This window comes from Colius striatus, chromosome 1, assembly GCF_028858725.1.
Source record: "Colius striatus isolate bColStr4 chromosome 1, bColStr4.1.hap1, whole genome shotgun sequence".
Lineage (NCBI taxonomy): Eukaryota > Metazoa > Chordata > Aves > Coliiformes > Coliidae > Colius > Colius striatus.
The window spans coordinates 152096301-152167193 of NC_084759.1; the positions used below are offsets into that span (position 1 = coordinate 152096301).

Below are 70893 nucleotides of genomic sequence, written 5' to 3' on the forward strand. Positions count from 1 at the left end.
ACAACTGTAGGCGTCTATTTCCCTCCACTCAGAAATCCCCTTGGAAGAACTGTGCTCAATCTGAATTTCCAACATCTCTTTACATGCTTCCAGCCTGACAGTCTGATAGTTGTCCTTAGCTTACCTACTCTATTTTTTCTGGTCTCACTTGGATATGCCTATTCCAGCCACTGCTCCTCACAGCATCACCACCTGCTGTTCCTATCTCCTCACACTACTAGGCTTATCATTCTGGATTCTCACTACTGCCCTACCAAATCCCAGCGCCAACCCTGTCATGCAGGCTTTAACTCATCCTGCCTTGTTCCAATGCTACATTTTTTACTCATCATGGTTCTGAATCCCCCAAACTGACCTTGTCCCAGGGTCTTGACTCTGAAAACTTCTGTTATTTATTCTTACCGCCTGCCTTCCCACCTGCAGTGTCATCCAGTTCTGCTCCGTAACCTCGTTTTCCCTCAACAGCTCATGCAGAAATTACCTTTCCTCCCACTTTATTTCCGTACATCATCCTACAAGCTAGGAAAAGCCTTATGTCTTCCCACCTCTAATTCCTACTCTACCCACTCAGCCTCAGCAAATCCCTTGGGCTCTTCAAGAAGCCATATAAACCCCACTGTTTCCTACATGTTCCTATTCCTATACTGTTCTGCATTTCCCATGTATGGGACACAGCAGCTGATCAGTTCTGCCTATATCATGGAATCATAGAATGGACCTACCTATGTTATGCTCGCAGTCCCTAACTCAAACTTCTTGTTTCATGTGTTTTTCCAGTACTTGTGTATAAAGATTACAGGCTCCACATTTCTCCAATTGATGTATATCTGGCTAGAGGGAAACTCTTCAAACTGACCTTATCCCTGACCCCAGCTTGACATGTAGAGTTTGTCACATTTTGCTTTTAAACATTGCCAGATTTGGATTTGATCTCAGAGACCACAAAAGAGAGCAATTTCAGGCTTCTCTTGACAAATAGCTCTAGGAGAGGAAATATGTGAAGCTGTGACAGGAGAATGAGAGAAAGATCCCCAAGAAGTAAAAAAAAACCAAACCACCAAAAAAGCCCACCAAAATTCCAAGTCAGAATGAGAACAGCCAGTGTCTGTGAAAGTTACGCTGCAGCAAGCTCTGAAGAGCCAAGATGAGGCTGCCAGGAATCAGCTGGGGGTCTCCTGCCAGGAAATTACACTCTAGACTGAGCAACATCTCCCTCTCTCAGGTGAATCCGACAGGGAGTCACAACAGCTCAAAAGCTCTGAAAAGACTTAAGATTGAGCAGCTCTCTTTTTTCTCTCTCCCCCAAGCACTGCTGTTCCGGGTCAACAGAGCCAAGGGCAACTGACACAGAAGACATTGTTCTCAAGGCAAGATGACAGCAGGAGGAGGAAATAGGATGCGAGAAGCAGAGAGATGATGTTCCCTTAGGCTAAGAGAGAGGTTGCAGGGGCCAATATGGCCCTTCAAGAGCTCCTGCTCAGACTCCACCTCTTCTGCAGAAAGTCCTAGAAGCCCCTTAGCCCCAGCTTCCATGGAATATCATCTGCAAGATGGAAAAATTACTTGCCAAGAATGAGCAGGGGTGGATGTTCTCCATCAATAAAAAAGTGGATATGAGATAGGAAAAGACGGACTGAGAAGGCATGTGGAGAGAGGGGTCTCATCATGCGGGTGTCAAGAACAGGAACGGCTTCCTTCTACTAGCGGATAATCTGCTATCCCACTGTTGGCTTTATACAGGCAAATGAGATGAAAACTACAAGCAGTTGCCACCTAAACATCGTAGATACAGCAATTGTTAAAAGCGGAGCACAGTCCTGAAAGTGGTATGGACCCCCATGGATCTGCGTAAGCACCAGCGGAAAGCAGTTGCTGCCTACAGCAGAGAAATGCAATGTTTTCCCTGCTGTCAGCACCTGCGTCAGGCTCCTGGTTCCTCTTGAGACATAGCTCTTAATTGGGATAGATTGTGCGTTTGCTGCTGTAGCCCAGCCCAGCTCCCAGTTTAATTGCTAGTTTATGACTTAGCCTGTTTTGTGCTTTCCACGCTGCTTCTTTCCCCACTTAATCTAATAGAATTATAGAAAGTATTGCAGGGAGGACCTCAGGAGGCCACACAGTTTATCCTTCTGCCCCAAGGCAGTATTTCATTTTCAACAACATCATGTGTCTTTTGCTATCAGGTCAGATCGGTCCAAGATGTATAGCGGGTAAAGAAATGAAGCTTACCCAGGGGAGTCAATTGGCATAAAAGACTAAATCCAGCCCTTTAAGTCACTGAAGCTATATCAGAAATAACCCCGGTCCAAATGGTGTCATTTATCAGATCAGCTTTCTGAAAGACGTCCTTTCTTAAGTCTCCAAAACGAACAAATCTCTAGAAGAAACTGTTCTGACAGACCCATTTCAGTATATTTAATGCTTTATTATGAACAGCAGTGACCACTCCATTGTTGAGACTGAAGAGATCTTATCACAGTATGATCAGCTTTGAAACTCCTATTAACTCCCACAGTAGAACCCGATCTTTCTGGAATTTTACATCCTGCATTTCACTCCACAGTAGAACACGTCTGGCAAGACAAAACAAAACCATTAAAGCATCTTTAATATGACAACTTTACACAAACGAATTTCCAGCAAAACTTCACAGTGTCAGTCAGCTTCTTACGGTTCTTTCTTCCAAGACAATTTGACTAAAAATTCCACTTTTGTTTTCTTTTGCCTATTAATCTCTTTAAGAAGAAATGTCTTGTAGTCTTGGGAATAGTTCATGCAGAAATTAGAAGGATAAAGAAACCCCCCACAACTAAACCCAAACCAGCCGGTGATGTATGAAGCTAAGTAAATGAAGGCACAATTTTACCAGGGATTCTGTGTAGCAGAACCGTGAGGACCAAAGGAAAGGTAAGGAGGGGCTCCAAGGGGGAAAGAATATTTTTGTCTAATCAAACATGCAAGCAGGAGAAAGAAGGACTGTCTGTCTCTTTAAAAACAGATAAAGGCCTGTTTGTTTCTTCCCCTTTCTTCTGAAATTTCAGTTCTGGTTGAGCAGGGTCTCTTCTGGGTTGCAAACACCCATGCTGAGCACCTGCAGCACCACACAGCTGGACAAAGTACGGGAGCTGTAAGAAGACAACAAGCTTCCTGGTCAGCAGACAGGCTTTCTGCATTCCTCCCACTGTTCTCCATGGTGTCTGTAATTCAGAGTGATGTTAAAGCTATAAGCACCAAACACATATCCTCACCCTACAGATGTGACTGCAACAGTTACTGAGCACAGTAAGAGAAACTTGATAATGGCTTCAGATTCTTACTCACCCTGCTTATCCAGCTCACTTACTCACTAAACTCCTTTGCACAGACACTAAACTGTTTTCCATGGCCTTCTCATCTCTGGCTCCCATGTCTTCTACCCGCTCTTCACTACTAGGGTCTACAACCAAGGTCACAAATAAGCTAGAAAAATAGCAACAAGCATCACCTGCATCATGCTGGTATTATATAGCACATTAGCCAGGAAGGACAATATATTATGCTTTTAAAATGTGTTTGGAAGGGCTGGGATGGCTATTGTCAAACATACCATTTGGAAGGATGTTAAATTTTGTTTATATCAGTGTCTGAAAGAAGCCTGTAAAAACTAAGCTGGGCAACATGCTTTAGTCACAACCTCTTTTCTAATTCTAGTCATGGCCTGTGGAAAGAGGGGAAAGGGCAGTGGGTGAATCCCTACTGGTAGCTAATTAGATAATACATTTCCTCTATGAGGCAATATATCTTTCCCTGCATGGGACACATTTTTCTTCACTAACCTCTCAAAAGCAGCTTCCCTATAAATCACAAATCACCACTGCAAGCATTCCCTTAACGAGATGCTCCAGCTTTTGCATTCATTTATAAAACAGCATCCACCAATCTTCATCTTACTGGTGCATTTTAGAATATTTAAAGTTATGGGAGGTCCTCCTGATGCAGAGAGATTGAACTCCTTAGTTACAGATTGCACAGGATTCATTTTATCACCCATTCCCAAGGCATTCACTCCCTCCATATACCACGTCGCAGGTGGCATGCACACCTGTCCTGCTATTTTCAATACGAAGAAATATCTATCTTGCTTTGTAATCACATCATCAATAGATCCAGAGGCAAATGAGCTACCAAATCAAAACAAACTTTCTTTAGCTCTTTAACTAGATCAGCATAGCATCTAAAACAACTCTTATTCTTAATAGTTGGAAGAACTTGTACCTGCAGGCGACACTCAGCCCATGTAAATCAACAGACAACCCCCAGGACTAACAAGGCAACCCATAGCCACTAAGTCTAATCTGAATCAAAACCAAGTGACTCCTCCCATGGAGGACTCCTTCCTTCTCTGGAGGAAGCAAGAGCTTTTCTAGCTGGTTCTGTCTTTTTTTTTTGAGTTGGCTTCTAGCAAAACACCCTATTCATTTTCTTTTCTTCTCGGCCGAGCTCTTACTTAACCTCTTTAGCTGGTATTCATGCTCCCCAGCTAATTCCCAGCATCCACACATTGTTGCCAGTAAAATGAGCCCAGCTGCTTCTCCAGATTCTTGAAGTGCTTCATAAACTCTGCTACAACATCTGCAGCCATATTTCTTACATTCAATACAAGGTACTTTTCCTAGCACTGAGCATAAAAACGGTTATAAAAGGCATGTATAAAAGTCACAGATTCCTGAAAAGCCTGCCTCTAAAAATCACGCAGTGCTTAGTCCCCACAAAATTCAGCTTCCTCTGCCCAAGAGAAGTTAATGCAATCTGCGAGAAGAGAAAGGGTACAGTTTTGGACTTCTCATTGTTAGGCTCAGTTACAAGGCAGCACCTTACCATGGATGCTTTCACATCCTGCGTTAGCAAATAGACTCTTACACATTGCAACACCAGTACTCCATACAAAAGGGAAGCTCTTTCTAGGCTCTTACTCTTTCTGATAGGACTTTGGCTGAGTCACAGTAACGTAGCCAGGCTGTCTTTCATTTCCTGAGTCCTGTTTCCACTAGCAACATCAGAATCGTGATCTTTAACCCAAAATTCAAGGACAAGCAGGGAAAGGTGAACAACAAAGAGGACTCTGATTCTAGTAAGAGACTGAGAACTGAATCTAATGAGAATATGGTATTGCAAAGTTCATCTGACAGAAAGAAAAATGAAAAGAAACCACAAAGATGACAAAGACACAAAGAAGAGAAGATAACTTGTTTAAAATTATGGACTCATCTTTAGAATGAAAGAGGTATTCTTGCTATCTGACCTCATTTTACAGATAAGCCAATTTGGATGTGACTGTAGGAAGTCCTGCTCGCTTCAGAAGAGGTAGTTTCTTGAGGAAATCTTGTGGCCTGGGACCAGTAGAGGGCAGTGCTTTACCAAGTGTCAACCCTACAGTTGCCAGACAGTTCCTATCAGGCAGTGAAAGTGAGCATCGTTGAAGGAAAGAACCAGATTGTAGGAGTTAGAAGCACGTATTAGTCATCCGCATTTAGGTCCTACAACTGATAAGAGTAACGCTGTTAAAACTCCTAGAAACACATGTAAATCCAGCTGGGTCCCCACACATCTCGGTCTTCATGTGTTGATTTTAGGGCACTGGTGCCCTACTGAAAATAGTTTTCAAGTGGCAGGGTCAAATCAGTCCTGCCCTGCAATGTATGTGTCAAGGTTGGGTTGCTTCAGTTGAAAAACATCCCGTCAGCTTCCTTTCTCCTTCTCCAAACCTCTAAATCCTTGCTTGTAGCAGCAGGAAGTCTGTTCAGACTAGAGACAAGATCAAAGCAAAAAGCTGGCAATTTGCATTCTGCCCTCCCCTTTTACTCCCCGCCTCCTCCAACCTAGCAGACTTTCAGTGAGCAAAGAACCAAGTTAGAGGACATGAAAGAAATGCTGAGGTAGCAACTTCTGAAGAGTGTCTTTCCCCCTGCTTATTTCAAGTTTATTTCAAATTACCAGAAGATGACCACAAAGAAGCAAATAGCTCATCTTTTTTCTTCTCTCTGTATTCCATCCTGCTGGATTCTGGGCACTAGAAGAAGCTTAGAGGATACACAGTCATATGACAGTCACACCCCCTCAAACTAGTGAGTGAAAGGTTTCCACTTTCTCTTTATACAGTTGGTGGAATGACTTTGCCAGGATGTGGAAAGGGGCCTCAAAATTTTTCATCTCCTTCTGTAAAGAAATGAGAGAGTTGTGAATGCAAGATGGAATAAGCATTTGACTGTTTCTGCTCTAATTGCTTCACGGAAGACAGATTAAAACTGAGGATGAGTTAGATGACAAATAAGATGAAGACAGCTCCCAGTTATCTTCCTTTACCCAAACAAGAAGATAACTTTATAAGCACCTACTTCCACAAAGGGTGAAAGGAGCAGCTACTTACCACTGACATCTCACAGTACTCCAGGCCATGTTCCTCAGCCCACTCCTGTGCTTGTTTCTGCTCTACAACTCGACGGCCAACCAGGTCTGTTTTATTACCCACTAAGACACCTAAAGAAAAAAAAAAAGGAAAAACAAAGCAAAAATGATGACTTAGCAATAAATGATGGAATGTTTGTACAAGTGGCTGAAAAAGTTGGAGGCATAAAGAACAGTCTACAACTACATAGAAAAGGTTCAAAAAAGGAAACATATTCCTGCCTTATCTGCTTTGTGATAAAAGGAAAGTGAAGGAAGCCATGTCTGCCCCTGGCTTAAAATAAATGCTCTATGCCTCATCTCAATGGGACCAACTGTTGTCATACAAGAGGGAAGCAGATAACAAGAAGGTCATCCACTTCTTACCTGGGATGTGCACTCCAGCTGCTTGAGCCCTCAGCTTCTCCAACCACTTGGCACAGTTGTTGAAAGATTGCTCATTAGTGACATCATACACAAGGCACAGGACATTGGGTTGCTCCCACTGCACAGCAAGAAAGGAACATTGTCAGCTCTAATGAAACTGATGTGGTAACAACCAGTCTGTAAACACAGCAAACACAGATGCTAAGACAAAAATAAAAAGCTTAACATACAGGAATCCTATGCCCTGGCTGAGGTTTCACATTTTAGTTGAGCTGACTAAATGGACAGCTGGCAGTGGGGGAGACAGTCTTTCTCTCTCTCCCCATTCCTGTCTGCATGGTCCTGTTCTTTTACTTGTATCAGCTCTGGCACTCGTCTGATCCCTGGGGAAGCCGATTCCTTCATGCTGAATCAGCACAAAATTAATCCTAGAGAAAAAAGTAGAAATGTTTTCTTCCAGTTTGAGAAGCTGAGTCAGTTTCTAGAGGGGTCCCTTGCAAACCAGACTTAATACAAGGGCAAAAGTGGAATCTCCTGTTGTAAAGCAATGAACCATTCGGTCAACTTAGCCATTGTATGAAACATGATCTATCTCTCAAAATGAGATAATACAATGGAGAACTGTACAGGTAAGGATAAAAATGCATGAAGGAGAAAAAAAAGAAACAAACCAAGGGCACTATTATGCTCAATGACAAGAATGAGCCCTGTTGGATCAAACACACCACTGGAATACAATCTCCCCCACTGTCTGAGCAGCATTGAAATAGATGTCTTTCTAAGAAACAAACAAACAAAACTTTAACCAAGAATGCACAGAAATTCTCAGTCATTCTGTTTTCTTACAAAAGAAACAGGGACGTTTAACTATCTGCGTTACTTCCTCCTTAAAGTATTTCTTCTAGTACTTTTAAAAGTTTTAGAGAGGTTGAGCAGGATGCATTAGCAACTGAGGTAATTGCTCCCATTTACACTAAAGACAAAGTTTGCTACATCTGTCAGACTGAGGAGTTCAGATCTTCAAAGCAAAAGTGCTTCTTCGGAAGAAGAGGACTGTTACATAAGACTTACCAGTTTCTCCAGCATTTCAGAAAATAGATCATTTCCTGCAGAGTCAAAAATGAAGAATTCCTGAAAGCGGAAAGAGAAAGAAAGCTCTTGCCAGGAAAAATGCAGAGTAGGGAAAGATTTTGAAAGTAAATACTGGAACTTGTAACTCCTGCCTTTTGTTCAGTACAGCAGTGTTGTGTCCCTAAGGGACAAGTTCCCCACATTGAGAATACTCCAGGTCAGTATGAGAAAGTAAATAGCTATTTTTTCATGTATAACTAACAAAAGGGTTACTTCCAAGGCCACAGGTCTGGTTTCCATCTTTACTGGAAACAGAATATGCAGAGTGATACAGTAACCTGTACTATTTACACAAAGTAAACCTGACTGGCCTAAGGGACAGAGAGAATCCTAGCAAAGCTGGCAATGGCTTTGGTTTAAGATGTCATGTTGGATACAAGTATGTCAAACTTACATTTTTAAGATTAAACTAACCCTGGAGTGTCAGCAATTGTACATGATCAGCCTCATTTCCTTAATGCAACTTAATGGCCTCATGAACATGCAGAGCAATCTTCCACCAGAATGAGACTGATGCAAGGTTTGAGCTCTGGATGTCTCTTTCTGACCCAATTTATGTCACATAAAAACTCACCACCCTATCACTTGTCTCTGGAACTGATACAGCCTTCACCAACAGTTCTACGCCCGTTGTCTGTCAAGAAAAATCAGGAAAACAAGGATCAGAAGAGTTTTTAAGAGCCTATTCGACTGCATATCAACTATGCACTGGATTGAGGCAATTCTTGTGAATCATTACAAAACCATCAAACATAGACTGCTGGTAACTCCTCATAGCTCTGGTAACATACTCCCACCTACATGTCAAAGTCACGTAGATTTGCTCTGATAGGAGGAAAAAGATGGAGAAGAACCATCGTCCAGAGGTTTGCTGGTATACAACTGAGGGTACTTGCTGAAATCTGCAGGGCTACGCTCACTCTCACATTGCTGCTCTAAAGCACGCCTTCGGACGTTTTGCACCAACCATGTGATCAGCTAACATATGGACTGAGGTTATTTGTGCCTCTTCCACCTTTCATCTCATTCTGCTTTGTAGCTTGTTTGTTTGTTCTATTTCTATCCTTAACTTCTGGTTTCCATCCTTATTTCAATGAATAAACACATTTTAGGTTTTTTTCCTCCGCACTCATATTTTCCTTTTTTTACTTATATTTACTTTTATTTTTATCCTGCTTCTGATTAGTCATCACCATTGATTCTCACACTGAAAGACTGCAAACTGTATCCTCTTCATCTGGGAACAGTTTCTGTAGATTATAATTATCTTGGGGCTACGCAGCACATCTTCATGTTTGCATAGCGATAAGCGCACTGTCCACATGCACATTTAATAGTTAGAATTAAAAGCTTTCTCCTTCAGCAATGCTTTTTCACAGAGCACTCCCTAAAGGGGGAAGCTCTCTAACACCACAAAAGCTTGTGAAAACATTGGCTCAGCAGGAAAACTGTAAAATTACTCTGCATCGAGTTTCAAAATCAGCACCTGCAGAATGTAAGGACTTACAAAATAGTAACTGGTTTCTCTTCAGAATCTAAGGTGTGAGAGAAAGAAAACCTTCTGAGATCTCCCCTTGAATGTCTCAAAGTCATATTATATATTTTGTTGTGGACCTTCTTAGTTTTCTTATGCAACTTAGCAAAATGCTGGATAGCAGTTTGAGCCTGTTGTATGCTTACCAGCGTGTAGTTCTTCTGAAAAGGAGCCCCATCATTGCGGAACATTTGGGTTAAAGCACTCTTTCCCACGGCTGGATCTCCTGTAAAACCAATAATGTAAAAGGTTTTTTGCATCACCTTAAAGAATCTTCTTCTCCCTCAGTTCTGTCACTATCATATGCCTTAAGAGCTTGGATGCTTTAACTCTGAATACAGGCAAGACAACTGTCACAAAATCATAAAAACGGTAATACCCACATAAGGAAATTTAATATCACTGTTACGAATACTGGTTCTGACATCAGATTGCTGCTCTATGAATGACAGCAAAGGCCCTCCAAATCAGGGTGGAAATATTGCTTTTTCTAAAATTCATGCCTACATTGTAGCCTTGAATCAAGAATTAAAATTTACAAGATATGCAGTCATGGAGAGAAAAACACAATGTGATAAGGGAGACTGGGCTGCCCAAGAAGCTACTTCCTCTCCTCAGATCACCCATTCCCCAGATTCAATCCCTTGTTAAATACTGAGTTTAGGGATGAGACAGGTCATTTATACACTACAAAGCTGCTTAAGCTGGTAACATTCCTCGACAAACTCTTCTTGCTGACCCTGCTAAGAGAGCAACTCTTGCTGACTCAATGCTGCTGGTGGCTCATTAGTTGCAATCCTGGGCATAACAGAAGCAAATGTCACTTGGCTGAAAAGAAAGAGCCTGCTGATTCATCCCTAGATGGAAAGAAAACCAAGGGGCTTTAGTTTCTGCTTTTCTAGAGCCAAGGCTTTCCGGTATGGCTTGTACAATACTTCAGGCAAACCTGGCAGCTGTCTGCTTTGATCTGCTGTTACAAAACTTCGTAAGATCCGGAGCAATAGCAGAGAAATGCAGAATTCACACATGTCCGTATCACGCCTTTAAAAAATATCATAATCCTTGCAAAAAAAAAGATTTAACATTTCCAAAGGGCTTATCCTCTCTTCACGTACTGTCTCGGTGGCCTGGATAGTTCAAAGGACAGGAACCTTAAAGGAACACTTATGGCAGCCAAGCCTGGGATCCAGGTCTTTTACAGTACGTTGTTAATTAATAAACCCAGAAAGGAGTATACCTTGACCCTACTACAGCTTCCTAGATGGTGTTTTGAAACAAATTGGTAAAGCTATCTGCTCATGTAACATTATAGAGGAGTAAGGGTGTTTTGGATAGTGACAACTGTTCCTAGATGCATTAACCAAATGTAGTTCTTGTTTAAACATTTCCAGCATGCTTGCTTCCTTTTGAGCTGAGCTGGGCTCATAATATTTAGACAGGAAAATATGGTAAGTGAGCTTGTTTGTTCCCTGATCGGTTCAAGCCTGTGTTGAAGACAACACTCTGTTCTGAGTGGAAGCTATTTTGTATTTCAATAGATAATTAGCTCTGTCTCTGTACAATGAGATAGAGAAGCACACATTGCTCCAAACTGCGCAGGCATCATCCAGTGCCTTAACTAATATGTTGCCTTTCTTCAGTTTGGCAGGCCCAGTTGTTCTCTCCTTTTCCTATTCTTTGCCATCCTCTTAGCCCACTACATCACTACACTTTCTCAAATTAAGTTCCTCTGCCCTTTCATTTAGCTTGGTCTCACCTGCCAGTACTGTATCCCACAATATTTATTCCATCCATATTTCTATTATTCTGCCAGAATCTGTAGTGTGTCTCTAAAATGTCTGCTACTGCCAAATATCCCTCTACAATGAAAACCTTTTCGTAGTGTATCCACAGTAAGCTCAAACAACAATATCTTTACTGTGTGTCTGTAAATTACCCTTGAGATAACACAGGAATCACTTTCTATTGTCGAGTTAATAGTCCCTCTTTTGCTAATAAAAGCCCTTTTCCCCTGTCGATCTCTTTGACCTTGGTGCAGCTCACAATACTGTGAGCCACTCTATTCTCCATAATCATTTTGTTAAGGTACACAAAAGTTCCCCATTCCATCTCTGATATTTTTGGTCCTACCTACGTAATTGGATTTTCTTGTTCCCTTCAGTTTGTTGTCGTTACCCATCTCGTATGTCTCTTTCACTATATTGGTCTCTTCCGCCAGAGAAGTTGGTTTTGCCTGGTCCTATTATTTTTAATACTATGTGGATATTATTGTAGCACTTAGGAGAACTACATGATATTGAACAGGATCTTCATGTTATTTATGTTGTGAACAGAAGTGAAAAGGCAACTCCAGGCTGAGTTAGGATTAAGCACGTAACTAGGTCATCCAATGAAAACCCCTGTGAATTTACAATGTCCACGGAATTGGCCTTTGGTAACATTAAACATCAAAACTTGAAGGACTTCAGCAAAGGCTACATATTAGGACCTGGAAACTTCCAAATCAGAAACTGTGTAAATTTCAACTGTGTAAATTTCCTGCAGTATTAACAGTCATCTGTACTTACTTTCAGCACCTCCACAATCCATCCTGATTAAATAGACCAATGTCTTCACCTCACTTTTTTTCAGGTTAACCTCCAGTTTGCATAGAGAAAAAGATGCCTCTTTGAAGTGCACACACTTCATCCTTCCACTTTTTGCTAAGTCTCCACCCTTCCATCACACTCTCAGAATCATCCCAGTTTTTGGCATGACTTTTTCCTCCAACACAAAGGCAGCTTCCCATATGAGGCAGGATTCACTTGTCCACCATGCTCCCTTCACACTTTCCCCATCCTCAGACCAGCTTTCCACACTGTGGAAATACTACTTCCTCTTATCTTTCATCTTTTCTTTTGTTCTTATCCTATCCTTGTATTTCACTTGGTGAGACTATGCCTCACACCCTTCTTGAACTACAGCTCTTAATAATCATAGAATCATAGAATATGATTCTAGAGATCATTCAGCCCAAATCCCCCGCTAAAGCAGGTTCACCTCAATCAGGTCACCCAGGAACATGGCCAGGCGGGTTTGGAAACCTCCAGAGCAGGAGATTTCAAAACCTTCCCTGGCCAATCTGTGTCAGTGCTCCCTCATCCTCACAGGAAAGAAGTTTTCCTTGTGTTTAAGTGGAACTTTTTATATTCCAGTTCATGTCCATTACCCCTTGATTCTCTGCATGTCGTAAGAGGGAGAGTCTGCAGTGTTAGGGAACAACAACCATGGTTTTCCACACTTGCTGTCCTGAGAAAGCTTAGGTCTCCATTTCTCTCCTTGTCACCTATTTCCCCATCTCTTCTTTGTCGGAGTGATCCCTCGACGAGGGGCTGGGAGAACCCACCACTACTCGCCCAAGGCTCCCCCTCTCTGAGGGGGCCTGGGAGCCTCGCCCCACCCCTCGGAGCCCACCTTAGGCCTCTACAACCAGCGGGGCGGATGGGACAAAACGGGCCCGACTCACCTGCCAGGAGGCACTTAGCAGCGAGCTTCACCATCGCCCCAGCCCGGGGAAAGCGGCGGCGGGTGACGAGGGCAGCCGCTGCCACCACCGCGCTCTGCCGCGGCCCTAGCAACAGCGCGGCCCTAGCAACCAGGCGCCCCGCCTCCTTGGGGGGGGTGACTGCCCGCCCAGTTTTTGGTTGGCTGTGAGCTCCGCCCATCAATGCTATCCGGAGCTGCTATTGGCTAACTTGTCTCTTCCCGCCCACGAAGCACTCTGTCAATCAAACCCTCCCCTCCGAGCAGCTGAGGCGGGGCCTCGCGCTCAGCCGGTGGCGCCGTGGTAGTTATGGGACAATGGAGTAGTTTCTGCCCAGCAACTAAGTACGTTGTCAGGAGTGTTCTGTCATTGGGTAGAGCACAAGGGACCGTACCATGGTGCCGAAATTAACGCACTTGAGAACAGGGCAGAAAATAACGAAGTTACGGGCAAAAAGCTATTTAATGGGGGCGCGGCAGCACCAAGGAAGGAAAAGACAAGCGAGAGTGAGGGAGAGAAGCCGCCATTTCCCGCCCGTGATGCCAATGAGCGCAGATGGGAGCGGCCTCCCTCACAAGCCGGGCTGCGTGCTTCGTGAGCATGCGCGGGAGCCCCTGCTCAGCTGCCCGTCCTGCCGCTCGGCTCCCCTCTGGAGTCATTCGTTCCTCCGTTCCGACATGCAGGGGCTGGGCCGCCCGGCTGTGGGGCGGGTAGTGTGAGGCTCGTACAAAGAGAGGGCGGAGGAGGGCTGTGCCACGGGAGTCCTGTGGGTCACTTTACCTCAGGGCGTTAGAGCCGCAGTCAAATCGGAGAGGGAGTCAGGAGCACAGGGGCATCCCGCATTGTCCTTTACTGCGGCGACAAATAAGTCGGCCACGAATCTCCAGGCTTGCAGAGCATCGGTTGGGTCAGCGTGTTTAAAGCCGGTTGGTATGGCTTGTATGTCCGCTGTGGAAGTTGAGCAACATTCCTTCTCAACCTGGGTCAACGTGTGATCTGTTATCCCTTCACAGAATCTCAAACTTGAAAGGGACCTGGAAGGATCAAGTCTAACCCTAGTTCACACTGTTTTCTAGCATTTGACTAAGTTACTCCTCTCCTGGAGAGAGTTCTCTTTGTGCTCACTGGTGTCTTAGCTGCTTTCTTCTTAGTACCATGGAATTCTCTTCACTTTTTCTCCCCTTTTGTTATTTTTGTAATTTTTCACATTGCAGTGTGTTAGTTCCTTGAACTTTCATTTTTCTTCATTTTCAAATCTTTTTACTAACATCTCCCTTGCCTGTTTTGATGCCTTAATCTTTAAATTGATAATCAGTCTTCCTTAAGCAGTCCAAATTAAACTTCATGGATTTGGGTTAGAATTGAAAAGCCTGAGTGTGAAGCTTCCTGTTTTTTCTCCTCCTTCCAATTTCTTTGAAAGATCTTGTACTGCTAGCAAGCATGTCATTAATAACGATACTTTTTGAGGACATAAACTTTGTATGGCTACACTTTAGGTGCTTTACTGTGGAGCATAAAATCTGCTAAACATGAAAGGCAGCGAGTAAGCTTGGTAAGAAGACAACAATCAATAATGCATCTGTGTTTGGGTTAGAAGATTGGATGTTCCAAAGGTTAGAGTTGATTGAAAATAAATTTTTCCAAGTTTTATTTTAAGCTTAAGATAGTACCTCCTTAGAAGGCAGGTGTTTTGGTCTTTTCTAGTATGAATGACCTCTTTTACATGTTTGGAACATATCTGTCACACATCTTGCCAGGAAAGAAAATAATATAAAAATAGTAAGTACCTATAGCAAAAGAAGAAATCTCTTATATGCACATAACCACCTCCCATTGTTTCTGTGCTAAAAATATAAAAGGAACTTCTCTAAGCTGAATGGGCAGAGACTTTGTCTGTAGTGAAGTAGAGTGATGGATTCACTACCGGGGTTTCCCTTAAAATGGGAAAGAAAAATCCCAGGTCTCGTTATTGCTTTTACTGTTTTCTATTTCACCGAATCCTCCATCACAGAATACAGATGTGTGGCTATTGATGTTCTCCATCACCTATGTCTAAATAGCTTATCTCCTTTTTAATCTTTTATGCCTTCCTCTCCATCCTCCAAGAAATTCACATGTCCCTGTGTTGTTCCCTTTTTGCAGTCTTTGCATTATCCTTTCTTTTCTGTTTGTAATATTGTCCCAGTTTACTGACAGGTCTGTATGCGAAGCCTTTGAGGCTCCATTATGATGTACTTGAGATTTATTGATCGTGGCTGTAATGTAGTAGTATCCATCAGCGTTTACTGATGTTGCAAACAGCTCTACCGTTTTACACCAGGATCAGTGTAATAGAAGGCACAGATTATTTTGGAGGTGAGATTTTCATTGCTGTTAAAAAATTCTGCTTGGAATCTGTCTATTTCCTTCCTGATTGCTGCGCTCTTATTATTGCCCTGGTTCTTTATCCCATTTCTTTATTTCTCACTTACCACCACATAGAGCTCTTAATGGACTCATATCCTCTCTCTTTCTGCTGTTGTTTCTTGCCTCACATTTCTTTTCCCCGATTCTCAATCTTTTCCTCTGCCTGACTTCTCACATGGAAAAGTTGTTCCCTTACCAGCATTGACAGTGATAGATTAAGGACGGAATTACTTATCTACACCTTTTAATCCAAGCAGAATCGTAGTCTGCTGTTAGCAATCCACAGGGGTTGCTGCTGAATAAATTGGAATGCTGGTAGCTGTGTTCACTGAAGCTTCTCTCCTCTTGAGTACCTGAGAAAGAGAGGGGATGATAAACCCAGTGGATTTAAAAAAAAAAAAACCAAACCCAAACCAACAAAGGATGATGTCCTTAACCTAGAGGAGTGTTTGAGGTTAAATCCTATATTTCCCAGCTAAGGAGAAGCAGAGCCCTCTTTTTATTCACGCATGTAATTTCTTCCTCAAATAAAGCAAGATTCCTGTGAGTGGGAAGTGCCTCTTCTCTAATGTGAGGAGAGTAAGTTGTCCTGGCAGCCACAAGACCCCGAGATTTGAAGTTGCATTCCTTTAGGCAGTGGTTGCAAACCAGCAGATAAACCGCACGTGTTGTGTCTGTGTGCGGCTCGCGTTTCCTCGGGCTACAGAAGGCAGCGCTGGGGGAACCGCAGCTCCCGTAGGAGCGGCAAGGAATTGCAGAAGCAAGGTAAGGCTTTACAATGAGCATTAAACCGAGGTCACACAGCCTTTTAGATTGATGCAGGGCTGGTGCTTCAGACTCTGTCAAGCACTGCACAGGTCACTTAGTTGTCACAACATACACCTGTTAAAAAATGTTGGGTTTTTTTCTTTTTTTTTGGTGAGGCAGAATTCACTGATACTCCTAGGACTTGCTTTTGTAGTTGTTCATGTATAGCTGCAAACATTCTGGGTATATTGGAACTGAGCAGGTTTCAACCTGTAGCTTGATGGTGCTAATAAAAGCTACTGAAGAGGTAACGTAGCTTTCCTTGGATTTAGTAATGCTTCTCAGAAGGGCAGTAATGTTGAGGTAAAGAATTAGCAGATCTTTCTGTCTTAAATTCAAAGTGTTTGGTCAGCCCTTTTGAAAAATCTTGTGTTACTAAAAGGGAACATTGTGACAACATCAGAAATATCTTGCAGATATTCAGAGTTCATGCAGCTTTTTGTATAGGTCCTTACAGAATCGATGGTGAGGATTTCCTGATATGTCTGGAAAGCTTCGAAAGCTGCAAGAAGGATGTGTAAATGTTACTGTAAATTTCTGGTCTTTACACTTTCCCCAAGCAGTCAAATAAATTGAAGCTTCATCTATTTTGAGGGCTACTTCATTTGACACCCCCCCCAAATTGTCTTTTGTTTCTCTTCAAAGTGGAGCTATTAGCACAGAATATGAATTTGGATGCTTTCTATATCACTCTTGACACATTACTGGCATTATTGCTCTAGGTCTTTGGATTTTGCTCTTTTATGGTAAGGACTGAGACAAGGATATAGAGGCTTTTTGGCTGAGACTTGGTGCACTGAAATTTAAGATGATTATGGAATGGTTGAATCAGCCAAAAGATTTGTTGGCAGTTACAACAGTGCTTCTGATTGATCTGACGTATCTGTCATTTGTTTCTGATCTACCACATTGAGAAAGTGAATGGCAGTTGTGGCAGCAACAAAAAGTCGAAAATTATTAGATGTGGGGCAAGTACCTCTACAAGGCTGTGAACTTGTTTTGAATATGCTAATTGTAACTGGTACGTCCTGTCTTACAGTCAATGTGGAATGAGGCATGGATGTCTCAAGGATGCATTCAAACCCACCAGGATAAAGATAAGGAGAATTTAGGGGGGAATAATTATTCTGCATACATCTGTAAAAAATCCAGCTTGAATCTTTATTGCACATGGAAGCTGGGAAAAGTGCTGGGAACAAAACCAAAATCTTTATTTAGTTTTTAACAATATACCCCAAAGCATTAGACGTGGGTAGTTGATCAGGGATCTGGAACTTCATACAGAAAGTCTTACTGATGTATAGATCTTTCTGTGGGGGACTGTCTATAACAGACTGTGGACTTGCAATGGCCTTGTGTGTGGCCTGAGCCTTTCTCAGCTGTGAATCTGCTGTTATTGGAGTGATCCTTGTCATGCGCTTTTGCACAGAGCTGTGCATAGCGTGACTGGATGCTAAGCAAGCACTGGGTATGCTTCTGCATTGTGGGGAAGGGGTTAATCCATCAAATACAGGGGATGTGAATCCACTACATCTTTAAATGAGCTACCCATAATTCCAGCATACCAGTCATTATGTGCTGATGATGACTATGATATCAGCTGGGAATCTTTTTTTGGATCTCTAGCTGCTCTCTGCTTAGAAAGCAGCTGCTAGGTTTACACTAGTTCTATCTCTTATTTTGATAACTGTAAGACAGACTGTGTTCAAAGTATGAGGTGTAGTAAAAACCAAAAAGGTTTTTAGGCTTTATGTTTTAGTTCTGTTTATGTTTTTAGGGTTTAAATATTCATGGTTTTCTTTGCAGGTGTCACAGATTTTTTTTTTTTTTCCTTCCAACCCCTACCATTCTCTGATTCTCTCTGATTCCCCTTGCTGAAAACTGGGAGTCAGACATGTAACTCCAGGACCTGGAGGTTTAAAGGAAGAAGGGAAAGGGAAATATTTGAGACTCTCAATTACATTTTCAAGGGTTTACAACATTCTGTTGTCTATCATCTCCACTTTTCTAACAAGTTAATTTTTAGGCACAAACTTCTGCACCTTATTTGTGTCCTTTCTTTTCAAGGTCAATTTATTATAATATATTTCTGCTCTAAGCTTTTCAAATCCTCCCTCTAATCATCTACAATCCTTCCTGCTTTGGATTTCCTTTCCCCCAAGTCCCAGACCCTGAATTTCTGTGTTCTTTGGCTCTCTCTTTGCCTCCTGTCTCGGAGCATTCTGTCCATGCATTTTGTTACTCTCCCCCACTTCAAAATCAAGGCTGCTCCTCCTGCATTCCCAGTAGCTGTCTGAAGCAGCTACTTCCCATTTGCTGTTGAGCCTTGCTGATCAAAGTCTTTGTGTCTTCCTACAGATACAGGGCCTCGGATCCTGCTTCTGATGAGGTCTTAAATCTAGGTGACACAGTGAACTTAGCTTGTAAAATTAGGATAAACCCATGAAAAAAAAAAAAGTGTGGAAGCCCTTCATTGTTACATGTTCTGTGTTTTGTATTCAGAGTAGATGGAATTTCAGGTTAATTTTCACCTCTCAGCCCTTCAGTGACAAACATTTTAAGTTCTATTTTATCGGTTTCCTTTGGAGCATTCCAAATGAAGATATGTTTAAACAAGAGGATCCTCAACAGGCCAAAAAGAGATGTAGAATCATTAAATCTTTGGGCAAATGCCTCTTAAGATGCCTCTGCTTTGCTAAGAAGGCTATCGTGTGTGAAAAGGAAAGTTAATACATGCAGAGAGGAACAGAAAAACACTGGCTCAAATAATGGAGATTGTTACAGAACATAATTGAACACTGACTGCAGCAAAGCTAAAAGGGGACTTGCATTACAATGACATAAAATCTTTATTTTTTCCCCTAACCTCTGATTTCAGCTGTCTGACTAAGAGCAGGTGCTGGGCAATAGCTCAGTTTCAACAACCCAATGCAGCTGAAAGAGTAGATGCAATTGTGCTGTGACCAGCAAAATTGAAAATTGCTTTAAGGGGGAGGGGGGGGGAAATGCAAATGTTTTAAGACAGAAAATCTTCATTCATCTGCAGAAGGAAGCATAAAATTAGCACAGTCACATAATTCCTATTCATCTTTATATTAAAGCAGTAGTAAATGCTTAATAATTTGTGATCTGTTAAAGAAGGATCTGGTGTTATCCTCACAGTTTGGACTCTAGGTTTCCCGAAGCAGAGCCTCAGGCATCCAAGTATGTAAAAGTTAATAGTAAGTACAGCAGCAGGGTAAGCTCAAGCTGGGTGCCTCTGGAGACAGACTCTCAAAAAAGAAACCCCTGGGTAGTTGTACCATTATAGACTATACACCTATCCTTTATGTGATTTTCATGTTTCACCCACCTTTTGATCCAGTGGTGATTCTGGTCTGAGATCTTCTAACACCTTATTAATTCCTTCTCTGTCTCCAGGCAGGTCTTTTCCTTGTTGTTTTGTGGCTGCTGTTTGCTGCTGTAGCCTCCTTGTCTTCTGGCTTGTACCAGGGCTCTGAAGGCCCCGATTTGCTCAAGTAGGTACAAGTTCAGCAAAAGTTCAGTGCAGTTAGGTGAAAGTTAACAGCTTGCAGCCTGAGGCTTCAACAAATCTAGCTACTCTGTTAAGTAAGTAAAACTGAGCAAACAGCATGCTAAATCACACAATATTGTGCTATGACTGTCCTACTGCTAAATGATTGTCTTTCAGTGATTTAATCTATTTAAAACCTACTTAAAAACTTATTTTAACTAAATGACTAATGTTTGTTAACATTGTTATCTACATATCTTAATGTCTTTCTAGTGAGGCTTTTTAGAAACTGTCTTGCACTGTGAAAATACAGGCATTTGAGTGTGTTAATTAACTGAAATGTTAATGTTTTTTAAATCCTTCCTTACCAGCTGAAGACCCAAGCATCCACTTGTTAATGCCAGGGTTGTGTCACTGTAACACCAGTGAAACCAACTGTATTTTTGTACATAATTTTGTACGTTAACTGCTCAGACAAGCATCTCCTAGAATTAAAACCTGTTGTTACAATAAGAGTTAAACATTCTGATTCAGACACTGACAAGATCTTTTCACTGAGATTTTCATAGGTAGAAGGCCAAAGGACTTTATGAAGAAAACCCATATTTTCTAGCTTCACATTCCATAAGTTTATGAAATATCTTCCAGTATTTTTATTTAAGTCTTCTGATCCATTTATTGTTGTAGCTCATGCAGCCCCTTCTAGTTTTTTTGGTGGCTGGAGAAGGGACTCTCGTATTTCTACTAACTTTTGTCTTTAAAAGTATATCAAACTTTGTTCAGCTTTCTTACTTTCTTAACCTGAAGAGCACTAACCAGAAATATGTATTTCCTCTGTATGAAGTGATTATCTCCCTTTAGGAGATCCTACAGTCTGGGGAGGTTTTGATGATTGATCTCTCATGGACATAGTTAACCTGCTTTAGACACATCTGCCTTCATTTTCTCTGGTTTGGGAGAAAAGTTGTTTAAATGTTGGAGCTCTAGAGAGCATTGGGATTTCTTAAGAATGTGTTTCTTTGGAAAAGAAACTGAAATACTGTCTCAGAATGAAGGTGCAGCAGCTTAGGTTCAAGCACTTTAGCCATGATGGAGTCCAGAACATAGATCAGGTACTTTTAATCGCTGTCATTTGTAAAGCCTGCTCTTGTATCTGTGCTACTCGTGGTTCCTGAGTGGTGTTAGAATGAGAGTGTCAGGATATGCTTTAAACATAGCAGAATGTAGGTGTTTTAATTCATGCCATATAATTTCTCTTTCATTTGCAATTGATTTATAGAAAAAGAATGTATTCTCTGTCTGCTGACCACTTAAATCTTAATCTGGGACTTGAGAGTTAACTTTTTTTGTGGTTTATGGTCATTAATAAAAATCTTGTGGGCTAATTTGTGTCTTCAATGAATCTTGTATAAATTCATAATCTTTGTATTGTTTTCTAGTGGCAGAACTTGTTCCAAATGTTATGTAACACTGCAGTTTTTAATTCCATAACAGTATTAAATCTGTTTTGGACAGAATATTATTAGTGTTTACTGTAGCACAGAGGTATTGATAAAACTATGTGTGTGTTGCTGGGAAAGAGAAGATGAACTGCATTTCCAGTCTTTGAAAATATTTAGAAACTAGGGATCTCCCCATAAGATGCTAAGTTGCAAAAGGCAAAAGAAGCAAACAAACAAAATTTGTTTTGGTGAACAAAGTGTGGAAGCAATCGTAGCATGTTAGGCAGTGTTGAGCTCAGGACTGGTGGATAGACTGTAAATATAAATCCTAGCTCAGCTTCCGCAAAGTGAACAGGTGTTATGGCCTCCAGTCCATTGATTCCCAAAATAAGACATGTGGAAAATTGTTGATCCATGAAACTCCATTAAGAGCTTGGCAAGATCCTTAAAGCATAAACAATTACGAACTTGTCGTTTATGGGTTTCGTAATGGTAAATGGTGATCAGAGAAATTTTAAGCGTGATGATTTGTCAGTACAAACTCTTTTTGTTAAATGCTAATGTCATTTGCAGGATTGATAAGAATTTGACTTTTTTTCCTTTTTACTTGTAGCTGAGAGCTAGCTGTATTTCTTTCCTAGTAATATATAATACCAATGAGGACAAGTAGTGTCTTTTTTGTATGTAAACATGATTTACATATCTTAAATCATCCAGTACACACTGATTATTTAAAATTGTGTCTTCACCGTGATGGCTTCAGTTGTGGTTTTGGTTTTGTTTTTTTTAATAACTTCTACTGTATAACAACAGGGGAGAAAATTAAGGAACACTGTTCAGGACAAAGATGATGATGTAAGATGCCAGTTAAGAAATGTAAAGGAAATGTTTTATGGAGAAACTTAATTTTGCTCCTTTGCTTATGTATATGAAAATTAAAATGTCTTTCTTCATGAAATAGTGCTTTGCAGGGTAATGTGGATTTTTTGTGTTTGTTGAGCATACTATAATCCACACTCCGCTGAAAGCCTGATTAAAATTTGTAGCAAATTCTGCTTGATTCAGTCTCTACAGTAGTTTCTGTAAAGAAATTAAAATGAGAGCAATATGAAAATGAATAATTTAATATATTGTATGTGTAGTTTTTAAAATCTTGTTTATTGTAACTCAGATTTTCACATTTGTTTGCTATGTTTTGAGCCATGACTAGATAACTCCCATCTAACAGGAAAATGCTAAGAATTTATCTGAATATAAAATAGAGCAATTCAAGATTTGGGGAAAGTTTGGAAGGAATTTGAGTGGGAAAAATAATTATCTAAGATAAACACAGAAGAGCCAGTAGTGTCTGCACTTGAACATCAAGCTGTTGACTACAACTCTTTGAGTGTGATTGTGCAAACAGTTCCTCATCCATCAAATGGTCCATCTATCAAATCCATATCTCTCCGATTTAGAGACAAGGATGTTGTGTGGGACAGCATCAAATGCTTTGCACGGGTCCCGGCAGATGGTGTAAGTTGCTCTTGTTTTATTCACCAACACTGTAACCCTATTGTAGAAGGTAACCAATTTGTCCATAGCAAAGCCATGTTGGCTGTCACCAACCATCCCCTTAGTTTCCTTAGCATAGTTTCCAAGAGGATCTGTTCCATGATCTTGCTGGGCACAGAGGTGAGACCAACTGGCCTGTACTTCCGTGGGTCTTCCTTTGTTCTCTTTATAAAAACTAAAGTCATGTTTTCCCTTTTCCAGTCAGTGGAAACTTCTCAGGACTTCCATGACTTCTCAAATGTGATCGATAGTGGCTCAGCTGAATCATCTCTCAGCTCCCTTAGGACTGATGCATTTGCCCAGGTCCCATGCAATTGTGCACATTCAGGATCTTGAACCTGAGCATAGGAGCATTTGGCTCCTATGACTTGAGTGGTGTGGCTGGAGCATTTGCCAGTGAAGATTGAGGCAAAAGAGTTAAGTACTTCAGGTGTTTCCATAACCCAGCTAAACAGGTCTCCTGTTTCTTTCCAGCGAGGACCCACAGTTTACTTAGTCTCCCTTTTATTGCCAGTGTACCCACAGAAGCTTTTCACAGAATCACAGAATGGTGAGTGCTGGAAGAGACCTCTAGACATCATCCAGTCCATCCTCCTCCTAAAGCAGGCTCACCTCAATCAGGTCACACAGGAACACATCCGGGTGGGTTTGGAAACCGCTACAGCAAGAGACTCCATACCCTCCCTGGGCAGCCTGTGCCAGGGCTTTCTCACCCTCACAGGGAAGCTCTTCCCCATGTTCAAATGGAACTTCCTGGTTTCCAGTTTGTGCCCGTTACCCCTTGTCCTGTCACTGGGCTTGCTGCCCTTGACATCCCTGGCCAGTTTTAATTCTATCAGGCCTTTAGTTTTTCAAGTTTTAACTTGATTCCTGTCTGCTTGGACAATCTCTCTGTATTCCTCCCAGGCCACCCAGCCTTGCTTCCACCCTCTGTAGGCTTCTTTTTTGTGTTTGAGTTTATCCAGGAGCTCCTTGTACATCTGCAGGTCTCCTGGCAGTTTTGCCTGGCTTCCTCTTTGTTAGGATGCATTGCTCCTGAGCTTGGCAGGGGTGATCCTTGAATATTAACCGCCTTTCTTGGGCCCCTCTTCCCTCCAGGGCTTTATGCCATGATACTCTACCAGGCAGATTTCTGAAAAGGCCAAAGGTCTTCAGACTTTTATGCCAGTAAAATATCCACATTAATATTGCTGCAATTTGCTTTATTTCACATAATGTACTATGAATGATCTTTCAGGGTCATTAATGGTTCATTTGCTATTTATTCTGTTGTGCCTTGTGACATTTTGTTTTCAGCTTTCCTGCCATCCAGGAAAGCCTTACAGAAATCCTTGCAGGTTCAAAGAATCGAAAGAGACTATAAGGGGCTTTGTTTATATAGCGATTTTTATGTCGATTCTCTGATTGCACGGACCTTCATTAATGATGCATCAATAGCACGGTTCCCAATGTGGGGGTTTTTTCTGTAGCCCTGTGCAGTCTTGTAATTACGACTTCTTGCCACTTGGGGTCAGCAGCTGCCGAGAAAAAGAAGCGAATAAACTGCCACTTCGTCGCAATCCGTTTTCATTTGCTTTATTTATAATACTTAAAAATCAATACATTCTTCAGATCAGTATATACATTGTGCAAAAGCAAAGGATTTGTTTTAAACGCACAAGAGCTTAAGCAAAAAGTCTCTGTCTAAGTTACTACAGAGAGAAAATCTAGAATGGCTCTTGGGAGTGTTTATTGGCTTCTGGAATAGCATTGGGTAATTGCTGTGGCAGAGAATGCTATTCTGTACAATGTGACAGTGACAGGGTTTCAGCCTTATCTTTTTGTTTATACTGATCTAGTGATAATAAATCTGAATAGAAGAAGGTATTATTGCTGCAAGGAATAGTGTGGAATCCAGAAATGGCAAATATCCTTCCTTTTTATTGTGGTAGTAATCAACGTTCTGTTAAGATGTGGAGAAGATGTGGCCTAAAAGGATTTTTTTCCCCCTTTAATCTTTGCTTTTAAAAAGAAAGAAGAAAAATGATAAAAAGCATGAGCTTGGTGCCAAAATTACTGAACAGGATTTGGAAAACAAGTGCGTAGCTCTTGGCTCTGTCATAGGCTTACTGTTGGCTAGTCATTCCCCGTAGCCTGAGCCTCACTTTCCTGTATGTAACTCAAAAATGAGATATCTACTTCCCTGGTAAAGTTTTAGAATAAATAGTTTTTGATGGGATTTTTTTTGATATATTATTATAACAGTGGGAATGTCAACAGCTATATTACACTTGGATCTTACTGTCCCCTTTCCTGAAATTCATACTGTTGTTTGTTGTATTTCATTCTTCCTGTCCTAGATTGTTTTGTAACATTGCTAGTAAATATACCCTGTGTTTCAGATGTGACCGACTTCTAGTAGTTTACAAAGTTATTCCCATGCATGATTGGCACCAACTGATATTCCTGTCAAATCTTTAATCCAAAAATCCCCCTGCACCAGGCAAATTTAACAAATGATACAGATGAGGATCAATTTACCAATCACCAAAATGCAGCACTGGAGATATAGGTTAAATATTACAAAATACGTTTTAGCTATAACACTGATTAAGTTGAAAGAACAAACTGCCAAATGAAGCTGGGTAATTGCCATCACTAGAGATTTTCCAGGCTAGGAGTATGCATCCATTTAGCAGGGATGGCTTAAAAATAATGCAGTCAGTTTTGTCACAGTTCAGAACTTGGACTGGATGACTCATTATATACATGTTTTATCCCAAATAATTTTTATAATTTCCTCTCACTTTACCCAAGCTAGGGATAAAGCAGCAGGGATGTCAGGAGAAAAGAGTAACATTTTCTCTCAGCGTGTGCCAAGCCTGCATGAAATATGAAACAAGTTATAGTGAGAGAGAATAAAGACCAGATTGATGTGACCTTTATTATTTTAACAGTGTCTTTCAGCACAATTACAGAGTTGCAGGATTGCAGAGAACAGAGCTGGAGTATAAAATAACATAAATAAATAGAACAGGAGCCAAAGCAGTCAGCAGGAGGTGGTTGGAAGTGGGCAGTGAAGGATGGGTGAAGGGTTTGCATTGGTCAAAGCCTTTATGATTCAGCCACCAGAGTTGCAAATTCTGGAGAAGGGAAAAATTTTTTGAAAATGTTAAAAGAAGAAAATGTAAAGAAGGAGGAGGCATATTACAATGGTTACAGAGTCATTGGTGTAGCAAAATCATCACAATAACAACAAAGAAATCCAAGTTAATTAAAGGGAAAGTATGACTTTGGAAATCTTACAGTGGAATGAAAGGATTTTTTGAGGATAAGGGAGAAATGCTATATGTGCCAGACTGTCAAGACTGTCCACTGCTATTCATCTGAAGAACATGATTAGTTCCCTGTTATTCCTTAGTAAACCTCAAGGGAATGAAAGCAAGCACTAGAAATTTGATTTTGCAATGTGATAAATTTCCTTTAGATCAGAGTTTGGCAAAGAGACTCATTAAGGAGTCTTTCAGAGTATCCATGTCCCTATACTAGAAATACATTACATTTAAACTCAATTTTCTAATGGCAAATTGACTGAAAATGACAGATTACAAAACTGGAAGGCTGACGCCAACCTATGTAGCAGTCTTGACCATATTAGTGATGAGAAAAACTCCTGTGATCTCAGAGTGCCAGGATTTTACCCTGTGGCTTTTATTAGTATTACATTCAAAATAGTTACAAAAAAAAAAAAGAGTGTCTATCTGCAGTGTGGGGTAATTTTATGCTTTGGTATAAATAATGCCTTCCAGCAGGGTGATAAAGCTTGGAAAAGGCACATTTGTATCCTGGTGAATAGCTGCCTGGCATACTGCACTCTGAATACTGTATTACCCAAGGAGGTTATAATTCCTAACTCCATCCAACCTTGGAACAGTTGCACATGAAAAAACCTCACACAGGCATGTGAGCCTCAGAGCATTGGAAATGACAGACTGGAGGGAATCCCAAGAAGGGCAACAAAGATGATAAAGGGATTAGAAAGTATACAGAGAGAGTGGGTTATAGGTTTAACAAAATCAGCTGAGAGGAAAATGACAAACAGGGGAGGCAGTCATCTGTGAAGGCTCAAGAGAAAATTGTGGAAGTTTGACATAAAGAAGAGTAATGCCATGTAACTAAAAAAGTCAGAAGATGAAAATTAGACACTTTGCAGAACATTCTAATGTTCAGGAGAAAAGTGCTAAACTCCAAAAAAGCAAGATCTTTACTGACTGGTGTATGCAAACAGATAGTGCTTTTGATGACATGTCCAAAAAAACCCTATGTTGCCAAATGCTGACAAACCAGACTGAGAAATAAAAGTGTCAGAGGGTTTAAATTAAATCCAAATTTAGCCATCATTTTGAAAGATGTAAATCCAAATTAGGATTAGCGATGCAGATTACTTATACAAAACCTGTATAAATCCTGTATACAGTGGGGACATAGATTCAAAGTGTTGCAAACTGAATTTAAGAGATAACATAAAGTGCTTGTGATAGAAACCTAGACTGTTCTGGGCAGAAAAGAGAAAAGGCGGTGATTATTAAATCATTCTGTGAATAAATCCTACAGAAACATGAACTGCAATGGATGAAACCTATCCAAAAGGGAAAATTAACTATGCATATTCTATTAGAACAACTTGTCATACTTGCTTCAGTTAAATTAAATCCTTTTAATAATAATTTGTATCTATGGAATATATTTGGAAAAAGTTATTCAGACCTGTAGCCAAATATTTTCTGTAATACATTATGGTAGTGATATTATCACTTAATGGCAACACATTTCACAAGCACTTTCTGATAGACAGCTGACCATTAAATACTCTTTCATGAATAACTTCTACATGCCTTATATTTTTTCCAGGTTTTTCAATAGCCTTTAAATATTTCAAAGGCATTGCAGTTGAATAATCTTGTAAACTAGTTCACTGTTTATTTTCATATGAAAGTGAGCCCAATCACAGGTGGCTTGTGGAGGCATTGTTACAAGGTGTATTCATACTTGCAAAATTTCTGAGAGAAGGCATTGTATGTTAGCCCTTGCCTGTTGGTCAGTCTTGTTAATGTTTATTGCCTCTGACTGGCCTGTTGGTGAGAGAATCCTTCTGATTGACTACATCCTCTTTTTCAGTTGTAATTCTTCTTCCAAACAAAATTGTCGTATCTTTCTTTGCACAAATGATACTTTTAAACTACAAGCATTTAGACTATGTTGTCATGCAAAATAATTTATTAGGTCAAAGCTCTGATTTAAAAGGAGAGGATTGTTTTCACTGTTCATCATAGTTTAGTAGTATACACCAGCCTAATGCATGCCCTGTACTATTTTACCAAAATGACAGATGTCATTACAGAGAACGTGAGAAAACATCTCTCACCAGACTATGGGTTTTTTACATTATCTGTACAATAGGAAATCTGTTTAGTAAACTTCATGAGTTGTGATTTACATGAGTTTATTTTAGAAGATACAAGAGCAAAAAGAGGGATAAGAAGGATTTCTGCAAAATTTTTTCTTGACATGGCTTTTACCTGTGGCAAGGTCATGACTTATCAGTTGTAATTTTGAATGCTTGATGTCTCATTTTTATAACATTTAAAGAAATAGCAGAACTACTTAAAACATTTGGAGAAGTTGAGCTGTATCAAGGAAAAAAGTTTGACTCTGGGATAAAAAATTGAATTTGTTCTGTCTACAGTACATGATCTTTGAAAATTCTCTATGTGCTTTCTTAAGTCTATTAATATCAAGAAACTGGAAGACATGATGTGCATGCTCAGTTCTAATACACAAAATAGATCTTAAAAACCATGGTGAACAAAAATTTCCATTTTCTTTTCTCCCCATTTCTTATAAGCATTCTCCTGAAGCTGACAGAGCTGCTTCAGCATCACTTCCCAATCTAATCTGGAAGCTGATGTCTGTAGTTTTGTTAGGTAACCTGGCCTTGACCTGAAATAGTTTTTTTTTCAGATTCATCATCTTCACTTCAGTGGAAGATGGAGGGAGCTACACATCACACAGAAGATGATCATGTCTTGCACAAACAGGCTGCAAGTTTTCAACTGTTTGAAACTGGCAGATCAGCCACTTATTACAAATCTTGATTGGACAAGAGGTAGGGTGGTGAAGGTATTTCTGAGTCTTGCAGAAATGGTAAAAGGTTTAATGTAAGAGAGCCAACAGAACATTTATAATGTAAGACTCTAACTGGAAGAAGGCTGATTAGGTTGAGATTAGCATTTGTGATGATACTCCTGAGAAAGGTAGCTCTGTGGTGTTAAAAATCCATGACGATTAGTTCTTACAACTGCAATGGGCTCCTGAGGGACAGCATTCAAGGGCTTTCTAGTGAGTTAACATTAACCCCTGTGAAAGGCTGGATGTTTGTGGTCATTTAGTGATGTAGGAAGCTGATGCTTGAAACAAAGTGATGCTTGGTAGCTTAGTTAGAGGGAAACAAATGGTTTGCAACAGAAATGCAGCATCGCAACACTGAATATGAATGCAACATACATTCATGACTTTACATTTTGTTTACATAGGCAATTATTATCTGGAATGAGATTTATGAACCAAAGATGAAGCTGGAAAATGGCTATCATTCTCATCCTTTGACCACAGTCCCGGATGTTAACTTTGCACATATTTCAAACCTTTCTGATGCAACAATTTGCCGTTGGAGTAAAATTTAAGGAATGGAAAAGAAACAAATAAGGCTAGACAGTAGGAATATGGCCAGAAGAAGCAAAAGAAAAAAACCCCTTCATTCTCTTCTCATTATCAAGCATAAATTCAGAGTAATTCAGTTCAAAGTTAAGGAGGGGTAAAAGCTGCAGAAGAAAGACTTAAGGAGGAGAGGTGTTTCATATTGCTTTATTACAACGTACTGGCTTTCAGGCATTGTTTCAACTTTGAAAAAAAGTTATGATCAATCTTAACTTTTAAAAAGTAAATGTTGTATTTTCCTGTATAAGCCAAAATCATTCTGCAATGTAGTTCTTTTATTCTGATTGATGCTGCTTTTGTTTTGCAGCCTTATGGGAATAACTGAAAATGTATGTGATATGAGGTGGATCAGCTGCAAACTTACTTACCTGAACCAAGTTTTCTTCTGAAAATCTTGCCCCCTGATTTTTAGTACCCCTGCCACTAATTTTAATGTGAATAAGGAGGACCCATATAATAAAAGTATAAGAAATTTCAAATGATGACACACTCATTGGGTTAAGTAGCACTGAAGTTTTGCACAAACTTCCCCTAGATGGTTCACAATTGCTCCTCTGCAACCATAATATAATCAGATCTGAGAAATGAAGAAGCTTTAGTGTAGATGAGGGCTTTAGTTTCTACACAGGTTCATCGTCACTGATATGCCAACATCCTATGACCAGGCAGTTTAGTGGATATATTGCCTGGCTAATATGTCAGTGGCCGATTTTGTGTGTAATTTTTTTCAGCTTCTAAATTAGGAGACTCTGTTAGTTAACCATGTTTTGCTTTTTATTCCCTTTTTAATTTCTCTCTTTTTTTTTGTTGAGACAACATTTTTTAAAAGTCTGAGAGATCAGGTAACACAGAAAGCTATGAGATTTTAGCTTATTTTTTAGATTTCAGCCTTTCATGTAGCTTATCACTTTGGTGAAAACTTAGCAATTGTTTGCTGTCTAGGTGACTTAGTTCTCAGGCCACAAACTTCCGCTACTATCTCTCACCATTAGGAAAGATTCAGAAGTGCACCTCTTCTTGTTTCTCCCAGTATCTCAGGGATACAGAAAGAGGAAAAAGGAGAAATTGTGTATGTGGCCTAATTTGATTCATCCTGATGGTGAATAGAAAAGAGCAGTATTTTTTAAGCAATGCTGTGAGAGGAAAAATTGTTATTTTCTTGTGATTCTCATATTTTGTAAAAGAGAGTGACAAATTTTCTTAGCTGTGAAGACTCTCACAACCACTAGCAAAAGCTGGATAGACAGTTATCATATAGAAACTCTGTAGCAGTCTGACCCCACTTTGAATTTTAAGAGCGTTGCTTTACTAAGTCAGGCATTACTTTCCTATTTACTGATCATCAAGCAGAAATGCTGGTACTCGGCTCTTTTTTCTTTCTCTTTTCTAAAGTTTCTAGTAAAGCCGAGGTCCTGATCCTTATTCCACTGGAATCAATGGAAAAATTAAACCAATTAAAATAGGAGTTGGATGGGTAGGTTGTGTGGTAGCGAGCTTTCCCTATACCCCAGTTTCTGTAAACTCTTGCCCCCTCTAGTGACAGAACTCGACTCTTGTTTCCCCTGAAGCCTGAATGCAAGGCTCGGCAAATGTAACAGGATGTTCATTAAACCCAAGTTGTGCCCTTCAGAAGGTCACAGCCCCCAGTGATTCCTAGATTTTGTCAGTTCTTGTATGTAAGAGCAATATTGGATTGTTACTGTCAACATTTACTCCTCTAATCACATACCATCAGCGCCAATTTTACCATCACCGTCCTTATCTCCGGCAGCCAGGAGAGCCTTCGTTTCTTTGTCTGATAGGTCTCTTCCATCTGGGGTAAAGCCCTTCAGTACGAACCTAAAAAAAAAAAAAAAAAAAGGCATAGAAAAGAGGAAAGGTTGAAAGGTTGTGTTTGGTTTTCCCCTCCCCCGTTGCAGTTGTACTTAGTATTTATTTGTACCCCTCATTTGATATACGTTTTGGAATCCAGGGTCATATCTACTATTGTTGACCTTCTTTAAGAGGAGTGTTTTACTCTGAAACTGTATTTGGCTGAAGAACTCTCTGTAAGGCATTAATCATTCATGGGTTTTGGGAATCCTCCAATAAAAGTTAAAACTGGCAACTTCCAACACACTTCAGAGCGCATCATCAAAAAACTGATTACTGCACACAAAAACTAGTCAAGACATGAGTTCCCTGCTATTATTTAGAGTCTCTTAAGGTGACCTCTTAAGGTGAGGTTATTTGAGAAAGGATGTATCTTTACTTACTTTAATTCTTCCTCTTCGATGAAGCCACTTCGATCTTTATCAAGAATGTGGAAAACCTTCTTAACATCTTCTGGGCTCTTCTTTTTCAATCCTACCATCTCGAAAAACTTCTTGTAGTTAAAAGATTCAGCCGCTATAGGAGATGAAAAGCGGGACAACTACTTAGAAAAATCATGGAAACATATACCAACACATACCTGTGCTCTTGTTCCATACTGCTGAGTGTCCTACCCCGGGAAGCAACTCTGAGCCCCGCTGTGGTGGGACTTCACGGACATTAGTGCAAATAAACAAAGAGGGAGGGGAGCAGTGTCTGTTTTGCAACTGAAGAGCTGAGCTACAGAGGGATGGAGACTTGCCCAAGGTCACATAGGAAGCCTGTGACAGAGTTAGGAGATGAAGTCTAGCCTACTTGGTCTCATTTCAGTGCCTGAACACACTCCCCCCTCTCCCCCTTTTGGGTTGGTGGTTTTTTGTTTTTTTTTTTTCAAGTTTTACACAAAAAGTAGGCACCTGAGAGTGGACATCGCTGTCGGTTTTGGACATTTCCACCCCTGGAAATAAAAAAAAACAACAAAACCAAAACAACCCCTCTTGCTCAACCATGGAGCCTAGCTGACGAGAAGTGTTTCGAAGCGCATGACTATTTCACTTCTGTTCCCTTTTCTCTGAAGACTTACTAGAAATCAACGGTGTCGGGTTTTGACCGCTAAAGGTACGTGCGATGACGGTTTGCAAACCCCGGCGATGCACGGGAGTGCTGCACTGTGTGCTGCCTGCCAGACCTTGCCAGCACCAGAGCCGGCGAGAGAAAAAACCCAACCCAGAGCCCTTGAAATCGGAGCCGAGGTAAATGAGTTTACCTGCTCCACCTCTCCTCTTCATTAACCGCACCCGCTTTTGTCCCACCCACGGCCCCTAATGACTGTGATATGGATCCAGTGACCTCCAAAGCATGCCATGGACTTTTTTTTTTACCCCCTTCGCCACGAATCCCTATTCCCGACGCAGCTTTTCCTATTACATAAAATGAAGGAGACTGAGTCTTTGGGGATCTGCTCGACTGAGACCTGTCATTAGTTGCAGCTAATTGCATCTGCTCCGGGACTTGGAGATGCCCCAGAACAATGGAAGCTAATGAGAAAACCATCTGCTGGATGGAGCGGAGCAGTTTATTGGTCCCTTTCACTCTCCCGCCGCTCAGTTTAGTCGGGCTCGGCGGGTTTTGCGTTTCCGTCTGTTCGGGAAGGTCACGGCACAGAGCGGGATGGCTGCTCCCGAGGTGTGCCATCAGCCTGGCAATTTGAGGGGGAGAGAGGTGATAATGCACACACCGGAGCACCGATTTTGGCGTTTCTCTGAGAACAGCCCGAATCTCTGTCAGGATGAAGAGGGTGTGTTCTCAGATTATCGGTCGCGGTGACTTAAAGGGGAATATCTGAAACCTGAAGGAGTCAGGGGGGAAAGTACGGACCTCTGCAGCTGTTCGTCCTGCAGAAAGCTTCTGCAGTCGAGCAATGGCATCCGCTTGCTTTTATGTTGCCTTCTGCACCATTCTGAAATGCAAAGCCTCCCCACGGGGATTCCGCATGGGAAGTCAGAAAAGAGCGGTTTCTTATCTCCTTGAAACGAGAAACAGCAGTTCTGCAATACCCGAAACTGAATTTCAGGGGAAAGGGGGAAGGTGTTGACATCCACAGCTGACTTCCCTATCCCACATCAAGTTACAATCCACCCTGATTTGCCGAGAGTTTTGTTTCCTTTCAAAGTATCCTCTCGGTAGCAGCGAAGTCTGTCCGCAGGTACTGCTTACCTGCATTTAAATAAGTATTTCACCTCTGCAATGTGCAGGGCAACTTCGCTGAGGATGCAGCCCTGTACTTGATAAACCCGTCAGGCTTTCACTTCTGGAAACACATCCTCGTTTGATATTTTGTCTAGCCGGATCCTCTAATCTTCCCCGAGGTTAAATAAATGCACTGCTATCTTAAGCTGAAGCGACGAAAGAGAGGTAAAAAACCAAAAAAAAAAGCCCCAAACCCAAACAAAAAAGCACTCACCTGAAAAGGCTCCCACTGCCTTCTTGATATCTTCAGCGCTGAGCACGTCAGTCATAGCCATCCTGCAACTGTTTGAACAGGGAAGCAAGTGCGAAAAGATTAAAAAGTGCTTTTCTCATCATTTCTGCTCATATGACCAAAGCTGCAGTGCCGTGTGGGGATGGCACGCCGGGAGGGAGAGGCGGGACCCGTGCCAGCTCTATCGCGCTGCGTGGATGGCTGCCACGGGCTGTCGCTCCCCGGTTTTCAGAGCACCAAGTAGTTCACAGGCGCAAAAGAGAGGGTACAGGAATGCCTTTGCGGGGTACCCGGGGTGGGGGAGATCGCGAGTGGGGGTCACTTGCCAGGAGATTGGAGCTTAAGTCTTACTGGAGCAGTGCCAGAGTCTGTCGCGACAGTGGCTGGAGAAAAGAGTTATGCCAAGGTCAAGTTCTCGGGTGCGGTGGAAGAGCTGGTGGTGCAGCGCAGAGCCTTTTCCTTTATAAGTCAGGACGAGTGTTACCGTTACAGTCGGTGACGAGTAGGGAACTGCAGCGTACGCCGAGCATCAAGCTGCTCTTGAGGTCGGGAAGCAAATGTAACGTAGCTTTTAAACATTTGCCTTCTTGTTCAGACACTTGAAACATCTCCCCCTTCTCCCTTCCCCCTCCCCTTCACACGCACATTCCTTTTAGACCTCGTTTCTTTCGGGCCAGTCCATATTAAGCATCATCCTCACTGAATTAATTATCACATCCCTGCGAATCCTACAGATCCCGTTTGTAATGCACAACGTGCTGCAGAATCTTCGGCGGTATGATGTGGTGAAACAAGATGCGAGGTGCCAACGTGCTCCTCCTGTGCAGCGGTGGGCTTCTCAGGCCAGATGGGGTGCTTCCCGAGATCAGCAACAAACACTTAGGAATTGTGATGTATTTTCTAGGGTTGTGGTTTGTTTTTGGATTTTTTTTCTCTCCAAGAACCTGTGCCCATTTTTCACATGAAACATGGCAAGCACTCCAACTCGTTCTCAGAGCTTGGGCGGGAGCCATTGGTCTGAGGTAGCCAAGGTTCTGGCCCAGCAGCAGGGCAGATCTCTGCAGGAGCTTTGGCATCTCTGCTTTAGGAAAGCCGGGGGTGGGCAGAGCCAGGTCCCCCGCAACCATCATTGAGTACCGCCCGGTCCCCCTAGTGCAATCGCACCCTCGTCCTGAGCGCGGCCCGACAGCCGAGGCTGCAGGACCCGGGGCCGCTCTGGCACCAGCTCCTCGTCGCTTTCCCCAGTGCCAGCCCCGTCCCGTCCTCGCGGGCCGAGCGCGGCTGTGACCGTGAGTCGTTCGCCTGCCGCCGAGTGCAGGAGGCGGGGGAGAAGGTGACACTGGGGTCTCCCCATTTTATTTTTTACTTTTTCTAAACAACGATTCTTCATTGTGAGAAGGACTGGCTTTTTGCGGTCGTTGGAACTTTTCCCCCTCCATTTTCTAAGATACAAGAAAATCTTCGTTTTCTTCAAGGACAGGCAAGGAGACGAATTAGGGAGCCGAATCCCTCTTCCTAGATTTAACGCACCTTTCCCTGATGGGGAAGGATGCTGATCCGAGGTAAATTGCAGACCAAAGGAAGAGCAGGGCGCATCTTCCCTCATGAGTGGGGCTCTCTCAGCCACCCTCGTTGTTCCTGAGCTAGGAGGTGAAGGAGTGCAGTAAGGACAACGCTCTGGTCTCTCTCTTTAGAGACAAGAGCTGAGTTGAAAAAACCTCGTGTAGAAGAGGTTAAACCTCAATCATTAGTCTGTTTTATGCCTTTAAGTGTAGACCCATCAACACAGAGCTATTTACAAGAGAAATCGATGCGTCTGATCTTATGGAATTGGCGTCCTTTTACTTTTCATTAACCGGCGGCTGAAAGGAGGGTACCTCCTGGTTCCCAGGGCAGGCATATCCCTGGCAGCACCGCCGCCTTCTGCCCTGCTCTGCTTACGGTCTGCAAGAGAGCTGGGCCTCAGCCTTAACAGCTTCTTTTCTTCCCAATGAACTTTTTGCAAACCCGTAGCTGAGGCATTCTCTTTCTCGGAGCCACAGAGGTTTCTTTTAATTCCCTCTAAACGGGAGCGCTCCCGACTAGCCCGCCGGTGAAGATGTTCTCGTTGCGGGTGACTCGTGTTTCGTTGTCAGTCCCGCTGTGCCGACGAGGCAGAGCCCATTTGGAAGGCAGCCCTCGGAGGTAACTCAAGCCCAGTAGCTGGCAGGGGCGAGTCGCAGAGCTTCCCGCTGTGTTGGCTGGCAGCCGCCGGGCAGGTTCACCAGACAAGCGGCCAGAGGCGCGGAGCTGCCCGGCGGCTGAGGCGCAAGCCCTGCCCCATGGCCTGGGGCTGGGAGCCTGGCAGCTCCCTCCGCATCCCTAGCGATGCGCCAGCCACCCAGCTTTCCCTCGTCAGCGGATCCGTCAGGCCTAATCCTGCTGTGAAGGCGAAAAGTGAGAGGTGCCAGAAAAATGAGGCTTCGGATCAGGTGGAGCCATTCGTAGAGCGTAAATAACATTTCCCCCAGATTGCAGTCGCCTGTTCACAAGTGGAGAGGCCAAACCGTCGGCGGCCAGAACGGGTAAAGCAGCGACATACGGGAGTTCGAAGGGGTCAGCTGGGGATGTGACATACAGGAGTGGCTGAGGCCCATCTCTAATCTCAGCAGCACATTGATTTTTAAGGGCAGCTAGCAAACTTCTAGAAGCAATTAACTACCAAGCTTTAGTCAAAACTGTCATGTTATTCTAATATAAAAGGCGTTTCACGAATTGGCAGTTTCACACTCGACACTTCACCTTTTTCTCATCATTCCTGTGAGATGAATGACGCGTTTTTCTTTGCTTCTGAGATTTTGCCAAATTTCCTGCCCCAACTATTCACAAAATCCACACTATGGATTTCCAAGTTGTCTGCACAGAAGCTTTCATATAGATCGACTCCCCCTTCCACCAGCACCAGGATAATGACATTATAGAGATAACGATCAAATAAATCAAGTACAAGTTAACCCGCCCTTGTCAAAAGCAAACAATTCAGGGGTGATTTCATGAACAGCAAGAAGACCCCAAGCCAAAAGCTAAAGGAGAAAGCCGGGGGCCCTTTGCAAAAAGGATGATATGTTTCCTTATTCTTCCTAATAACCACACCAAGGAAGGCAACCTCATTCCAGCGCTTTAGATGGCCTGTACATGAAGAGATGTCATTTCTGCGACGTGTTTTAGAGTTTTGATTTTTTTTAAGTTTTTTTTCCATTTGCTTCACGCCTGGGCATTTCAGCAAATTCTGTTCACCGAGTCCTTGTAGGTATTTCTCGTTCACTTTCTCCACTCCCTTGTTTTGTTATTTCCATTTGCTCACTTTCTCCCCTTCTTTTCTCCCCATTTCCTCCTTTTAATGGCCCATTCTCTGCCGGAAGCCATTCCTCAGTGTTTGGGATATTTGCATCTCTTTGCCTCTGAGCTGTTGTTTGAGGGAAGGGAGATAACAGAATCGGAGCAGTGGAAGATATTTGCTCTCCTCTGGGTCAAGGTCCTGGGCTCCCGCCGGCGAGCAATCCACCTTTGCTACGGAAGTTTGAACATTTTCTGGCTACTTACCTTTTGGATCTCTGCTCAGCACTCTTGAAAGGGGTATTTAGATATGGAGGTGGTGAAAAATGCTGGACTCGGGGTAGGAACCCCACTTATATAATCTCTCTCGCTCTTTCTATTTTTGGCAGGTGATACCCACCGGTATCTGATATTCAGGGATTTTGGTGGCGGTGTCACATTTATCTTTCCCTTAACTAATCAAGGAACACTATTAATAATCCTTGGCGCTCACCTTCCCCTGGCTGTTAAAACCTATTACCTCGACAGGTATGGATGAGCTATTCTGGGGGCAAATAGTCACTTCATCTTCCAACCGAGGAAGGTGTCTTCGGGGAGATCACCATGAATTGGGAGTTTCAGTTTGAGAGATAGGACTCTGCCAAGAAGGAAGAGAATAGGAAGATGCAACCTTCTCATCACAGTGAGGGAAAGTGAAGCCACACTCAGGAGTTTGTCCTTTTCTCTTTTCAACCCTGGCAGATATTACTCAAAACAAGAGAGAGCAGCCCTAAACAGCCTCAAGCACCTAAAGCTGCGAGTTCAGCTTTAATTCTTGAAGGAAGGCAGTAGTAATTTTCCCTCCAGTCAACAGCAAAATCAATTGTGTAATCGTGATTGCTCATGCTTAAAGGGGAATTCAAAATCTCCATTCTGGACTCCATTGGGCAAGGTGCTGTAGAAGTCTAAGTACAACTTGTGGCTTCTTAGGAGAGTTGAGGCATTGTAAATGAAGGGATACTAAATACACACACACACTCACACACACACTCGTGATGCATTGTAACATTTTCAGCATATAAATTCACTTTATGCGGAGTTGCTGATTCCAGGCAAAGCTACCTTTGAAGACATCTCTATTTTTTTCTGTCAAACAATAATAACAACAATAAAAATGCTATTGAGACCTATTTGCTATTCTGTAATCCATTTGGGGACAGTTTTCCTGATATTTAATGTTTTGAGGGTTGGGTTTTTTTTTTTTCTTTTTCCTTCAAGGGGAAACATTTTATAAAGGACCATGAATCATATTTGTCTGGAGTATATCTGTGAGTAAAAGAAAAATAAAAATCTTTCCCATTTCAAGACTCTTTGGTTAAAAAGCAGAAAAGGCTGTTGTAATACATCTGCAATTATCTTTTGGAAAAGGCAGGTGCTACAAAAGTGAGACTTGATTTTTCTAGCTTGATTAATTGATCCTAGAAGGGATGAAAGATAATTGAGGTATGTATGGGATAAGAATATTTGAAAGTGTTTCTCTACTGCCAGTATGATTCTAATGCCAGCTTCTGTGATAAATTGGAAATTCTCCAACAGCTTTAAATAATTTCTAAAGAGGAAGCTTCATTGAATCAAACATGACAAAGGTTAATTCAATCATTTTAATGTTCTCTCTCTCTTATTTATTTTTATTACATTTCCTGTAATGGTTTTTGAATTTTCATCGTGCCACGGTAGTAGGGGAAGTAATATTACTTTTCAGGTAACCTCTTTTATTTCTCAAAATCGTGCCCTAGCTCAGAGCAGGTGAGATGTTGCTTTTAATAAGAATGTGAGATATCTGGCACTTTAAAGAAGCTAAGGGTTGTAGAACTGTCTTTTTGATATGGGAGTGTGACTGCCATTTCTGTCTGCTAGATTAGAATGGGTGCATTTGTCCATGTCTTTGTGATTCTTCTGTGTAATGCAGCTGTATGGAAGCAATCCTGATTAGTGGAAATCCTTCCTTATCCTTTTAGCTAGTTCCTACTAAGGCTTATTTACAAAGAGAGAGGCAGATTTGTGACCTCATTGGGCACATAGTGAGATCTTTGTTACTTTGTATTTTTGTATTTTATTAATTAACTTTGTATTTTATAAATTGTATTTGTCTTCTTATTTTATTAATTAATAGGGTTTTTCTTGATGGATTTTTTTTTGAGGTAAGAAGAATGCAATCAAAATCTGACACTTCTAGGTTATTTGAGAAATGAAACTGAAAGATCTGGAGTGTTGTGGAAATAGAATCACTGATAGTTCACCTGTGTGAAATGACAGAATTTAGGGAGGGAGTTTGTGTTACTGGACTTGTCAATTTCAGTAACGTGGTTATTTATTTACTATCATCTCACTCAGGTTCATCCTGGAAAAGATTAGGATGAGGCCTTCCCTGTAGGACACATACACACTGCAGGGTTAATTTGGAAGCTGTTCTGTTATAATTTCTTTTTCTCTTTCCCACCATACACACATAATTGCAATCTGAGTTCCTGATGTTCCAGGTCAACATCAGCCAATGCACTATTTTACCATCATAGTGCTGGCATAGGAACCTTGTGCTGCCGCTCTCTCACGTCCTGTGTGTCACATGTTGCTGCAAGTCTTTGGGGGTACCATTAAACCATCTTTCACTCATCCTGCATTTTTTTCCCTACTTATTTGCTAAGGAAGCCATATGACTTCCTCCATTCATATTCTAAAATATAGAGGTTTCATGGATAACAAATGTTTCTTGGTTACCAATTAAAATTTCTTTTATGCATTTTTATCTCATTGATATATCATATGAGTCTCTGGATCAGCCTTCTTTTTCACTGTCATCTTGGTGCTTATGCCTTTCATTTGATTTTACAAATAGTTATAATATCCTTCAGTCCTTGGGTTAGCCAAACTATAAAGAATTGTTTATTTTACATCTTTTCTCATGAATCAGGATCTCTAGACCTGTAGTCATCTTTTCTTATTTGTTTTTGCTATTCTTCTGGTTTTACTGGCATCTTCTTGGTATTGTGATATATCTGTTGTAGTCTTAAACTTCTTCTATATGACAAAAATGATAAATCAGGCTGAATTTACTGCAGTTCAAGATGTATGTACAATCTACTACCCATCTATATTGCATTTAGATTTGGAAAGAATTTGTGCAACAAGTTGAAATCTTGTAAAAAAAAATGTATGCTTGCAGTATATTTTGGTTAAAAATATTTTGAAGCATTTTATAGTTAACATTCATTATATAGGACTGCCTTCATTTTCCTCTAAGGCAAAGCTGTCTGGTGCTGGTCTCACCTGTGTTTAGAGGCAGGATAGGAATTCTTACAATGCAGTATTTTCCTTGGTGTTTTCCCTGTAAATTATGACATAAGTGTATATTTCTTCCTCCTGCTGCCAAGTGTACCCCTTCTCACAAAGTCCTACATATATTGTCCTCTTTCATCTTACTTCTAAAAAAAGGAAGAACTATCATATTGCTATCCTTCTTAACTGAAATGAGATGCCTTAGGTGCTTTGTATAATCATAAACCATACAATCCCATGATTCAGGATTCCAAAAACACTGTACCAAAAGTCTTTCAGAGAAGTAGAAGTAAATATGAGTTTTAATTATTATAACACAATGGGAATTATCAGGAAGATGAAATGTCAACCCCAACATTAGAAGTCCAGAATTTTAGGGCAAACATCTCCTGGCAAAAGTACTCCTACACCTTTCATGTTGGTGAGTACAACTTATAGCTTTTTCAAAAATTTTACATTTACTTAGTGAAGAATGTCTGCCAAGGATGTTGTGATGTTGAAACCTTTTGGTTTTGATTGGAGAGGAAAATGGAAGAGAGATTCATTAGAGGTTACCAAACTCACACAGGCCACATCCAGCTTGTGAAATTCCTGAGCTAAAAGTGATCAGGATTTGAGATAGGATTAGGAGAAAGTAATTGCCTTGTGCTTACGTTTCTCCAAAGGCTTTAAAGGCTTTTGTCTGTGTCCACTGTTGGGTAGAGGATACTGGATTAGAGGACTAGAGGAAACTTACTTTAATATGGTATGGTGGTTCTTAACTTATTTTCCTCAGTGTAGTTTATAATACTCCAAGTGTGAAAAGTAGAAGGATCAGGTGAACAGAATAAATCAGTTTAAAAAATGACTCGCAGTACCTATTAAAAAAACTCCTTTTCTAATGTAAAACGGGAAACTTCCAGTCCTTCACAGTCCATGTTTACTGTGGCTTTTTGCTTAAAAACTGCTCTTGAGTTAATATATGCCCTTTTAAGGCTGCATATGTGCATATTTGTTCAAGTATATATGTATTTTACACTGCTATCCTGTGACAGGTTGTTTTGTATATACTAATTATCCTTTTTCTTCTCCCAGATAGAGTATATGTGCATATTTGTTTAAGTATATATACATTTTACATTTACACTGCTACCCTGTGACAGGTTGTTTTGTATATACTATTTACCCTTTTTCTTCTCCCAGATAGGGTATATCAGACTGATTCATGCTCCTTAGGTTCCATCACTACTTCATGGTCCATGTGATGGACTATTCTTTGATTTGCCTGATAGAAGCCTGTATTCCTAGGATCAAAGCTTAGTGGTTCCATCTTTAAATACAACTCCTCTGATAATTTTCTCAAAAGGTGGAAATAACAAATGGCTACAAGAGTTACCTCAGAGGCTATAAGTATATCATCACTAATAGTCCACTCCGCCAGTGGGCTTTAAGGACATTCCAGCTTGGTGTGGAAAAGAAAGCAAAATGTCTTAAACACTATTAAGACAGTATTATCATCCAAAGGAGATAATACAAATGAAAAAAAATGATAGGTGTTTCTGTGAAAACCCCTGCTGAGAGTTAGGCTCTGATGACCAACCAAGAAAAAGCCTCCTGCTGAAAGAGTAGTTCTGTATAGCATAACACCTCCTAGCAGCTCTCAAGTGGATACTTAGAGCAGAAAAAAAAGCTGTTAGTCCCAGTGGGAAACCTTGACCCCAAGGTTAAGAGAATGGAAACAGTTGGTTTTCTTTACAACAGATATTTGTATCAGACATTTGTCATAATTGACACTCTGGCGCTGTTCACACTGGGATGGATAAGCCCATGTAATTATTACCACAGGGGTTATATTCCAGAACAACTAGCACAAGAGAAAGATAGCTTCATTACCTATTCCCATTTATACTAGGCTACTGGTAAGAGCACAATCAAAGCATTTAGATCAGGGTAAACAGCTTTTGGGGAAATTTTACTTCAGTTTTAGCAGCTGGAATCCTGTAGTAACTGACATTTCAGTAGTTATTCTTTAATGAATCTGTGGTGGTTGATTTTGGGTTTGATTTTTTTTTTCTTATGCTCTTACAGTTTTTTCAGAGCTGTTAGTGCACAGTGATTAATTTAAAAGTCAGAGGTTTATAAGAGATACATCTTTCTGGGTAAATAGCAAATAGGAAGAATTTTATAGCAGTAATGGCCAAATGGCAAGTTGGAGCTTTTTCATAAGGAAACTTCCCAAGTGGAAATTGCTGGATAAAAAAGTCTATAACTAGCAGCAGAAAAGGAGCAGGGTTCTGTCATCTGCTTATGTATTGTCAATATTTTGTTAGAAAGCGGTTCTTCCATTTATATGATTGGTAACTGAGATATCTTCTCAGGTTTAGGTCATGGTTTGAATCCAGCCAGAGCAAATATTAGTAAATTAAAGTCATTATTCTGTAGTACTGTTTCAGTGACCTTGATGAAAGGAGTTGAACAGCCTCAGTCCAGTTGTTAATAAACGGATATGCACAAACCAAACTTATTTGCACTAAAATAATATCTCAATGTATTTCATGGCCTGAATCTGACTCAAACACTGAATTCTCCTGTGCTTTTTCTTCTTTATCTCTTTAGATTGCCTAAAGGGAGAACCTCAGGAAGGCAGTCTCTACCCTTGTTACCTATGCTAAACTTCTTAAGGGACAGACATTCAAGTGTTAGTTTGTCCAGCAGCATTCTGTTTCATCTGGGATTCTCTCAGGTAAAATACCAAACTGAAAGTTTGAGTTTATCTTTTGTAATATCCTTATCCTCTGTCTTCTGGAGAGAATGTTATTAAAGCAAGACTTAATGGCATATTCTAAGGGAAGTGTATTTTCCCTGGAATTACCAGTGCACCACAACTTCTTATAATTCTCTTTTAGATATTCCTTCTGATAATCATCTTATCACCTTGTTAATAATTTTATGTACAGGGATTTCTTTTTTTTCCCTAGACAATGTAAAAAAAGTTTATTCCTATGATACATTATTATTTTGCAAAGCATTATTTTCAAAAGAAGAAATAGTTTTATTGGACTAACCCATTTCATAGAAACTTATGTTTTTATGTTTACCATCATATCTGTATTGATGCTCATAATGAGCATATTTCTTTTGCTCGGATGTTTGTATTGTTTCTCCTTTCTAAAAAGAATGCCAGTGGTGATCTCTTGCATAAATCTCCTTATTGCAGGGCCTTTTTGCACTCTCCCTTTCACAACTTTGTGAGTATTCCTTGTGTAGTTAAAAGCAATGTCGTAATATAGAAGTGGAGCATAAACATAGTACGTGGTTCAGATCTGAATGAAATGCAAGAGCGCTTTTAGCTCATGCTAAGATATTTTGATCATTGCTGTCTTTCTTTTGGATGAAGCAGAGACTTGCAAGATATGAGTGATGTGCTGATTGACAGCATTTTCCCTCTTTGAATTTATGTTTCTTTTCCTGCACCTCTGTTGACATTTCTACCCTCTACTGTGGGAAAGAAAAAAAAAAAAGTAGCAAGGCATACTAAAAGCCTTGTTATCTCTGAGGCAGTGTACCTCCACTTCTTACACTGCTATTGTCTGATGTCTTGGGATTTATTTTCAAACAACACTTTATCCTCTTCAAGGGCAGACAACAGAAACACCAACAAATCAAGTGTTTTGCAGAAGAAATTTCATATCTCACCCTGTCCTGGGATAATATCTTCCAAAATGGACCACTCTGTTCTTTTTTGTTGCTCTAGATCTTGATTCCGAGAAATATAGCTTGTGATAGCAGTTTCACTTGGGTGAAGCAAAAGGATCATCCCTTTCATGGAGAGGATCTGTTTGTTACTTGACCTCTTCTTTGCTATCAGGGAGGATGTTTGTTACTTGACCTCTTCTTTGCTACCACCCTGTATATTGCACAGATTGTTGTCTCTTTTCAGATTGGCTTCTCTTACCCTTTCTTAATAGAATGCATTTTTCCTAATTATTAATATTAACCTTAAGCATGTATATTATAATAATGCTTAAAGCTATAATTACAAGAGGCAGGGAAAGGAGAGTGGCTCTTCCTTCTCCCCAGAGAGGAAAAGTTTGCTAATGCACTGTGAGGGAATGACAGATGATTTCTCTCTCGGGTTACACACGCTCTAAATCCTCTTCACCATTTCTCTCCAGCAATGAGGAGACAGATGCTACTGTAAGAGCACAGAACTTGGGCAAATCCTTTACGAGGACCCTTATTATTGCTATGAGTAAAAACAAGTGACTTGCTTAGCCCTTTATCCTATTTTTAGACATGTTTACACTTCTGAAGGACATATTTGATTCCCTTATGTGGCTTTAGCTGTTGTTGACTTTTTTTTCCCTTTTCTTCTAGTGTGATATGGCAGGATGAAGGTGGGAGAAAGCAAGTGTCTGTTTCTCTGAGCTGTTGTGTTGGAATTTGTTAACCTGATATTTTGTGTGCTGTGATGTGCCCAATTCCCTTTCTAGCTGTTTCTAGTAGCCATGGGGATGCAGACAGCAGAAATCACACTTCTCACACACACTTTCTCTCCTGAAAATAAAACCTGGTGGAAATGATAGACAAATGATTTGGAAACAAATCTTTGATGTGTCCTCGGAGTAAATGCTATGAAGTCTTTGGAGAGGAAGTTTGTTTTTATTTCACCAATTTACTGTAACTTGGCTTGCAAGAATTGCTTTAATATTTGGAGAGCTGTAGTCTCAACTCTGTTAGTTGTCTTTTTGGGACCTGAGCTGTCTTCCGCAGTTGCCATTGTGAGATTTCACCAGCCCGCTCTTCCAGAGTGTTTTACAGAAATGACAGAGACAGGAATCAATTAGTAGCACTGAATAAGTCCTTTGTAGAGAGGATAATCCGTTAGGAATTTGATTGACATCATCAGTCTATGTAGGTGCCGATCTCTTTCTAGATACCAGTGACGTCTGAAAACTTTGGATGGTTTATATTGCAATTACTGGCCCACAGCTAAAAAAAAAATCTATATCTCGTTCCACACCTGTGTTATTCCTATGTTCTTTTAAAGAAAGAGCACATACTAAACTGTCCCTTTTTATCTTTTGTTTTGTGGGGGTTTTTTGGTTCTGATTTCGGATTATTTTTGGGTGTGTAGGGATACATAACTGTCCTTCTTCTGACATAGAAGTACCATAGAAGTTCACAGTTCTGGAAAAATAAGAGATCAATATATATTTTTATAAAAAATAACCAACTATTGATGTTTACATGCAAATTATTTAAGACAATGTGTATTTTACTGCCCACTAAGAGTGGAGATGACAGCAGGGGGTAGATACGTTCTGATAATTACCTATGAGTGTGAGTGAGAGAAACAACAAAGGAATGATTGATTATGTGAGGACAAAGACTGGGGAATAGATGCATACACACAAACACGTACATATTTGTGTAGGAGACAAATACATACATGTGTAAATACCTTTTCAGCACATCAGTTGGAACAGATGTCTCAGACAGCCTTAAGGCCTGCAACCTTACTCTGAGTGTGTGTGTGTACACATATGTCGTGGTTTAACCCCAGCCAGCAACTAAGCTACCACACTGCTTCCCCTACACCCTATAGGATGGGGAGGATAATTGAAAAAGAAAATAAAATGAGGTTTTGAGGTTGAAATAACAACAGTGTAATAACTAAAATAAAGCTAAATTTAATAATAACAACAACAACAACCAAAAGTAGCAAAAATAGTTATGAAAAGAAATATAACAAGAAGACAGAGGGAAACAAAGCTCAAGGAGAAAGACAAGTGATAACCAAAGCAACTGCTCACGACCCACTGACTGATACCTGAGCAGTGATCCACTCCTCCCTGCCAACTCCTCCCAGTTTATGTACTGAATATGATGGTCCATGGCATGGAATAGCCCTGTGGCTAGTTTGAGTCAGCTGTCCAGGCCATACCCCCTCCCAGCTTCTTGTCCATCCCCAGCCTCCTTGCTGTCAGGTTAGGGTGAGAAGCAGAAAAGGCCTTGTCGCTGTGCAAGCACTGCTCAGCAATAATCAAAACATCCCCATGTTATGTTTTCAGCGTAAAATGAAAACATAACCTTCCACCAGCTACTAGGAAGAAAATTAACTCTGTCCCAGATGAAACCAGGACAACTCTTCCATATATAATATACACACTTGTAGAGGCAAGAACGTACCTGTGTGTAAATTTATGCACATGTATGCATGCACACGTCTGACATGGAGTTACATGAGAAGTTGTTTCAATAGTTGAGTTCTTGCTCTTATAAAATCAGGGAAATTGTGATGGTCTTGAAAAATATGTTGGTAGCTTTGAGAAATCTATAAAGAAAAGCATTATTCTCCTACATCTCGGTTAAGTGGAACTTCTGAAGCTTACTGCTTCACCTCTCCTAGCAGTAGTGCATCTGATACACTGTACAAGGATTTCAAAGTTTAATTTAGCTTAACTCTTGGCTGCAACCAACCGCTGATAAATTTAGTTGGAGGATTAGGGAAACTTAAAGACTAATAGCTCCTTAAAAGGAGCCCAAAGATGAGACAGCAAAACAAAAACATCAGCTAAAGCCTCCCTTAGAATGGTAGCACACCATACAGTCATAGTTTAGAGAACTAAACAGGTTGTTTTCAGGTGAGAAGAGATGTTTGTAGACACTTGGAGAAAGAAAACCAAATATGTAAGTAAAGAGAGTTGTTGCCTTTACAAAGTGAAGGAAAGAATATCCTGATTCGAATCAATAGCATATAGCAAACACCCTCCTCCTATGGTTCAGGACAGTTTGGTAGCCCATAAAAAATAGCTATTGTTAACTTCTTTTCCCCATTACGTCTTTCTAATAGAACGTCAAGTTTAGATAAAGTCTTTGCACTTCTGTGGTGGCATTAATTCAAGTGTGAATTCTTAATCATGGCTACTCCATCTTCTTAACACTGTCTGTGGGTAGTAAAGTGGATGTGCTGACCAGTGCTTCATATCTGCAGTAAAAAAAAGAGACTCAGACCAAATCAATAATAAAAAAATTCAGTCAGATATTGATTTGAGGAAAAGACTATTAGAAATTACTAGAAATTTCTTTTCGTAGATACTTCTTTCTCCCTTGTTTTTATACTGCATCAGACTTTGTAGATCCAACTGTAAGTAGTGCCTTTCCTAAGTATTATACTTACATGTCTCTTAGCAAGAAATAAGTCTTGTGCCAAAGGCACTGTGATCTTGCACAGCCTTCTGCTTTGTGTTTGACTTTGAAACTATGAATAGGCCCTCTGAAGCTAGATTTGGAACTCAAATGAGAATCTAGCAACTATTTAATGCAATTTTCTTTTTCTTGCCTTCTTTATACTTTGTTCTGCTATGCCACAGTTTCATTTTTAGTTTTCCTAATGCCCATGGGTCCAAAAAATAACTTAGGTGAGAAAAGGTTAAAAAGAAAAAAGTATTTGAATAATTATTATTCAAATTAAGATGGAGTAATCTTTGATAAAATTTAAATCTTCTTAAAAAGAAATGTCCTTTCACACAGGGTTTAATTATCTTGTGGGTTTAGCAGCTGGATGGCTCTTATTTCAGCTAAGAGTTTATTAAGATTTGAAGAAGGATTATATGTAAAAGGAGTACATCTAAAATAGTATCTGCTGTTAGCCTAGTTAAATCTGATAGATTTTGAAAGCATTAGACAATCATCAGTAGCAGTAAGAATGTGAACTATATTGCCAAGGCAAGAAAACGTGTTTTGTACTCAAAAATTTTTCTGCAACGTGTGGCATAAAGCACTATTGGAAAAAAAGTATTCAGAGTAGGACTACAAGTCTTCTCTGGTTAATCAAATTATGGATTCAAGAGTGAGAGAAACAATTTTTCTAGCATAAAAATTTCTAATGTTCATAAACTCTTTGTTTGGTCACATCAGGACATTAGGTGGACTGCTAAGCATTATGTCTGACATTGAAACGTAGGTGAAAAGTGAGTTTTCTGTAACTGAGAGCAAAATTACACTGAATTTTCAAATAATTTCTTTGAAATACCAATTGAGTTTACATAGTTGTGTGGTGGAGTGTTATCTTCTGTGAGTCTTCTCTGAACTGGGTATGATGATAAAACTGTAGCCTTTCTGGTTGCTCACTAATTAACAATCTTGAGTCTAATTTCAAGTTGTGCCATTTTTTCTTCATTTTTTCTTTTCACGATGTCAGACATATAGCCAGACATGATAAGTTTCTATATGCATTTTATTTCTTACAGTAAAACTCTTGGTGTCTAAAGGCCACAGGAATAACAAGAATGAGACTGAGGGTAATGGGAGCCAAGCTACTAAGGCAAAAGAAATCCTATTACTTATTGCTAATAAAATTAGTGCAGTTCTAGTGTTTGTATGGTTTGTAAATTTACTGTCTGTTTACATTTTCATGGTAACCATATTTCCTTCCTCCTCTCATTTCAAGCACTGATTACTTGATATGTCAGGCAATATTTGGAGAAGGCTGCTCTAAGACACTTTAGATATCAAACTCTCTTGTTTATTTTCTACAAATCATTAATGTAGACCAGGCTTTCCCTGGGATTATCAGGTCAGTTTATAGGTGTCTTGGTCATTCCAAAGCTTCTCAACACAGTTGATAGGCCTGGTGATAAGAGAGAACTGACAAAGCAGGAGCAGACCGAAAGCCAATTAATTAGCTGCTCTTTAGGAGAGGTGTCTTGAAGAATTCATTTCCCACTCAGGATCAGAAATTTAGGACTAGACGAATAAAGAGTGAGAAAGGGATCAAAAGTAAAAAGACAAAAAAAAGATGATGTTCAGATGAAAGCAGGTTGAGGAGGAAAATGGGCTTGTAGAGGGACAAGTGCCACAAGGGAAAAACGTTGAGCAGGTAAAAGGTGGTGCTAGGAGGAGGGAAAAGAATTTGCAGATGCACGAGATAGGTAGTTTAAGCAAGGCACACAAGTCAGCTGTTTGTTTCTTACTGGCAATCCAATCTGAAAATAACCATCAATATATTTTACTATGAAGTTACTAGAGGTAATGTTTTTGGAAGTCACGTTTTTAGGAGAAATTGTGTTTCCTCCCATTACTTCTTTTTTTTTTTTTTTTCTTTTTACGGAGGAAATTTAGTTTTATGCCACTGTATCATAGATCACTGGAAGTGTCCAGAGTTGTTAGATGCATGCGAGATTTTAATTTAGGTCAAGCAGATTGTCTTGGATAAGATGACCAATAACTCCCATGAAGACTTTGGTTACCTGAAGACAGCATCTGGTATCTGAACATAGAATAAATAAGGTTAAAAGTGGCCACTGGATGTCATCTATGCAATGCCTTGCTCAAAGCTGGGTTAATATAAAAGATAAATCACGTTTACCTAGTGAAAGTTTGCAAATCCCCCTGGATGGAGATTCCTTAGCCTTTCTGGGCCCTTGTTCCAGTGTCATAGTGAATTATCTTTTTTTTGCATCCAGTGAAATTTTTCTCTTGTTGCAACTTATGATTCTTAATTCCTGTCCTTTCATTGTCCAGCTAGAAGAGTCTAGCTATGTCTCCTTTTCAATACTACTTTGTTTAGTTGGATTAGCAATTAGATCTCCATCACAGTCTTCTCTAAGCTAAACAAACAAATTTACTTCAGCCTTTTCTCACATAATATACATATATATAATATATATATAAAAAAAAATTATAGCATATATATTTAGATACAAAATATGTTTTGTCCTCTATTGAACTCTATTCAAGTTGTCAATATTTCTCATTTTGGGGGCTCCAAAACTAAAGACAGTATTCCAGATACAGCCTTATAACTATTTAGTAGAGAAGAAAAAGAACTTATCTTGACCTACTGACTACTGTTTCATTAATGCAAAAAACAAAGAAACAAAAAAGTGCAAATATATAGGTAATTCAAGGAGATAAATACTGAAGAGATATGAAAGAAGAGGGAAAAGCAAGGGTTTGAAGAAAGCTTGATCAGCAGAATTGCAAGTTCTGTGGATCTGAATGTGTAGTTGTGCTAGGCAGCTGTGCTCTCAGACAGTGGAAAAAAGGCTCAGTTCTATCAGCTTTTCTAATGGAGAAACCTTTGCAAGAAATATTGCCACCTAGGACACCTGCAAATTTTTAGGTGTCAACACAATATATCCCAGGCAGTGCCCCAGAGGCCAAAGGCGAGATTCTTATTTGTCAGTTTTCCCTTCCTCTCTTCTCTTGTAAATCATGTTGGCTTATCTAAGAGATATAATTTATGGGCAGCCTGCTGGCTGGTCAGCTTCGTGTTTCTCATAAATTAGACTGTCAGACACATGTGGGTCAAGTTTGGAAATGCAAGGCATGTCTTTAGAGGATGGAGGGGTTCCTCCCTGTCCCTCTTTATGTTTGATTGTTTCCATACATCTCTGTTTCTTCCTATTATATTCCTCTGTTTGTCAACCATGCATTGTCCCTATTTCTCCTTTCATTCTCTTCTTCTTCTCCAGTTTAGCATGTTGATGATTGTACCACATCAGTATATGAACTTATCTGACTTCTATGCCCGATCTTTTGTTTATCCCACACTCCAGACACTGAATAAAGGGCTATGTTCCTCTTCCCAGTCTTTCCTCTCTTGTTCTCTACATGGGCACATATTTCATGATGAGAGAAACTGCAAAGAAAGTTCTCAGGATGTCAAAGCTCATGATGTTCTGTTGCATCTGAAGAGTTGTAAAACTCCCAGCTCTTCTCAAATTCTCAAGAAAGAGTTGATTTAGTCTCAGACAGGTCTGTGAGCTATTATGGCACTTGCTGTACACCATGGCCTGAGATCTGGGTTTTTCTCAAGACCAGGTGTGTATTTACACTGCTGATCAACACAATTACAAGAAAAGAAGCATTAAGAGGATGTTGTACCATCCAAAGAAGTCTTTAGGCAGTGTGGTTTATTTTGTCCTGACATAAAGTGTTTGCAGTAGGAGAAATTATCAATATCATTCTGTTACCAAAGTTCTTTTTTTAGTTTTTAACCTGTAGTTCCCTCAGTGTCTGTTGGTTGATGCAGTCAAGAGAAAGAAAACTTGGAGTTGGGAGAAGACAGTGATTATAGGACATTCCTCTTCTGTCATTATCAGCAGCAGGGTAGAAGCAGTATTAAAAATGGATCTAATTCAACACTTTCTCTAGAGTGGAAGGTGATGATTCCACTGAACAACTTCAGCAAAAATTGCTCCAATTAGCTGGAAGCAAATACAGGTGTCTGGCACAAAGACTTATCTAGTCAGTAAATACTTCCAGTTCAATGCCCTTTTTAGTATCACCAGACCAGGTTTTGAAGGTTACCTGCCTATTCTCATTTTAGTGGCAGTACAGGCTATCTCTGTGAAATGCAGAGATGTCAACCAAGGTTGGGGAAAATAATCTTGCAGAAATCACTTCTTACTCTGTCTCAGGGTAGTATAAAAAGAGCCTGGTGGCCAGCAGCCTGATTTAGTATTATAGCAGCCAGATAGAATCCAATATGATGGAAAAAAAAAAAAAAAGGAAAAGTGAGTGCCTTAAATTGACAGTCTTTGTAATTGCTAGTAAATCCACTGGACTGGGCTGTTGACAAACAGGACAGAGAGAGCTGGACATAGATCCCTGTTATATCTGAGAGCCAAAAATCAGCCAGACATCTTGGACAAGTTTAGAAGCTTGTTTCTTGTTTCATGTTTGGCGCATTTCCTTCTCCCTTCCCCCATTTCTCTGCAGTAGAAGCAGCCTTGAAGGGTGTGTACTCTGTCTGGCAGGCTGTTGGAGGAGGCTCTGGCCTCAAATTACACAGCATGAGAACTCTGTGCATAAAATTAGCAGCAGAGTCCTGTGTATTAGGTGCCGGGGAAAAATGTCACATTCAGCAGAACTCAGAGGCGAGAGGTGGAACAGAAAGAACTGGAATTGGACATCAATCCCCCTCTACCTTTTACTATCTTGTGTATCTGAGCATGTCACAACCAGCAGGCTTGTAGTAAAGATTATTTGGGTAGTAAATAGATTTTATTGTAAATCTCAGTAACTGGGATGATTGATTTTTCTTCCCCTTTTCCCCTTCACTTACTTTTTTTCCTTTGTTCTGAAGATTTCTTAGTTTTTGTCTTTTCAGAAGGAAATTACTTTTCACTCGTGAAGAAGTGATATTGATATAGTTTCCTGCCCCACTTTTCATATTCCTGTGCTCTGATTCCTACTGAGAAACCCACAGTAATAGCAATACATTCAGATTGTGCAACAGTTTATACAAGTTGTTTGTAGTGAAATCTGGAAAACTAAGTAAAGCTCTGGGAAACAGTGCAAAGGCACTAAAGCTGAGAGAAGCAGCTATTCAAGGACTGGATTCTTTAGATAACTATCTCAGTAGCAGCTATTTCATTCAGAAGAGCTATTACAGAAAAGGTGTGGTTTGGCTCCTTCCTGACATCACAAAAGCAGTAAAATCCTTGCCATACCAGCGTTAGGTTGCCCTCAAGCATATTTATGAGAGAGGTCACATTATCATATGTGGATGGAGATAGATTTCCAAGAGACAGAAATACATACACCTGAATTATTTGTGGATATATGTGTACACACATACATTCACTGTCTTGCCAGAGAGCTTTCGTAAAACAAAGTGATCAGGCAGTTATGGTGATTTAATGTATTCCTCCCCATTCATTCTCCATATTGATGTCTGGGCTGGAAAATTGATCTGTGGTTTAAAAGAAAAAAATGTAGATGGATTAGTTAGTTGATGTATTTTGCAGCACACTTTCAGATATGCCATTCTGTGGGGCAGGAAAAAACAGGAGTATATGAGGACAGGGAATTTCCTAGGCTGATACCATCACCATTAGCTCGTTTCTTGAAATCACAACTTCAGAGTCCCCCCTCACCTGTGTTTGGTTCATGTTACTGAAGCAATCCACAAGCAGGATGATATATTCCCAGATTAGATAGTGCTTTGGGGCAGAAAGCTATTCCTTTTGTTTTCTTATGCTCCTCTGTAGTAGGGCAGGCCCATTGGTTGCTGCTGTTTAACATATGTGATAGTTTAGCGACTACATTATTTTCTAAGGGTTTGAGAATCAGTTCTAAGGCCTGGCATCAGAGTATTACTGACACATTTTTAGAGCTATGATTCTATATTGTTTCAGTTTGCTCTGTAGGTGATATTGAGAGCAGGTGGGTTGCTAAGGATAATGGTTATAGTTTCTCACTTTTCACCTGTCTTTCCCAAAGAATTATACCTCTGTTAAGCATTTTTCCTCTACGTCCTCCCCCCCATGAGAAAAGACTTACTGTCAGCCCCATTTTACAGATGACAAAGCTGAGGCATATAGAATCGCATAGCAAGGCAGTGGCTGAACTGAATGGAGTTATTTGAGTCCTATTTAGACCTGCCTTCACATAACAAGGCAGCCTTATGCCTATTGAGACATGAGAGGCACAAACTCCAGTCTTCCACTCTTGAAATGGAAAGACTGGCAGTTGGCTTGGGACCAGATTGCTTATTGTTATGGAAATTGTTGAGCTCATTCACAATTTTATCTTTCAAGGAATAAAAGCTGAAGTAGTAAAAGGCCAGTAGGTGAGGCAGCAGGTGAGACAGGCTTAAGTATATGCTGTGAGGAATACTGACAAAATAGGACTTTGAAAATGACATTATCTTAATACTTATTGCCTCTGTATTTGCCATTTGTCTATCTGTCTTAATCTCTAGCCCCTTTGCCTCCCAATTTTATTAGGGAATATTGTTCCAGTTTATGGACCATTAGAAAATGAGTCATAAACCCTCTAGACTGAGAAGACTGGATATGTCTGCACCAGAAAATTATGTTTCTTTTACTATATCAGCATAGCTTAAGTAGTACAACTCCCCTAGGGTAAAGACAATTATACCAGTGTAAAAGTGCATATCCAAATATAGTTGAGTCCCCAATGGGAAGATACCTTTATACCAGTAATAACTAGGTCCAGAGTAAGGCATAGATTTATTTCCTTAACTTTTGGAACTTGAGGTGAAAAAATTGGGAATATAGTTACTTTAAAATTCATATATATTCCAAGGAGACAGATAAAACCTTCAGAGAGGCAGTTGTCCCACTTGAGGTCTGATTTGATGGAATCGTAGAATCACAGAATGGTAGGGATTGGAAGGGACCTTTAGAGATCATCTAGTCCAACCCCCCTGCAGAAGCAGGTTCACCTAGATCAGGTCACATAGGAACATGTCCAGGTGGGTCTTGAAGGACCTTGACTTACTGGCTGGTGGTGCCTTTCTCTCTTTGCTGTCTGTTCAGAGAACTTCCACTTTACTAAAAGCACTTATCTAAAGTCTCTAAATTAAGTAAAAGGAATTTGGCCACAGTATTTCATCAAATGGACGGGGAAATTAAACTGTTTGGGACAATGTAGGGTGATTTGAATGTGGCACCACACAAATTTTAGCAACTCCAACACTATTTTGAGATTTGGGAAAGTTCATTGAATTTTTTTTTTTGAGTAGTTTTCACAGGTCTTTTGAACTTGTGAAACAGACAAAACAGGATTTTCTTGTTCTTGAGCAGCAACAACTCCCAACAGATTTTTGACTTTCAATGTGATTATGAGATTAAAACACTCTCCTGCCACAAAGGTTAACTGCTGCTGTGCACTTAAAACTAGGTTTTAAGCTTCTGGGCGAAGGCAAAAGCATGGATTTCTCTGGAGTTCTTGGATGGAGCTGTCTCACTTCTTTGTCTGCAATGGCCAGCTACGGGATTTTGACACTAGTAGTTGGCTGGAGCATATGGGTCTTCCTCCAGCCCACATCTGTCATACACAGTAGCAGTGGCAAGTTTTGCTCTATTTCTTCCCTGTTTACCTCCTTTATTCTGGAAGTGATAGTCTATCTGGAGGAAGCAAAGTTCTGTTGCTGTCTCTGCACTTCCATTTTTCTCATTTAGCTTAGCCATGGGCAGTGTACCCATCTGAGCTCTGCAAGAAGAAAAAGCCCTGTTGCTCACCAAGGAGAAGTTACTACTGTTCTGGTAAGACTTCTTCTAACTCTTCAGCAGTCTTAAGTGATCCTACTTTATCAGAGAGATATCCTGTGTCTTGTTAAAAGATTTTTAAAGGAAGTAGGTTTATTGTAAAGGAAGATTTTTTTTTTTCCACAGTGAGGAAGATCGTAATGCTACTCATAATATTGCTGTGCATAAGAAAATCTATCAGGACCTGGCTGTGGCATAATGGACTAACAAAATCCCAAATGATACTGCTGAATGCTTATTTCCAAGATAGCTGATAATGACTAAACAAAATACTCACTTTTGGGGGTATTTTTTCCTGCCGTACTTATTCTTTGTTTTGTTCAAACAATGGAAATGCAAAAGCCAAGATTCAGTTATGATATTTAGTTTAATGTTCCAAGTAAAATGTCAATAAAAAAAAAAAAGACTGCTCTTTCTTTAATATTTGGATCTGTAAAGAGTCACGGAATGGTTATGGTTGGAAGGGACCTCTAGAGATCATCTAGTCCAAGCCCTTTCATATTGAATATAAATTTATTCTAGACCATCACATTCACAGTCAGGAACAGTGGTAGATGCTGACCTTCAGTTCACAAGAAATTGTTTAGTTGTGTTTATATCAGCAGGGTATGATCATAGTCTTTTTCTGCAAATACCTACTTGTTACTTTTCATCCTAAACAGGCAATCATGGAAACTGCGTCTAGATTTAAATCAAAGCAAATTTCCAAAGTTTTATTTATCTATACTCCTGTGCCTTTTTTTTCCCTCCTAACACACATGTGACAGGGAGAGTATCCACGCATTCAGCCGATATGGATTAAGCCATTATCTAATGAGGAGTATAAAATCAATCAGCTTATCTTCTCTTTGGGTTTTTTTGAACAGTTGAGAAAGACAGGACTTCATGGTTTGTTTTCAGCTCTCCTGAAAGCATCTATCAATGAAACAGGGCCTCATTTCTTACCATTGGACCAACTACCTTCTAAGGATTTTGTAGCACTATCTACAAAAGAGCACTAAAGATCACAGGATAGACATGAGTAGCTTTTCTTATGTAACTTTTGTCCTAAACATTTTCAGAACTGTAATCCGTTATTCCTTTGCTGTTATAATAATAATGATAAAGTGTTTAAACATGACTGTGTATGAAAATAAATATTATAAGAGTGTATTAAAGCATTCTATAAAACCAATGATAACTGTAAAGCAAAATCTGTACTAGTATGTAATATGAATAGGAAATTGAATACAGCCTCAAATCACTTTTCTCAAATCAATGTTACCAGTTACAGCAAAGTCTAAAGCAACTGCAGAGTTAAAGACACATCAACTGCTAGTGATGTGTGTGCTACAGAAACAAATATTCCACATATCCTTTGAAAACGATAGATTAAGTGAATTGTAGAATCATAAAATGGTAGGAGTTGGAAGGGACCTTTAGAGATCATCTAGTCTAACCCCTCTAGATCAACCTAGATCAGGTTGCATAGGAACATGTCCAGGTGGGTCTTAAAGACCTCCAAGGAAGGAGCCTCCACACCCTCCCTGGGCAGCCTGTGCCAGGGCTCCCTCACCTGAATAGTGAAAGAATTTTTTCTTATATTTAAATGGAACTTTTTGTGTTCCAGCTTCATCCCATTACCCCTTGTCCTGTTGCTAGATACAACAGAAAAAAAGGATGTCCCAACCTCCTGACACACATCATTTAGATATTTGTAAATATTAATGATCCCCCCTCAGTCTCCTCTTTTCTAGACTAAACAGCCCCAGTGAAAGTACCTTGTAAGCCAACTCTGCTATATGTGTTTCTATTTGATGTCCAGCTTCCTTGCAGTGATTGTTGAAATGTTATTTCCTTTGCAGATTAATCTGTGATGAGACAAGACATCTTTTAAGGATATTATTTTTCTTCACTTTATTCTGTCACTTAAATTTATGCTATAGTGAATGCCACAGAATAACTATGCAGCACTTTTGTAACATCAGGTGCCATTATTCTAGAGGATTCAGACATGCATGGACAAAATGATACAGTAGTTGCTGCCCTAGCAGACACTGTATGGTACTGTCAGCAGAACTGATTCAGATGAGTATTTTTGCAATCTTCCTTTGATTTACATTTTATCAGTGGCTTTTGTAGATGTGGCAGCTAGGGACATGGTTTAGTGGTGGATGTGGCAGTGGTGGGCTAGCAGTTGGACTCAATAATCTTAAAGGTCTTTTCCAACCTAAATGACTCTATGTTTCCATGTATTTTGAGTGATTTGGTATTGCATTCTCTTTTTCCATTAGAATTCCATGCTTGTCCTAAGTGTTTGGTTATAACTGATACTCTCAGATTACCAAGGTGCTTTGCATCTTTGTACAAGTATTTTCTAACAACATGTGCATTAGACAGAAGGCCACAATTTCACAGTTCACACACAGCTAAAATAATATAGCTAGTGCTCAGCTGTAAAAAGGTATGTAATGGTGTCAGCATTAATTAATTGATTAGTATTTCCTGCACTTGGGCGCCTACTTTCTCTTGCACATGGGTAAAAGTCGGTGCATAGTGTCATAATGACCATGATATATGAGCGAGTCTTCTCAAAACTGAGAGCTGACCATGTCAGCTGATAAAATTGGATACTTCCCTAGTGCAGATATCTCTCTTGACATGGGTACTGTCACTGTGCAATCAACTTTGTCATGGACATTTTTATTTCATTCATCAATGTAAGTATTTGAGCATAGAGAGAATGTTCGACTAGACTCAGCCCACATCCTCATCTCAAATAGTAGAAATTCCGATTTCTTCTCTACTAGAACAATAACAGAAATTGAGAGAAAGCACTTGGTAGCTGAGACACTGATTTGGCACAGAAGAGCATGGCAAAGCAGTATTTCACGTCTCAGTCTCTCGTAGCCTTGGTGAGCCCTCTAACCAGTCAGCTATCTACTTTTCTGAGATAGGAATCTGCCTCTTCATCAGAAAAGAAGGTCTTGGTTTTGATTTAGTTCAGAGCAAGAAAATATGACAGAATTGGAAACTTGCTTGGCAGATTTAGCATTATTCTGTCAGATTAATGATGTTACTGACTACAAGCTCTAGTAGAGAGCAGTGGAACTGAAGAGCTGCTCTTGACTTGTTTTACTTGGCTGCTAGCAAAGCAGTTGCACAGACAATTTGTCTGTGAAGTTGTCTGTTGACTTGTTCTTGAAAAGCCCTGTCTCCAGGTAAAACAACAAGCAAGTATTTTTTTTTCATTTGGTCTTGTCCTTTGTCTCTTAAAAGATATACCTGCATTGTATCTAGGTTATCTTTCAAGATATTTGAGAAGATTAGAATAGCCTTTTTATGATTTTCTTGTCAAAACTATGATACGCATCAAATGTAAACAACTATCTTAAAAGCAGCCTTTCTCTTTCATATCTATTACAGTTTGCACAGTTATTGTGCTTTCCAGAGTCTTTTTGCGTGTGTTTGGATGGCCTCCATGAATTTTTATGAGTTCATATGTATTGATCTTGTGATTAAGAGTTCTGGTCAAGGTGTTCTCTTCCTGTTTCCTTCTGAATGTCAGGAGAAAGCAGGAGTATTGCAGTTAGAAAACTTGGTTATTGTCTATGTCACTCAAGACAAAGGGAAGATAATGATAAGCCTGACTTCAGGTTATACAAGGACTGCACATTTAGCAAGTCTGATGAAGAAAATGATCACACATCAAATTGTGACATTTTGGGAAAGTACTTACGTTCAACATCACCACTTAAAACTACTCTCTTGTCTGTATGGTCAGCACAGAGTAGCAGAACACTTAGAAAATACAGTTCAGGTTTTTGTAGCTTCTTCTGGTCCCTTCTGATCAAAAGATACTATATCTGCTCTCCAATTCCATAATGGTGCCTTCAGTTATTCATAGGAAAGAATTTACTTCATTAAAATGCAGTGAAATGCAGTTTACTCTCAAGACTGATGATTACAGTTGTAAATAGAATTTTAGTTCGAGGCATGCTGGTTGAGATTTTTTTGTGCTTGACAGCAGAAAGAGGGGAAGGAACCAAATACGTGTTGAACGTGAAAATGGAAGAAGTAGTCACAACTGGGGAGACAAAGAGATGACACATGACAGCTTTTGAGTAGGGGAGATAAGCTATGCTGCAACTTATCTGCAATGTTAGGAAATGATGGTTTCCTCGTTACTTTATTCTTTTTATTTTCTTCTTGAAATATTTTCAACTGAAGTTATACAAATGCTGTATCACTACCCTTTATGTACAAGGCAGGACAGCCAGGATTTTCTTTGGGTGAGCCATTAACCTGTCTTTGTGGGTGACAAATATAGATTCCATTGAGCACATGAAGCTGAAAAGATCTCTGCTCTTTCAAGAGCTCATATCTTGCTTGGGTTTATCCATCCTTCAAAGCTTACTTTGTAATCTCCTGTGCCTGATACTCTGGTACCCGTATGTTTGACAAGATTGAATTTTCTGATCATACTTTCTAGTTCCACTTGAAAATTTATTCTTTAGCTCCACCTCCTGGCTCTTGGTCCATGGAAATGAGGATTCCTGGGAATCACTGAGCCTCAAGAAGGAATCAGAAGTGTTCAGCCTAGTTTACAAATATTGGTGTAGAGGAGTATGGGAGGACACTTTAGCTGGGGCAAACCAGTTTGCTGAGCCCACTCATACTGGCTTTCCACAGAGGCAGACATTTTGGTGAAGAGGTAGACAGCAGAATACGTGGCTCATAGTTTCTACTTTTTGTTGGGCTTTTGGTTTCTCAACTGTGGCAGTTTCGATACATGAAAGACGTCACACAACAGTCTTTCTTTATGACTGTTTTTCCTCTAGTACTTCCTCAATCTCATGGGGGTGGGGAGGTACAAACGAAATCGTCTGATACTGAAACATAAATAAAAAAAAGATCTCTTAGTTCATAGGAGTCTTTATTCACGCAGAGAGGATTACTTTGACTGTGTTCATCTTGTTCAACCAGGAACTGCCCAAGAAGTGGAGGAACAGAGCTTAGCCATCTGGATTTAAGAAGCTGAAAACCATGTCTCTTCCCCGACAGCTGCGAGAAAAGAGGTAACGTGTCTCTCTCTCTCTCTCTTCCTGCCTCCCTACAAGCCTCCATGCAACTGCCATGATCTGTTCATACAATTTGGATGCAAGGTTCTTTGATGATTCTAAAAGACTTCTTCTTGTTATAGCTTCCAAACTATTAAGCTGCTCAGTATGGAGCAGACCATTTCTAAAGTTGGATTGGACTTTCTTCCTCTCCTCATAGGGAATATTCACCACCTAGGACAATAGTGGGTCATTGTCCTCTTTATAGCTGCAAACAGTTTCCCTTTTATTGGGATTTGTGATATGAAGGTTTGTAATATGACTAAATATATCTCTCGATCTCCACAACCACATCCCTCTTCACAGTAAATGGTAGTATTTATGGTGTTGTGGGTAGTGCTGATTCATGTTATTCTCCCTATACAGCAAGTTATTGCAAGACTTTGCATCATTATTTTGGCCTTCCAGATGTGCTAAGTGTTACAGAAGCCCCTGCTTGGGAGATTTGCCAAGCAGAGTAAACTGAGCTAACGGACATTTTTTGTTTTATCAGAATATTTAACGCAATATCCCCTCAACACTTTTTATACGATCTTTTTAAAAGATTCTCTTTCTCTCAGTCTCATTTATTATTCTTATTTTTCCTCATCTTGATGCTTTTTTCTTAAGTGTTAATATAAATACCACTCTAACAGACTGAGTTGTAAGACTGAAGCAAAGAGGAATTTGTTTTCTATTTGTCAAAGATTTTATATCAAGGAGAAGGTCCCAGAGGGAAAAGCACCTGCTAATCCATGCTGGTTTATTGTGTGGACAATACAGCTACTCTTTAGGTGTTCCTGCAGGGATCCTCCCCTCTCTCTTGCTTCTAATCCATTACTTACTTGCCCACTATCACGTGTTCCTTCACACATTTTTGACATCTTCAAACAAGTATCTTTGTGCTTGCTTCAGGTTATCTGCTGTGACTGTAAATATTTGCTAGGCTGCTTGTTCTTTTTTCAAAGCCTCTTTAAGAGTCTGTTTAACTGTGATGTTCACAAGAAAATGTAACAACATTTTAACAGGTGATGCAGGCACTGCTAGTTGGGGTTTAGAAAATACTATGTCTTTGTTTCTTTGGGTTTTTGTTGTTCGTGCTTATCCTTCTGCTGTTTCTTTTCTTAAAAGGTATATTTTATGTGTCTTACACAGAGGGTAAGGTTTTTAACAAATTAGCTTCATGCTGCCAGTGTCTACAGCACCTAGCACAAGCAGCTCTTTTCTCAGAACGGTTTCCTGTCCCTACAGTAATGCAGTAATAATAACAGCATAAATCATGGCATATAATGATGTCCTTATAATAAGAGATGCTGCTGCAGAGTTATTATTCTAAATCTACTAGATGCTGTAGGAAGGATTAAAAATGCATTCACATCTGATCACATTTCTCAGGAAAAGCTTACCAGCTCAAGTGTTTCTTTTGTAGTCCTGCAAGCCTAGGAAGAATAGAGATATTTTTCAGGCTTGAATCTTCACATGGTCACTGACTTGTGCTAAACTTACAGAAACTTGACATCTCAAGGTAAGACATCCAGAGGAAGAGAATGACACCACGAGGTTCTAACAAACATCTTGGTTTTAACACTAGATAATGTGATGTTACCTAGCTATCTTTGTTCTGTATGGCACAGAGACCTCTGAAGGCCTTTGGTATAAGTAACCTAAATCTTTTGTTCTTGCTTCACAGTGATTTTGACCAGCTTCCAGATGATGTACCTGTTTCAGCCAACATTGCAGATATTGAAGAGAAGAAAGGCTTTACTAATTATTATGTAAGAAGGGAGATTTGTCCTGTCTCTGTATGACCTCACCTGTGACCGATTTGGTTGTGGGAAGCAAAATCTGGTGTAGTTGCTTTTTGGCAACAATAGTTTTGTGTGGACAACTTCTCAGTGCTGCCTTTTTTTTTTTTTCTGAAATGGATATTTCTCTCGCAGATTTAGTCTAAAAAATTATTACCTGGGTGAAAGGTGACAGAGATATCCTCTAATGTGGCTTATTTTCTAAATTCTTGTCTAATTTCTGATTAATTTCCTGATAGATCGCTATACCTGTGGTGAAGATAGTGGGAAAGGAATTGAAAGAGAGTGGAAGGTGTCCTTCTTGTCAAGGGTCTTGTCTTCATTATTCCATGTTACTGGGCAAGTTAGGATTCTTCCATCTCCACAGAAGGTAGCATATTAATAAATCATGAAAGAGCACATGGGAAGAGAATAGTAGGGAAAAGCACTATAAGATTTTCTGAAGAGGGGTTTTGGAAAAGACCAGTTCTGTCTGACTTTTTCAGGGTATGCTGCCTTTGCTGGAGACATTGCCTAAAAAACCTTCCCACTGCAGTATGCAGGCTTTACTCTGGGATATAGTGACGTTTGGTTCCTCTGTCCTTATGTCTTCTGAAGGATGGGTCTGCAATGTGATTCAGAGGTCAATGCATGGAAATCATGGGATCCTTTACAGCAAAGCAATTTTGGCAAGAGATAAGAAATAACATAGTGGTAGGAGGAGGTCAGAGCATGATTTCTGAAACTGTGTACTTTAAAGTAAAAAAGAAGTATGAATCCCTTCAACTCTGAGAACCAATTCACTTTGATGTCTATCTATAGATTTAGAAGTTGAAAGCATCCTACAGTACAATATTTTTATTTAACTTCCTAATATGTTTTGTTTGTCAGTAAAGGAAGGTGAATATGTGTAGAGCAGAATCTAATCATTTCAGATCTCCATTTAAGATTATGTAATAGAAAGCAGCCGCAGGGACATGATCCATGGGAAAGCTGGACCCACACAAATACCACACTGTATGGCACTAATTTATTTTCTAGTACTTGAGGCTGCAGATGCTTAACTGAAGTCTCTCTCTCCACTCTGTCCCTAAGACAATATTCACACTACTGGAGTGTTGTCTCACGTTCCTTTTGTATGCCTCACTTGCATTTGGCAAGTATTTATAAATATGAACATCAGTCTGAATCCCCCTTCTCTGTTTCAGATGTTTGTCATTGAAGTGAAAGTTAAAGGTGGTGGCAGATACCTGATTTTCCGGCGCTATCGTCAGTTCTATGCCCTTCACACCAAACTAGAGGAGAGATATGGGGCAGAGAGCAAAAATAGCCCCTTTACCTGCACACTCCCCGTGTTGCCAGGTAAGCTGTCAGTACCACGTTTGTTCATGATTAGCAGCTTTCTCAGGCCCAGGCTGTCCTGAAGAGGAGTGTATTGTAGGGAAGTAGTTGTGACAAGAAACATAAAATTCTTTAGCAAATATATGTTCCCTTGGTGATCCTACTTTTTTTCCGATTGCTTCGTTTCTCTATCAGATTCCGGATTTTTTTCCCCTTCAATAACTGTCACAAGTTTTATATTTTCCAGGAAAAGTTTATGTTGGATCCAAAAAGGAAATTGCTGAGAACAGGATTCCTATCCTAAATATCTACATGAAGGTAAAATTTAATTTTAAGGTAGAGATTGCACTGAGCACTGCAGAGACTTACCCCTTAAAATCAGCTAAGACAGCACTGTTGTAGACCTAGATATCCACTCCTCACTGTATTGTCTTTCCTGAACATGCCACGTCCACACTGTGGGACAACCTGCATGCAATCCTGTTCCCCAAGTTGTTCAGACTGCTGGAGCACACACTTCACAAAGACTCTCTTCTTGTCTTCATATATAGATAGATATCCTTACACACAAAAGAACCCCCAACTCTTCAAGATGTATAAGGAAATGGTGAATCTCCAGGTGTTGTGTGAATATGGAGTAGGTACGTGCACCTAAGGGACTAGGAGAGTGGGGTGAGATTCTGGGTGTACCTGCTCTAAAGCGAAGACACAGCCAGTAATATCAAGGAGAGAAATTCTTTGTGTGCAGGTTAGCTGAAGATCTGACTTTAAATCAGTAAAAGTCTGAAGCACTGGCCAAGGCTTTCAGCACTTAAGATTGCCTTCTGTACACAGTCATTCATGTTCTGAAGGGAAACACAAAAAGCAATTTATTCCTTCTGCAGTAAATCAGGCAAAAAAGGAGTGAAGCGATACATTGGCCAACTCCAGAAGTAAACAGGAGAAACTGTCATCTGTTCAGCCACATCCTGCTGAGTGAGCAGTGAGAGGAGGGAGATTTCTGGCAGTAATGAATACCCTTCATGATTCTGTAGGTCAGAGAGGTGTATTTGTTAAATGTAAATAAATAGAGAATTGGTCTCTCCCACTGTTACGATCTGCTTCCTACTTGTTCTTGGCACAGAACCTACTCTGCCTACCTGCTTGGGTGTTGATGGATGAAGAGGTACGGCTCTTCTTCTACCACTCAACCTTTGATGGTGAACAAGTGCCCCACAGACTGAGACGACTTCGCCCACGGACACGCCGAGTGTAAGTGATTGACTTGTTTTTTTCAACTTTGCTTGAGGTAAGAGATGCTCTCCAGTTTTAGGGGCAGAGAGAAATGAAGATAAGCGCTGCGTTTCCCAAGTGAGTCTTCCAATATGAGGATCTTTGTGGTAGAGTGAACACAGAGTATTTCTTGTTTTCAGTAATCTCAAATTTTTCAAGTGGAAGTGGTACTTGCATTAAAGGAAAATTCCAAAAAGATAATGTAGCTTGCTTTAAAAAAACCCCACTGCTGAGCTCTATCGGTTGATAATTCTTTAATGGTAGTATCTATAATAGTATGCAAATATATAGGCCAAGCTTAAGGACACAGGTTTGTACCACTGAGGTCGATGTGAGTTTCGGCACTGAATTCAGTGAGATCTGGTTCAGACACTAAAGGAATCTGCATACTTAATTTGTTCTTGTCCTTTGTCTAAACAGAGGCCAGTCCTATACAGCAGCAATGGCACCCCTTTGGAGAACTGCTAAGTAGATGTCTTACTTCATTACCCTTCAGACAAACTAATTCTCTTTTCAACATAGCAGAGATGGACATGCTCTTCACTTACCTTAAAGAGTGCAAAAGCTGTGTGTACGCATTCCTGGATGCATGCATGATGACAGAGTTTTAACTGAATGCCATAAATGCTATAAACAGGAATGCCCAGGAGGCATAGTAGTGGGGCTGAGCAGTGCTGTGGAAGAGAGGACCAGGATACTGACTGTACTGAAAATCCCATCTGTTCTCAGCAGCAGACATCATCAGATTGCTGCTGCTCTACACTGAAACTGAGAGAACTGGGGCAACGTTGTTGCATCCATATTTATTTACTTCAGTGTTGCACACGGATTCTCATGCAGTCCCTCTGGTGAAGTATGGCTTGTCTGCCTCTTAAATAACAAAAATGCAGACACTGTACTACTGATCATGTAGTATTTTTGATGAATAGAAAGACACATTTACCTCTTCATTGTCTCCTTTCTCTGCAGTAAAAGCATTTCACCTCAAGCGCCTATTTTTGACCGCATGGCAGCTCCTCGGGCTGAGGTGAGTACTCTGCACAATCTGTCATAGGGTAGGAGATTAAACCCTGTTTTACTTTGGTACCTCGTCGATTAAATTGTCTTTTCCAATTAGAGCCTGGGGAAAGAAGGGAAAGTGAAATCGACACAGGAAAGTGATTGATTTTAACAACAGGGGATGAAACAAAGGACAGAAAGAAGTGTTCTGTTCCTCCTTACTTGAGTAAGAAGAAGATTTATTGTGAAGTCAGAATGACATGAGGTTCAAAATGGAGACATAGTTATAACTTACTGCCAAGTGGTCCTCATTTACATAGTGATTCCCATAAATTAAGTTTAAAAAAAGCACAAGCTTCAGTCTCATTTACTTCAGCATATATCTAAAAGCTCTACAGGTGAGGCATCTTAGTATTTTATGTAATATAAGTGTTCTGCTGAAAAGTGCCTATATCCTTGCCTTTTATTGTATATTGTCTCGATATTAAGCACATGGAACTGCTTTGTAACAAATACTTGTCTGAGAGTGGTCTTGCTTCCTGGACCATGTGGCTTTACCATGTAAGATCAAAAAACCCTATGTAAGTGCTCTGAGGTTTGTTGGTTTTATTTTTTTACACAGAGTATAGCAGGTCTTGAGTCAGTCACAACTCTTGGGTTTGATCTGTTAATTTATTAATATACCTACCAAAACTTTTGAATAGATGAAAAAAAGGTTTTTGAAAGAGCTATTATATGAACTATTAGCATAACAGTAGTCTTTGTTTTATTAGGAGAAATCTTGTCACTAACAAAACCTAAAGAACCATCTCATCACAGAATAAAGAACACCTTTACATTTTTGTTCAGCTAAGAGCATTTAAACGGCTCCCATTTTCTCTAAGGACAATGGGGGAAATGTGCATTTTTGATAACTTCATCAGTTTAATTGTTCAAGATTAGCTTGTTAGGGTGGTAGCATACATTCACCTCTACCCTCCCCTTTTTTTTTCCCCCTGAAGGGGGCATCTAAGTTCCATTTGAACTACATGCCAATTTCCCAGACTTCCCCAAATCTCTCAGTTTGACATACAGGCCGAAAAGCTAGAGGCAAAAGAACCAGTTAGTTACCCTTACGTTAGGACTGAACACTTGTGCATTTTTTTAAGGCTCTTTGTCGTAGTTTCCAGCATATCTGAAAGCTGTAAAACTGCAACCAGAAAGAATGTATATTTTTTCAGTTTTCAGTATTTCAGGTTTTCAAGTTGTCATTTGTCTTCAGCTCTGCTGAATTACTTGCTTTGAAGTTTTAAGAAATTTTAAGAAGTTTTCAGCTTCTTTATATTTATTTTGCTGCTTAACAGTGTCCTGGAACTTTCAGAATTCTAGAATGTAGCTTTCTCAGAGCTATATTTACCCTAGTGCCTTCACTACTTCTTCAAAACATTTGTGTATTTGCTCAAGTAAAAGAAGAAATTGTGAGAATTGCAGACTAGGGTCATATATATGACCTTACTCCAGAAATGCATCTGTGGTGGCAAAGTGCATACTATGAGCTTTATGCTCTCATATCAAGAACAGAACTGAAAGAAAGATTAGTTTTTGTGATCCTGTGAATTAATAGTTTCAGTGCTGTTACTTTCTGTAGGCACTGTTTGATTTTCCTGGAGCCAATAAACTAGAACTCAGCTTCAAGAAGGGGGACTTGATCTATCTACTCAGCAGAGTAAACAAAGACTGGTTGGAGGTAAGACTGCAGTAGTGGTACTGAATTATTAGCATAACTTTACATACATATGAGTAGAAAGGGGTCTCCTAGTCCTTGGGACCCATCTTCTCCTTTCAAGGAGAAACTGTATTAGAATCAGGTCTTAATGTCAAGAGTAAATCCTTGATTCCAAACCGGAAATAGCTACTTTCCTCGATGGTTTTTAGCTTACAGATTTTCTGCCCCCTAGACTTCGCTTTTAATTTGTATTTGCTTCTGATGGAACATTTTTCAGTTCTTTGGAAGTGATTAGAACACAAAAAGGCCACAGAAAATAGATGGAAACTCCATTTCAGCGATTAATTTGTTTCTTGCCTCGGGCTGAGTTGCTATATACTTCATGCTCCACACCACAACACGCGTCAGCCTGATTAGAGAGAACTTGAGCAATGCAGCAGTGTTCTGAAAAAGGATGAGGAGAACATACTGTGTGTTTGCTGATATGATATCTCTGCTTGCTCAAACACCACAACCTTCCTTGGTAACCATCTGACTTTCATTTGTCACACAGTTTCCCTCCCCCGCGTTGTATTTGACTATACAATTTTATAAAGTTTTTGCAGGGATGCCATCAGGTCACTTTCATAGCCTTGCTATTCTTGATTATAATACAAAAATTCTTACTGTTGTTTCCATGGAATTTAATTGAATTCCAGAACTTACTGTATGTGGCCAAAATGGCATAGTTTTCTTCATTCTAATATTCCCTATCATTCCAGGGAACAGTTGATGATGCCACTGGGATTTTCCCATGTGCTTTTGTGAAAATCATAAAAGATTTACCACAGCAGGAAGATACAGTTAATAAAATTCGCTGTTATTACCAGGATGAGACTGTGAGCACTATCAGGTAATGAGAAAGTAGTCTTTGGTTTGCTGCTGAAGAAATACTGAAGAAATGCTGACAATTCTCTTTCTGTGATATGTAATGATTAAATTTATTCTTGTTACAGGGATATCTCAGTGGAAGAAGATCTGAGCAGCATTCCACTGTTTAAAGATCTCATGAAATTGATGAGGTAGAATGCAAGCAGTTAGTTGTATATTTAATGTTATTTAAACATTTACAGTTATTTAAACATGTCCAGTTACTTCCAGTCCTTAGGTTTTCCACATTCTACATCATCATCACCAGGTTTTGGGTGAAAAACACTTTTCAAGCGTCTTGAAGAAATTGTGCTTTGACTTGGCTCAGGGCCATCTGTGCATACACCAGTCTGCCTTGGGATTTTCATTAAGTATGGAATGCCACACAGTTGTAACACAATTATGGTGTGTAGAAGTTTCCATTTCTTGTTCTGACATCAGAGCTAATTACATCATCCCCTCCATGTGAAGATCTTTTGTCTAAAACACTTCTTCAGGATGCAGGACACTGCCTTCTATCACCTATTAAACCAGTATTAAACTAGATGAATCTAGTGTTGACCATCAAAACGTTAGAAAATTCAAATATTAATAATATAACACCTGTGCTAATAAAAAACCTGATAGTAAAATGGATAGTAAATACAGTCTGCTCTTATATATACCAATTTAATCAAACTCACAAAGTAATTGTGCTATGCATGTGGTGTTACAGGAAATGGTTCTTGGTTCTGACAGATTTCTTAGCTTAAAGATGACACAGCATGAATGTAGCTATATGATTTCTAGTATTAGCTGTATCAGGACACCCAAGACTTTGTGCGGATTTTGGCAGGATGAATTAAATTGCCAATATATTGTTCATCACACATTGCCTTCCAGGCATTCCTTGATTTCTGGGGATCAACCCATTTTTTTTTTCCTACCAGGAAGGAGTTTGACCAAGATGACATTGTTTTGAATTACCGAGACCTTGACGGTGATCTGATCCGGTTGCTCTCTGATCAGGATGTTGAACTCATGGTATCTCAGAGCAGGAGAAGACCCTCTGAAAAGCATTTTTTCCCTTGGAAGTTGCACATCACTCACAAAGATGACTTGAGTGCCTACAACACTAGTCCAGGAATGAGTGCTACTCAGACAGTAAGAGCAACATAACTGTGTTCCAGTAGGTTGCTATACAGTCTTTTAATAACCCTCCCCTGCAGACAGTTTCCTTTAACAAGCCTTTGAAGTGGGCTTGAAAAGAGTAATTTTTAGTATATAGATTACCTTTCAGTGTAAAATCTGTACTTAGCTTCTAGAGATTTTTAACACTCCTCTGAAACAGAAACATCTACATAGAGACCAATGAAAGTGAGTAACAGAGAAATGAAGTCACTGGCCATATTCACAAAACTAGTCAGCATTAGCCTGCAAGAAGTTTAGCATTCTGAGCCCCAAGACCTGCTCTAATCTCTGTTCTCAGTTCCAGAGCTAATTGTTTGTTCAGGATGTCCCAATAAGCATTTTTTCCTAGGTTCCCATAATTTTCTATTCCCTTACTGATATGAAGGTTTGTATGCCAGTGCTTATGAAAGCATAGTTACTTCTGTCATGTGTGAGTCTGAATGGACTTTCAGAGTTTTGTTTGAATACAATACACCTGTGGTGTTCCTCATAGACCTTTTTGTAATTGTACAGGATACTTATCTCTGCATTCTGGGGGAATTTGTGTGATGTGTATTCAAACAGCAAATTCTTCTCTGTCTTCTGCTTTCTGACATCTCATTGCAAAGTAGAACTAATATGAAATTACTGTATCAGATTCTTCAACAAATAAAGTCACATATGAGTTTATGTTATCAGTTTCTGTTCAAAAGGTTGGAGTGGAATGAAATAATTCTTCTCTTTTTTTTTTTTTGTTTGTTTTTCTTGGAAGTGAGGTAATTTTGAAGAATAGTTTGAATGTCACCTGTTCAGCTTTCCCTAATGAGAAGTTCATAATTGAAAATAAAAAAAAGCATCTTGCAATAATTTCTTTAAGGGTCATTCAACTAAAATACTTTCATGTGGAACAAATTTACTGCTGCTTGTCAGAATTATAGGTTGTGTGCCTTTTTCATAAATTCTTTGATACCTAAAATACTGCATTTTAAACACACTGTGCAGTCATGGTGTTAAAAAGATACCATCAAGTATAAATATCATTGGTAAAAAATAAGTACTTTGGATTCAACTGTTACCTTAGAATCACAGAATCTTAGAATGGTAGGAGTTGGAAGGGACCTTTAGAGATAATCTAGTCCAACCCCCCTGCAGAAGTGGGGTCACCTAGATCAGGTCACATAGGAACATGTCCAGGTGGGTTTCGAGAC

The 70893-nt window shown here is 40.1% G+C and overlaps 3 protein-coding genes across 6 annotated transcripts; 1 reads left to right on the plus strand and 2 right to left on the minus strand.

The window, feature by feature from the left end:
* Positions 1-2475: 2475 nt before the first annotated feature.
* On the minus strand, positions 2476-13074 carry IFT27 (intraflagellar transport 27). 2 transcript variants are annotated; one of them, XM_061988930.1, is made up of 7 exons: positions 12981-13074; positions 9622-9701; positions 8516-8575; positions 7882-7941; positions 6811-6928; positions 6407-6516; positions 2476-2573 (listed from the first exon to the last, which is right to left on the minus strand). In XM_061988930.1, exons 1-7 carry the CDS (start codon positions 13012-13014, stop codon positions 2553-2555), a joined length of 483 nt encoding a protein of 160 aa, XP_061844914.1. In that variant the 5' UTR covers positions 13015-13074; the 3' UTR covers positions 2476-2552. The 2 variants fall into 2 exon arrangements, with proteins under 2 accessions (XP_061844914.1, XP_061844913.1); XM_061988929.1 differs by lacking the exon at positions 2476-2573 and adding an exon at positions 3810-6195.
* A 10962-nt stretch (positions 13075-24036) lies between these two features.
* Positions 24037-34228, minus strand: PVALB (parvalbumin). 2 transcript variants are annotated; one of them, XM_061988931.1, is made up of 5 exons: positions 34162-34228; positions 33793-33860; positions 31733-31865; positions 31207-31316; positions 24037-24238 (listed from the first exon to the last, which is right to left on the minus strand). In XM_061988931.1, the coding sequence occupies exons 2-5, from the start codon at positions 33851-33853 to the stop codon at positions 24141-24143; spliced, it is 402 nt and encodes a 133-aa protein (XP_061844915.1). In that variant the 5' UTR covers positions 33854-33860; positions 34162-34228; the 3' UTR covers positions 24037-24140. The 2 variants fall into 2 exon arrangements, with proteins under 2 accessions (XP_061844915.1, XP_010197008.1); XM_010198706.2 differs by lacking the exons at positions 24037-24238; positions 34162-34228 and adding an exon at positions 24281-25843 and having other exon boundaries at positions 33793-33872.
* A 26061-nt stretch (positions 34229-60289) lies between these two features.
* On the plus strand, positions 60290-70359 carry NCF4 (neutrophil cytosolic factor 4). 2 transcript variants are annotated; one of them, XM_010208869.2, is made up of 10 exons: positions 60290-60505; positions 62217-62301; positions 63519-63672; positions 63899-63969; positions 64775-64902; positions 65893-65950; positions 67550-67648; positions 68389-68519; positions 68623-68688; positions 69466-70359. In XM_010208869.2, the coding sequence occupies exons 1-10, from the start codon at positions 60474-60476 to the stop codon at positions 69692-69694; spliced, it is 1053 nt and encodes a 350-aa protein (XP_010207171.1). In that variant the 5' UTR covers positions 60290-60473; the 3' UTR covers positions 69695-70359. The 2 variants fall into 2 exon arrangements, with proteins under 2 accessions (XP_010207171.1, XP_061844916.1); XM_061988932.1 differs by lacking the exon at positions 60290-60505 and adding an exon at positions 61968-62051.
* Positions 70360-70893: the final 534 nt, after the last annotated feature.

Excerpts from the sequence above, each read along its gene's own strand:
- IFT27 (XM_061988929.1), bottom strand. The coding sequence starts at position 13,014 with ATGGTGAAGCTCGCTGCTAAGTGCCTCCTGGCAG. Across the intron at positions 9,702-12,980 it reads TGCTAAGTGCCTCCTGGCAG|GAGATCCAGCCGTGGGAAAG; the intron begins GTGAGTCGGGCC and ends TTGGTTTTACAG. Across the intron at positions 6,196-6,406 it reads AGTACTGTGAGATGTCAGTG|AAGGAGATGAAAAATTTTGA; the intron begins GTAAGTAGCTGC and ends ATTTCTTTACAG.
- PVALB (XM_061988931.1), bottom strand. The coding sequence starts at position 33,853 with ATGGCTATGACTGACGTGCTCAGCGCTGAAGATATCAAGAAGGCAGTG. Across the intron at positions 31,866-33,792 it reads GGCAGTGGGAGCCTTTTCAG|CGGCTGAATCTTTTAACTAC; the intron begins GTGAGTGCTTTT and ends CATCTCCTATAG. Across the intron at positions 31,317-31,732 it reads ATCGAAGAGGAAGAATTAAA|GTTCGTACTGAAGGGCTTTA; the intron begins GTAAGTAAAGAT and ends TTTTTTTTTTAG.
- NCF4 (XM_010208869.2), top strand. The coding sequence starts at position 60,474 with ATGTCTCTTCCCCGACAGCTGCGAGAAAAGAG. Across the intron at positions 63,673-63,898 it reads CACACTCCCCGTGTTGCCAG|GAAAAGTTTATGTTGGATCC; the intron begins GTAAGCTGTCAG and ends TATATTTTCCAG. Across the intron at positions 63,970-64,774 it reads TCCTAAATATCTACATGAAG|AACCTACTCTGCCTACCTGC; the intron begins GTAAAATTTAAT and ends TTCTTGGCACAG.